We start from the raw sequence: 72089 nt of genomic DNA, 5'->3' as shown, positions 1-72089 counted from the left end.
ATATGATATTTTTATTAATGCTTCACTGTACACATGAGCTATAGTATAATTCTTTGTCTTCCAATGATCAATCGATCCAGACTTCTTTACTCGTAGTAAGCCTCATTTCATACCTCATTCTACACACCTCATTTCACACACCTCATTTCATAGTTCCAATCTTTGTGCCATTATATTATGAATTTCTCTTTGTGGATGCTTATCAAGCATCATCCAGTGGCATAACAAATAACAACTTGATGAATAAATACCAAAAGCTACATGCCTATAACTATTTTAATGGCTTTCAAATTTCCTGTAGAACCATCTATTCCAAACCAGCTAGAGAAAGTTATTACTGGGCTTCATAAATCATTTAATGCTAAAATTTTTTGTGCTATATGATTAAAATTATCAGTGAGTTTCCAAGTGCAACATGCATTTAAATTCTAAAAAGTGATCTAATTCTGAAAAGTGATCTATTTGTTTATAATATCTTTCACTTTTACATATAGTAAATATCTATTATACATATGTATACACACAGAGAAACACATAGGGAGTATATAAACTATGTATAATATAGACACAAATACACACATATATATGTAGAGAGATCTGTTATAGAAATTTGTTCGCTCAATTATGCAGGCTGAGAGGTCTCATGATCTGTCTGCAAGGTGGGAAACCAGGAATGCTAGTGGTGTATAGTTCAGACTGAGTCTGAAACCCTGAGAATCAGGGGGCCAATGATGTAAGCCCAGGCCTGAGTCCAAAAGCCCAAGAATCAGGAGTGTCAGTGTCTAAGGGTAAGAAGAAATGGATCTCTCACCTCAAGCATAGATTGAATTTACCATTTCTCCAACTTTTTGTTCCATTAAGGTCTTCGACAGATGGGATAACGTCTACTCACATTGGTGAAGGTGATCTTCTTTACTTAGTTTTTTGATTCAAATGCTAATCTCTTCCAGAGACACGCTCACAGACACACTAAGATAAAGTTTAACCAGCTAACTGGGCATTTCTTAGCACAGTCAACTGACACATAAACTTAGACATCACAAGTACCATAAGAAGTATAGGCTAAAGCTACAGACAATATGCACAAAGTATACTGAACATTTCATTTTAAAAAACATAAACATCCCAAATGTCAATTCAGAAAGGCAATATCATATAGTGGTAGTCATAATCACCGTATAAAATGTAGAGTGGAGCGATAGTTCAAACACAAGGAATTTGCAAGTTCACAGTATTTTATTCATTTCAAAAACCAAGTAGCAGTAATTGAACTGAATTTACCTGTTGATACATTTTAACATTATTATGTAAATATTTCAAAGCATCCATTACAGATCCACATACATAATGACTACCATCTTGTCCCACAATATAATTGATCTGTGTATCCTGAATCCAATAAAGAAAAAAGAGAAACCACACTTTGGGCAAGTAACGTTTAATTTAAACAATTATTAACTTTAACAGGGGATTAAAATAATGAGAGACTGGCCACTAAGAAGTGAAGAGAACCCCGCTTAGGTAAACAAAGCAGCCCAGAAGCTCGAACTGGGTGAAGCCTACCACAGCTCAAGGAGGCCTGCCTGCCTCTGTAGGCTCCACCTCTGGGGGCAGGGCACAGACAAACAAAAAGACAGCAGTAACCTCTGCAGACTTCAATGTCCCTGTCTGACAGCTTTCAGGAGAGCAGTGGTTCTCCCAGCACGCAGCTGGAGATCTGAGAACGGGCAGACTGCCTCCTCAAGTGGGTCCCTGACCCCTGACCCCTGAGCAGCCTAACTGGGAGGCACCCCCCAGTAGGGGCAGACTGACACCTCACACGGCCAGGTACTCCTCTGAGACAAAACTTCCAGAGAAACGATCAGACAGCAGCATTCGCAGATCACGAAAATCCGCGGTTCTGCAGACACTGCTGCTGATACCCAGGCAAACAGGGTCTGAAGTAGACCTCTAGCAAACTCCAACAGACCTGCAGCTGAGGGTCCTGTCTGTTAGAAGGAAAACTAACAAACAGAAAGGACATCCACACCAAAAACCCATCTGTACAACACCATCATCAAAGACCAAAAGTAGATAAAACCACAAAGATGGGGAAAAAACAGAGCAGAAAAACTGGAAACTCTAAAAAGCAGAGCGCCTCTCCTCCTCCAAAGGAACGCAGTTCCACACCAGCAACGGAACAAAGCTGGAGGGAGAATGACTTTGACGAGTTGAGAGAAGAAGGCTTCAGACGATCAAACTACTCCGAGATACAGGAGGAAATTCAAACCAAAGGCAAAGAAGTTGAAAACATTGAAAAAACTTTAGACGAATGTATAACTAGAATAACCAACACAGAGAAGTGCTTAAAGGAGCTGATGGAGCTGAAAGCCAAGGCTCAAGAACTACGTGAAGAATGCAGAAGCCTCAGGAGCCGATGCAACCAACTGGAAGAAAGGGTATCAGTGATGGAAGATGAAATGAATGAAGCGAGAAGGGAAGTTTAGAGAAAAAAGAATAAAAAGAAACGAACAAAGCCTCCAAGAAATATGGGACTATGTGAAAAGACGAAATCTGCGTCTGATTGGTGTACCTGAAAGTGACAGGGAGAATGGAACTAAGTTGGAAAAGACTCTGCAGGATATTATCCAGGAGAACTTCCCCAATCTAGCAAGGCAGGACAACATTCAGATTCAGGAAATGCAGAGAACACCACAAAGATACTCCTCGAGAAGAGCAACTCCAAGACACATAATTGTCAGATTCACCAAAGTTGAAATGAAGGAAAAAATGTTAAGGGCAGACAGAGAGAAAGGTCGGGTTACCCACAAAGGGAAGCCCATCAGACTAACAGCGGATCTCTCAGCAGAAACTCTACAAGCCAGAAGAGAGTGGGGGCCAATATTCAACATTCTTAAAGAAAAGAATTTTCAACCCAGAATTTCATATCCAGCCAAACTAAGCTTTATAAGTGAAGGAGAAATAAAATACTTTACAGACAAGCAAATGCTGAGAGATTTTGTCACCACCAGTCCTACCCTAAAAGAGCTCCTGAAGGAAGCACTAAACATAGAAAGGCACAACCGGTACCAGCCGCTGCAAAATCATGCCAAAATATAAAGACCATCAAGACTAGGAAGAAATTGCATCAACTAATGAGCGAAATAACCAGCTAACATCATAATGACAGGATCAAATTCACATATAACAACATTAACTTTAAATGTAAATGGACTAAATGCTCCAATTAAAAGACACAGACGGGCAAATTGGATACAGAGTCAAGACCCATCAATGTGCTGTATTCAGGAAACCCATCTCACATGCAGAGACACACATAGGCTCAAAATAAAAAGATGGAGGAAGATCTACCAAGCAAATGGAAAACAAAAAAAGGCAGGGATTGCAATCCTAGTGTCTGATAAAACAGACTTTAAACCAACAAAGATCAAAAGAGACAAAGAAGGCCATTACATAATGGTAAAGGGATCAATTCAACTAGAAGAGCTAACAATCCTAAATATATATGTACCCAATACAGGAGCACCGAGATTAATAAAGCAAGTCCTGAGTGACCTACAAAGAGACTTAGACTCCCACATAATAATAATGGGAGACTTTAACACCCCATTGTCAACATTAGACAGATCAACGAGACAGAAAGTTAACAAGGATACCCAGGAATTGAACTCAGGTCTGAACCAAGTGGACCTAATAGACATCTACAGAACTCTCCACCCCAAATCAATAGAATATACATTCTTTTAGCACCACACCACACCTATTCCAAAATTGACCACATACTTGGAAGTAAAGCTCTCCTCAGTAAATGTAAAAGAACAGAAATTATAACAAACTGTCTCTCAGACCACAGTGCAATCAGACTAGAACTCAGGATTAAGAAACTCACTCAAAACCGCTCAACTACATGGAAATTGAACAACCTGCTCCTGAATGACTACTGGGTACATAATGAAATGAAGGCAGAAATAAAGATGTTCTTTGAAACCAATGAGAACAAAGACACAACATACCAGAATCTCTGGGACACATTCAAAGCAGTGTGTAGAGGGAAATTTATAGCACTAAATGCCCACAAGAGAAAGCAGGAAAGATCCAAAATTGACACCCTAACATCACAATTAAAAGAACTAGAAAAGCAAGAGCAAACACATTCAAAAGCTAGCAGAAGGCAAGAAATAATTAAAATCAGAGCAGAACTGAAGGAAATAGAGACACAAAAAAACCCTTCAAAAAATTAATGAATCCAGGAACTGGTTTTTTGAAAAGATCAACAAAATTGATAGACTGCTAGCAAGACTAATAAAGAAAAAAAGAGAGAAGAATCAAATAGATGCAATAAAAAATGATAAAGGGGATATCACCACTGATCCCACAGAAATACAAACTACCATCAGAGAATACTACAAACACCTCTACACAAATAAACTAGAAATTCTAGAAGAAATGGATAAATTCCTCGACACATACACTCTCCCAAGACTAAAGCAGGAAGAAGTTGAATCTCTGAATAGACCAATAACAGGAGCTGAAATTGTGGCAATAATCAATAGCTTACCAACCAAAAAGAGTCCAGGACCAGATGGATTCACAGCCGAATTCTACCAGAGGTACAAGGAGGAACTGGTACCATTCCTTCTGAAACTATTCCAATCAATAGAAAAAGAGGGAATCCTCCCTAACTCATTTTATGAGGCCAGCATCATCCTGATACCAAAGCCGGGCAGAGACACAACCAAAAAAGACAATTTTTGACCAATATCCTTGATGAACATTGATGCAAAAATCCTCAATAAAATACTGGCAAACCGAATCCAGCAGCACATCAAAAAGCTTATCCACCATGATCAAGTGGGCTTCATCCCTGGGATGCAAGACTGGTTCAATATACTCAAATCAATAAATGGAATCCAGCATATAAACAGAACCAAAGACAAAAACCACATGATTATCTCCATAGATGCAGAAAAAGGCCTTTGACAAAATTCAACAATGCTTCATGCTAAAAACTCTCAATAAATTAGGTATTGATGGGACGTATCTCAAAATAATAAGAGCTATCTATGAGAAACCCACAGCCAATATCATACTGAATGGGCAAAAACTGGAAGCATTCCCTTTGAAAACTGGCACAAGACAGGGATGCACTCTCTCACCACTCCTATTCAACATAGTGTTGGAAGTTCTGGCCAGGGCAATTAGGCAGGAGAAGGAAATAAAGGGTATTCAATTAGGAAAAGAGGAAGTCAAATTGTCCCAGTTTGCAGACGACATGATTGTATATCTAGAAAACCCCATTGTCTCAGCTCAAAATCTCCTTAAGCTGATAAGCAACTTCAGCAAAGTCTCAGGATACAAAATCAATGTACAAAAATCACAGGCATTCTTAGACACCAATAACAGACAAACAGAGAGCCAAATCATGAGTGAACTCCCATTCACAATTGCTTCAAAGAGAATAAAATACTTAGGAATCCAACTTACAAGGGATGTGAAGGACCTCTTCAAGGAGAACTACAATCCACTGCTCAGTGAAATAAAAGAGGATACAAACAAATGGAAGAACATTCCATGCTCATGGGTAGGAAGAATCAATATCATGAAAATGGCCATACTGCCCAAGGTAATTTACAGATTCAATGCCATCCCCATCAAGCTACCAATGACTTTCTTCACAGAATTGGAAAAAACTACTTTAAAGTTTATATGGAACGAAAAAAGAGCCCGCATCGCCAAGTCAATCCTAAGCCAAAAGAACAAAGCTGGAGGCATCGTGCTACCTGACTTCAAACTATACTACAAGGCTACAGTAACCAAAACAGCATGATACTGGTACCAAAACAGAGATATAGATCAATGGAACAGAACAGAGCCCTCAGAAATAATGCTGCATATCTACAACTATCTGATCTTTGATAAACCTGTGAAAAACAAGCAATGGGGAAAGGATTCCCTATTTAATAAATGGTGCTGGGAAAACTGGCTAGCCATATGTAGAAAGCTGAAACTGGATCCCTTCCTTACATCTTATACAAAAATTAATTCAAGATGGATTAAAGATTTAAACGTTAGACCTAAAACCATAAAAACCCTAGAAGAAAACCTAGGCATTACCATTCAGGACATAGGCATGGGCAAGGACTTCATGTCTAAAACACCAAAAGCAATGGCAACAGAAGCCAAAATTGACAAATGGGATCTAATTAAACTAAAGAGCTTCTGCACAGCAAAAGAAACTACGATCAGAGTCAACAGGCAACCTACAAAATGGGAGAAAATTTTCGCAACCTACTCATCTGACAAAGGGCTAATATCCAGAATCTATAATGAACTCAAACAAATTTACAAGAAAAAAACAACCCCATCAAAAAGTGGGCGAAGGATATGAACAGACACTTCTCAAAAGAAGACATTTATGCAGCCAAAAGACACATGAAAAAATGCTCATCATCACTGGCCATCAGAGAAATGCAAATCAAATCCACAATGAGATACCATCTCACACCAGTTAGAATGGCAATCATTAAAAAGTCAGGAAACAACAGGTGCTGGAGAGGATGTGGAGAAATAGGAACACTTTTACACTGTTGGTGGGACTGTAAACTAGTTCAACCATTGTGGAAGTCAGTGTGGCGATTCCTCAGGGATCTAGAACTAGAAATACCATTTGACCCGGCCATCCCGTTACTGGGTATATACCCAAAGGACTATAAATCATGCTGCTATAAAGACACATGGACACATATGTTTATTGCGGCACCATTCACAATAGCAAAGACTTGGAACCAACCCTAATGTCCAACAATGATAGACTGGATTAAGAAAATGTGGCACATATACACCATGGAATACTATGCAGCCATAAAAAATGATGAGTTCATGTTCTTTGTAGGGACATGGATGAAATTGGAAATCATCATTCTCAGTAAACTATCACAAGGACAAAAAACCAATCACCGCATGTTCTCACTCATAGATGGGAATTGAACAATGAGAACACATGGACACAGGAAGGGGAACATCACACTCTGGGGACTGTTGTGGGGTGGGGGGAGGGGGGAGGGATAGCATTAGGAGATATACCTAATGCTAAATGACGAGTTAATGGGTGCAGCACACCAGCATGGCACATGTATACATATGTAAATAACCTGCACATTGTGCACATGTATCCTAAAACTTAAAGTATAATAATAATAATAATAATAATAAAAAGAAGTGAAAAGAACCCTAAAGGATATAGGATATTGTATATAAGAAATAGCCACTACCCATAGGGTTGAAATAGAGTACCCAAGAATGAAACTCTCCTTCCTTAGTCTGAAATCCACATCTCATTAGAAAAAATATAGATATGGTCATTGAAAAACAGAAAAATGGCTGTGATGCTTTTCTGGTGGAATTTTCCAGAAATCTGCCCTCTAGGCTACCAGGAAAAGCCATACATAGATTTCTAAGAAAGCTGCTGGTCACTAGTCATTATGTGCTTTGTGTGCTACAGAAGTAGGGCACTGGAGAAGTTATAAGAGCAGCAGGAACCTGCTGGAGACTGAAGGTACCCAAACTGCTAGTCTGGGCAATGATCATATAAGATCCAGGAAGCAAAGCCTTCTCCTCCTGCAATGTTTCACCATGTCCACCTATTGAGAAAGTTTAGCATTGTATCACATGATTATAAAAACAACAACCAAACTAAAAGAGCTGACATCCATTTTTGCAAAGAAGGCAAAAGGAGTGAATTTAGAATTGGAAGACAATCAGTCATTAACCAGCACATTCTGTATGGCAAGTAATAGAGTTATTGGTACATGCATCTGAAATACAACATGTAAACAGGGCCATGCCAGGCATTTATCTTCAGTGAGGGTAGTACTCGCAGCAGTTCTCACCCTAGAAAGATCACAAAGAGAACTATTCTTTTTGTTTCCTTAAGAGACATGTGTCATTTTAAAAATATCACAGAGGGCAAGATAAGCAAACAGTTTATATTTTATTTCAATATTATTACAAGCAATAGGAGAGAAAATACAGACCAAGTCTGAATACATAGCTCCACTTAAAAAAGGGTGGGAGAGTTCTTAAGAGCTGGCATTGGGGAATTATAGGCCATCTGTGTTTTCTAATTGCTTTACCCACAAGAAAGTAAGCTTTCTCCCATCTTCATTACAAGAAATAGTTTGTTTGTTTGTTTTTTTTTTTTTGACAGAGTTTCTTTCTGTACCCCAAGCTGGAGTGCAGTGGCACGATCATGGCTCACTGAAACCTCCACCTCTGGGACTCAAGGAATTCTTATGCCTCAGCCTCCTGAGTAGCTGGGACTACAGGCGTGCACCACCATGCCCGGCTAATGTTTTGTATTTTAGTAGAGATGGGGTTTCACCATGTTGCCCAGGGTGGTCTCGAACTCCTGAGCTCAGGCTGTCCACCCGCCTCAGCCTCCCAAAGTGCTGGGATTATAGGCGTAAGACACCGCGCCCGGCCAAGAAGTAGTTTTACAACTTAGAGCAAGATGTCCACCAAAGATAGGCTCTTACCTTGCTTGGCACACAGACTGGAAGATAGGGGCATTATCTTCCTTAATGATTCAATTTCAAAGAGATGGCCCCCAGGTCCTTGAGAAAGACAGTCCTAGATTATAAAATCTAAGAGGTTTCCAAACTAATTATTTATTTATTTATTTATTTATGTTTGAGATGGAGTCTTGCCCTGTTGCCCAGAGTGGAGTACAGTGGTGTGATCTCAGCTCACTGCAACCTCCGCCTCCTGGGTTCAAGCAATTCTCCTGCCTCAGCCTCCTGAGTAGCTGGGACTACAGGCAAGTGCCACCATGCCCAGCTAATTTTTTGTATTTTAGTAGAGACGAGGTTTCACCGTGTTGCCCAGGCTTGTCGTGAACTCCTGAACTCAGGCAGTCTGCCCTCCTTGGCCTCCCAAAGTGCTTGGATTACAGGCGTGAGCCACTGTGCCCAGAAAATATTTACATCTTAAAGTGGCTGAGAAAGCATATACAATTATAAATTTTCTAAGGTAGTACTCTAAGGAAAGGGAGATCAGGAAAAGCCTATGTAAGGTTTAGTTAAGCTGAAGAGAGCTTTAACTCCTCCTTGGTCACATCTTACATATAAAGAAGTGAAAATTAAATAGTACATGTGGATTCTGCATGCTCTATAACCCTCAAGAGCCAAAATGTATCTTGGCAGATCTCAAGAGAATAGGGTTAGGGGCCCACAAGGAGGGTACAGGTGAATTAGTGGATACCAAACTAGTGAGGCCAAAAGACATGATTACCACATGATAAACATAATTCCTTCATAGAATTTGTAGTCCAGGTATAATTTACCAATCAGATTTTATATTCTTACAATAAGTAATAATGCCTGGTAACATAGTTATGGGGCTATGGATCCATCTTCAGGGGACTAGATCTATAAAGCTATTCTTTTATAGATTTTTCCCTTGGAAACAGGAAAAGGTTTAGGTACTTTTTATTTCTGTTACTTCCACTTGTAAACTTTGATTAACACCTTAAATTAAAAAAAAATAAAAAGCAATGTTCTTGATCATATGCATTTGTATCTAATAGGTCATTAATATCCTCTTCACAACCTGATGAATCATATTATTATCTAGCCAATTAATTTGTCTAGGCCCTGAATACCTTTTGATGTCAGATATCACAAGCAAGTTTACAATGACTATCATTTACAAAAGGAATAGTGCATTAAACCATAAAACAACATAACTTTTACCACTTTTATAAAAATGATAAATGCACTGACGTCATTATTAAAAAGGGGTTTTATCAAGTCTTAGGACATAATCATATTCCAGTCACAAAATAAAATATAGTTCATATTCTTCTGGCTTGAACTTTTAAAACATCAAGTAAAAGTCTCTCATTTTAGTAATTTTGTGTGTCTACATCCCCAATGATTCTCTGCTAGATGATAGCATGGTAGCAGAGCATGTTGTTTAGATTTTAATATAGAGTGTAGTTATGCAAGAGAAGAGTCAGAGCCAAAGGGGATTTTGTGCAGGTGCATGGACAATGCTGTATTGTTTCTGCTTATGCCACTGACATTATTCTTGTCGCCCCTAGAACGTCATGTAGGTTGAACTCATACTATCACTATTGCAGCTGTGATTGAAGTCTAGATGGCCTAAAGAAATTTCAAGCACTCAGGTGGGCACACAGAAATTCCTAGGTGATTCTACATTAGCTGGTGCTTTGGTGGAATAAAAATCTCATCATCTCCAGACTCTGGAACCATTGATAAATATATATGGTCTGCAGGACTGACTGCTCAGCTTCCTCTCCTGCAGTTATCCTAGCCCGGTTGGCTGGTATTTAGCAGTTTGATTTACCTGTCTCATGGAGGGGACTTTCAGGCACATCCCAGTATGAATGAGACTCAAAGCCTGTTGGTCTATAGGCTTGCAGGCACACTCTCCCACCTGCACTCAAATATCCTGTCTTGGTTTGGACTGTGACTGCCATATACCCCAGTGGCATTTTCATTCACATCAGGCTAGATATACCTGAGTTTATTGACAGGCTCATTTCATGGTCCATAGGTAGAGATGATAAGTCTGTCAGCAAAATTTCCTTCATTAGTTGTTTTTTTTTTCTGGGCTTTTATCCTAGATGTGAGTAATTATTAGGTCATAGTGGGGGAGATTATGCCTGAAACACCTTTCCCATTTCACCAGCTAGGTCAATTGTTTCATTGTATATCTGAAGTTATTTTATTCCATGGTGCACAGTACCATTCTGTGACTGTAAGGCAATATTCCTGACTCATGGACAATAAAGCTGTCATTACTACTGCACCCAGGTAGTTACTTCAAGTAAATGGTTAGGTTATTTCTTTCACTTATACTATTAAACAAAACTTTAAACAGTGAGTGAGTGCTTTACTCTTTTAGTCATCTTAGATTTTTTTTTTTTTTACCTCAAACCTGTTCATCTAATCCTCCACTAAGCCATTCACATTGCTAGATCAATTCATTATTCTGCTAAATGTTCCAAGTGTGGTAGATTATTATTTCACTTACAAATATCTTTGTGAAATAAGATTTTTCAGACAACAAACAGTATAATCATATAGAAGAGAGTAAGATTGCCCAGAATTCAGGAAGAGGGACTTTCAAAATAAAAGCAAATGTTTCTTTCAAATCCTGTCTCTACATAATATCTTCCCTAAACTTCTCGAAGTTCAGGAAGCTGCACAGAGTATGCCCATAAAAGCCCTAGGTAAGCTGTATCAATAAGCAATAGCATTTACATTATTACAATATTTTTCATTTTTTATGAAGTTTTATCTAAGCAGGTGTTCTGTATTCTCAGTATAGAATATTTGTATTATATGTATCTACACACCTACACTATAATATAACTTTGGGTCATCGGATGACTAATCAAAATGTTTCTACTACTAGACATAGTAAGTTACCTAAGTCTTACATTTGAAATTATGATTATTATTATACTATAGATTTTTCTTTTTTTGAGACAGTCTCACTCTGTCACCCAGGCTGGAATTCAGTGGCAACATCATGGCTCATCAGTGCGTTGATTTCTCAGGCTCAGGTTATTCTCCCACCTCAGCCTCCCAAGTAGCTGGAACCACAGGTGCACACCACCTCACCTGGCTAATTTTTGTATTTTTTGTAGAGATGGAGTTTCACCATGTTGCCCAGGCTGGTCTTGAACTCCTAGGCCTAAGCGATCCTCCTGCCTTGGCCTCCCAAAGTGCTGGGATTGCAGGCATGTGCCACCATGCCTGGCCTACTATAGACTTAAAGCAGAGACAAAAATAGCTGACTAATGCCAAGTGTATAATCTATAAAATGGATCATGTATGAATAATTATCTGAGTAGGACAAAGTTACAACACAATGCAGTAAAGAACAGTTTTTTTTTTCTTTTGAGCATACGATGTTGAGTAAATAAAATAAAATATTTATATGAACCTCCAACCCCTGAAAATAAAAGTCAAGTGTAGATTTAGTTTATATCTACACGTGAATGGTAAAATGATAAAGCTGTAAGTGAAAATGTGGAGGATTTATTTATGACTTTGGAATAAGCAAATGAATCATAAATCGAATACAAAAACATAAACTTTGGGAAAAACATTAAAAAATTGGACTTTATAAAAAATAAGAATTTTTGCTTATCTAAAAACCCTATTCAGTGAAAAGGAAATAATGTACACTGTACATATAATTTAGATAGAATATATAGATACATTAAATTGTATTAAATCTCCAGGTCAATTCATAGATAATACACATTTTGGGTGTGTGTGTGTGTGTGTGTGTAGTGTCTTAAATCCATTTGCTTGGTAAATATTTCTATGTATTTAGGTTCTTTTTTAGTGTGTGGTAGTTTTGAACAGACAGATTCTACACATAGATTGTAGGTTATTATCTAAGATGTTACTTTTCTAGCTATTGGAAATATACTTTAAAATCTGATTTGCATTTTTATTGATAATATATTAAAATATAATTGATTTTGTACATTGACCTTTTATCCTGGTAACCTGATGAACTCAGTCAATTTCAGGAGAATTTTTTAGATGCCTTGATATTTTCCATGTAGGCAATCATATTATCTGCAAATAGAGATGACTATTTCTCCCATTCCAATCTGAATGGATTTTATTCATTTTTCTATCTTTGTTGCATATGTTAGGTTTTCAATTATGACATAGTATTGGAGTGGTAAGAATAAACATCCTTATGCTGTTCTTAATCATAGGGAACAAACATTGTCTTTTACCATTAAATATGATGTTAACTCTAAGTGTTTCCTATACGCCCTTTACATTTTGAAGTGCCTATTTTACTCCTATTTTTCTTATGATTAAATATGTATTTTAAAATTTTTTATCAAGACCGGCCATCAATTTGTTTTGTCTTTTTGCATCTATTGATGTGATTATGTAAGTGCTTCCTTTGTTAATTTTCTTAATATGTTGGATTATACTGATGGAATTTCAATTTAATAAGCCATGCACTCCTAGAATAAATCTTACTGTTTTGATGTTAATTGTGTAACAAGTTTTGAATATTTACCTTTCCTGTAGACAAAAAAAAATTGCCCACATAGTTTGCTAACTATAAACATGGGTGAACTTAATAAGGTGATGAAGAGTAAATTCAATAGAGATAAAGGAAACAATGTAATGTTAGAATGAAAAGACGGGTAATGGGAAGTGAGGAAAAGAGGAAATCAAAGACAGCCTCTTTCAAAACCTTTGCTGTGGTGAAAAGAGTAAGATAGTTCTCTAGATTTCTTTTAGTTTCAATAGATGACATTTTTCAAGACTGAAAATACTTATCTGTTTAAGGAAGGGACAGATAGAGAAGGATACTTGAAGATACAGAACAGAAGAAAAATGATGGATCCCTGATCGAGAAGTGATTGATAAAGAGAGAAGAAGAAGAAAATGCTTAACAAGGGCAGGGTACCACAAAGGGACAAAATGAAGAAGGCCAGATATTTGCAGAATAGATTTTAAAAGATGAGTAGAAAGGAAAACAGATGTGATCAATTTTGAAGCCTATTTGTGGAGAAGTTGCTTCGACATAGATCTAGAAGGAAAAAAAAAAGAAAAAGTAAGGAAGAAAAAGCTATCTCTTAATTATAGTGAATATTGAGTGTGTAAGGTATATATTGTTCTGGGACACACAGTCATCGGTTTCTTACACAGTCCTAGAAGTTTAATCATAGAACTAACAAATGAAACATTACCTGATGGTTGAGGTTAGGGAATTGGTTCATCCTTAGTTACAACCTTAAGTGTAATTCATTACAGATTACATTACATCATATTTCAACTGACACACCAGGTCCTGCATCTGAGAGTAAAGAAGAAAACACTAAGTAATACAAAATGATATTGCACACAATTAATGGGATTCAATGGCAAAGAAATATATTACAATAAATTTGTGGTTAGAAAACTAACATTATATTTGAAGTATTACCCTAAATTCCCTGAAACTCATCACCTAGATATCTTGAGTAGAATACTCTGATAGTAGAGTTGCATAAATGGTCACTGCAAAGTTTCATACATATTGCCAAAGAGAGTGTGCAAAGTGGTGTCAAAATGGAACAAAGTAGAGAATGATGCATTCTCAAATTGGACTAAATCACACTAATAAATGTGATTTTAAAAACCTTGCAAAGTGCTATGATGGTTTCAAATAATTTTAGTAGTAATAATAGTGGTATTAATAGTAATAGTAGTAGTTGTAGCTATATGAGTTGCCCCTGTAGTATCATTATATTCGCAAACATAAAAGGTACTATTTTGTTTCCTTACATTATAAGCTTTGCCACAGGCCAGAAAGTCGACCAAATGACTGTCTTCTGCATTTCCAGTTTACAAATTCTCCATTTCTCAGATATTTTTCCCACACTTCAAATGATCCCACGATTTGATATTTCCTGTTTCCTATTCCTTGGAAACAGCTTCTAATGAGGTAACTGAGTGCTTCTTGCTATGTGGTTTTAAGCAATAGATATCTTTCTCACACAAAGTAAGGTTGAGTTTCAGAAAAGTAATGACCGAGTCTCCAGGGGCAAGGTCAGCAGCATTATCCTGGGATCAGCTCAGAATTTAAGAAAAGACAAGAAGATAAACAGTTAAGGGCAGATGATGAAAGACACTAAGCTATTCATTCATTCATATCTTTCCAAATCCAAAATCTGGCAGGAAAAAGCTGTTTAATCCATTGTCTTTACGTTCCAGGTAGCTGTCTATTTATCTGGGTGAGTTTCTTCTCCTTGCTTTGGGACCTGTTTATTGCTAAGAGTTTCTCACTGTAGCAAATTTTAAGAGGAAGTAGGAGGATTATTGAGTCAGATTAACTTTATCCTGTATCTCTCAATAACAAATTTTTCTATGGTATGGCCATCTTCTTTCTCTTCTCCCCTGCCCCCAGGCATTTTCTTGGTTTGTTTTATAAACAATATGAGAGATGAACTAGTTTCATGTTGTTCAAAGATGGAAGAGATGCAAAGGTAATTTAGTACCATATTATTAATTGCATGTGGAGAAAATTTAATGGACACACTCCAGCTAATTAGTAGCAACAGCAGGGTATGAACAAGGTTTCCAGGATCCCCTTCCAAATTTTATGTACAAAGTACTTATATATACATTGATTGGTTTATTAAATTTTTTTTAATAAAAAGATAATTTGTGGTTTGAAAGTATGTATGGAGGGATGGGTCTGTGTGTCTGTGTCTGTGTAGTTTGAGCAGAAGTGTTTCAAAATGTCGAGAGAATTTCAAAGATAGGAGCAACCTATTGTCTTTGGTAGCTTTGTTGTCTGGTCCTACTGACACATTGATTCCAGCTCATGTTCCATCTCCTGAAATCCAAATTTCTCTGTATCAGAGACATTAACACCTTGTGTTTTTGTCTCTTGTCTTATACTTTACTCCACCTCCATTTAAGAAATCCTCTTATTTCTTTCTCCTTCGCTTTCCTTCCAAGCCCAGGAATGAACATTTTCTGATCTGAGTATTATAGAAAGCTAAATTGCACAAAATGCATACCTTTGCTGTTACAGAAGAAATTTTTAACATAAACTCTTTTTAAAAAAAAATGTTGTGCATGTACATACTTTTCCCATCTACCTACTAAAACCTTAAAGGAGGATATGATTATTTCTCAGATGAAATTACCAAATTAGTTTAAATTGTGGAATTTATTGACTCCATCAAGGTCTGTACATAATTGGGATATCAGTTTTCTATTGTGACAGTGATCATTTGTTCTACTTACATGAATATACGGTCTTACAGATCTAACTAAGAAAAGCCATTAAGCTTTAGGAAATTCATCTTCTAGTGGTACTTTCTTATTTTTATCAATTCTTTGTTCAAAAAAAATGTTCTCATTTCTCTATTTGGTTTTACATTCCCTCAAGAAGCCAGTAGTATGTCTTCCTCCTCAGAGAAGTTTATCACAGGCTCTGACAAGCACTAGCTACCAGACATTGGATAGTTACTCTTTTCCATGAAATTTGTGCTGAGAATTTCATATATAATCTTACTTAGTTCTCCCAATAATCCGGTGGGTTAAGTGATATTATCCCCCTCTCCATTTATAGTCAGATAAATAGTAGAACCTACATTAGATGATATTTTATATTTCTAAATTCATATTGCATCATTTTACATACTATACTACATAGGATAAAATTAATTCGACAAACGCATTATCATATATTACGGTGAACCTGGAGCTAATGTTTACTCTCCTTACATCACCAGGCAATGTAAACATAAATATCTAGGAAATATTATCTTTGTAGCTCCTGTAGGCTCTGCCTTTAACAACTTGTTCCACTTCAACAACACATATTTATGTTTATCAGCAATCACTTTTAGGCAATCTGCCACTCTTCACCTGACATCATTTTATATGGGCATCAAGGGAAATTTCTTTTTATAAAATTTCTAATTGTTTTAATCTATATCTCTTTATTTCCTTGGACACAGCCTACTGATACGTGTGGCTACAGAAGGTCATATAACAAGATTTCCTCCTCTTCATTAACTATTAAGACATTTTATATTTTATTACACTGGGGGCTTTCTAGTTATATCCATATATGTATTCATACAAACTGTGAACCATTCAATTTTTTCTATTATTTTACAGAAGCAATCACTTCAGTTTTCTTTCAAAGAAAAAAATGTATAAAAATCCAATTCAGAGTGATGCTCCCCATTCAGTCAATATATTTGGCTATGACACAATCATAAGGAAGATGAAATTAAACTGTTGTGTCATTTTAAGCTTGCAGAATAATGAAAAGAAAAAAAAGAGAGAGATGATATAAGGTTGTTTTAAGCTTTAAGTAGAGGGTTACCAAAGAAATAGAGCAGGCATATTGTTCAAAGATCAGAAGTTGGGTGCATGTGAAGGTAAACAATATATTCAAAGGTGTCAGAAATTATTTTCACTGACAACAGGTATTGATAAAGTAAAAAAGGCACATAAGTTGAGCCCCATTATAAACAACAGAGCTCTGCCCTTTTACATCTGAGACATATTAATATTATCAAAAAATTTAAGTTATAGGGATTATACAACAGGCCAGTATTTGTGGCCTGTTTCCTATCCCAATTTATGGTTTCTTTTAATCCAATTGACCTCTTATCTATCTTCTCAATTTTCTGTCTCCTCTAAGATCTGTGACTACTTACATACATGCCCTTCCACCTCATTCCGCTTACACATCAACTTTGAAAACTCACGGGCCAGGTTTAACTCAGTGAGTCAAAAATGCCCAGCCACTACTGGTAAAAGAATAACATGTACTTATCACTTTTAAGAAACTGAATAATTGGCCTGCACATAGGTAATTCAGGCAATATTTGTTGGAAGAACAAGCCTCTCACTTCCCTATGTGAAGGCAGTTCCTAAGATGTGACGAGAAGAATTGTATTCCCTAAACCAGAGAAAATGGAAAAGACTGGGAAAGGCATGCACTACCTGAAGATTCTGAGCTTTCAACTAAGACAAGGATATGGATTGAGGATTTGTATTATGACTTCAAGTGTCACAGAGGAATTCCACCTAATCCAAAATGTGTCTGGAGTTTGGAGATGAATATGGACAAAAAAGTTAATGTTGCCATTTATGAGACCATTTGAGAAGACACTGAAGACTAGCATAATTAATACTCTTAGAATCATAGTCTCCATTTCTACAGTTACTAGGTGATCAACACTGAATCATATTCCTCATTCACAAATACCCACATTAGCTTTGGGAAAAGCCAAGAGCTCCATTCTGAAATAAACCTAAATTTACACCCAAAGATTCAGTCACATGGTTACATTTCCATCCATGTTTTTCATGTTCTGAGAGGAAATATGAGGAAGGTGTTCTTCCTTCCCTTTCATAATTTTTCTCTGAATCTGTATCAGAATCAGTGGTGAGTAAAAGATTTACCAGACTCATGGGATCCACCAACATGTCATATTTGAACCCAAAGACAGTGACCCTGATTGGGATTCCTGGACTAGAACATGTGCAATTTTGGATTGGGTTTCCCTTCTTTGGCGTGTGCCTGGTGGCCCTGCTGGGCAACGTCTTTTTGCTAATCATTATCTCTACAGAACACAGTCTACACAAACCCATGTACATCTTTCTGGCAGTATTGGCAGCCACTGACCTAGGTCTCTGTGTAGCCATTGCTCCTAAGATGTTGGCCATCTTCTGGTTTGATTCTTGTTCCATGGCCTTCGATGCCTGCCTCACCCAACTCTTCTTCATTCATGCCTTGCAGGGTATGGAATCTGGCATCCTGTTGGCGATGGCCTTTGATCACTATGTGGCCATCTGTGATCCACTGAGACACACATCCATCCTCACACCTTTCTTTCTATTTCGGGTGGTGCTGATGGTGGCAATCCACGCAACAATGCTTGTTGGAATTCTACCCATTCTACTTAAACGGCTGCAACTTTTCCACTCTGTGGTTATTGTCCATTCCTACTGTGAACACATGGCTGTAGTCAAGCTGGCTGCAGAAGATGTGCGTATTAACAAATCATTTGGGCCCTTTGTGGCTTTTGCAATTCTAGGTTTTGACATGATATTTGTCTTCATCTCCTACATTCTGATTTTTCAGACTGTTTTTCGTCTTCCCCAAAAAGAGGCACAAATCAAAGCATTTAGCACTTGTACAGCTCATATTATTGTCTTTCTGGAGTTCTATATCCTCACTTTTTTTTCCTTCTTCAGCCATCGTTTTGGTCACGTATCAGCCTATGCCCACATTCTCTTGTCTACCATCTATCTGCTTGTGCCCCTGCCCTTAACCCCATTGTCTATGGAATGAAGACCATGGAGATTCACATGCGGGTTGCTCAGATTTTCATTATAAAGCCAGATACCCAGAAATGATCCAACAAGTGATATGTAAGAGGAAAAACATGCATTATCTGTTTAAACTTAAGTTTAAGCTGAAAATTCCTTGTATTATGTGTGGCTATTTTGGTGAGATATTTACATTGCAATGATCTCCCCTAAAGAATATATATTCCTTAAACAAGAGCAGTGAAAACATGAGATAAATGTGGAGACATATGTTATATACATGTAAAATAAAATTCCTAACATCCCTCCATTCCTTCTCCCTTAATCTTTTATTTTTGCCTTTTTTTCTTCCGTCTTATTTACTTTTTTTTTCTTCCTTTATATAAACATATCCATTGTCCAAGCTGCAGTTTACCCTTTGGATGTACAGCAGTGACAAAGATATATTTCATGATTTCAAAGGTTCACAGTATACTGATGCTATAAAAATATTGAGCAGACTGGGCATGGTGGCTCATGCCTGTAATCCCAGCACTTTGGGATGCTGAGGCGGGAAGATCATGAGGGCAGGAGTTTGAGACCAGCCTGACCAACATGGGGAAACCCTGTCTCTACTAAAAACACAAAAATTAGCTGGGCGTGGTGGCGGGCGCCTGTAATCCCAGCTACTCGGGAAGCTGAGGCAGGAGAATCATGTGAACCTAGGAGGCAGAGGTTGCAGTGAGCCAAGATTGCTCCACTGCACTCCAGCCTGGGCAACAGAGTGAGACTCAGTCTCAAAAAAAAAAAAAAAAAGTAAATATAATTTAATGTTATTTAGGCTATCATAAGATAAAAATAATGGATTTAGTTTCACATGTCCAAAGCAACTAATCTAGATTTTAGAAGGAATGAAAGAAGGCCTCAAAAAGGAAGTCATGGCACATGTGATATTTGAATAATAAATTTTACTTCAGCTGATGAAATGCTATTTGCCATAATTTTAAATCAGTCTTAAAGCACTTAGTATCATTATGACTCTTGTAAATGTGAGAAGACGTGTGCAGGTGTGTGTGAATCTGACATCCTTGAACACCCAAGTAATGAAAAGCAAGCTCATCTCTGGTTTCATCAGTGATCAAAATATAAAAGTCATTCTGCAGAAGGAGATTATGTATCAATATACCATTCTTCTCTTACTTGGTTTGACTTAACTGCACAAATATAGTTCGTTCATTATGTAAGCAACAATTCAACTTTTCAGAGTTGTCATTTAATGGCATAGCTCATTATGTCCTCGAAAGGTGCCCATTCTCTGTATATGCAGTGTTGCAACTCACGATGCACTTATTTTTTTGCTAAAATATCATTAGGAGATACTTTGAAAAGTTTTGAAATGTAATGTATTAGATTGATCAAACACTGTGATGAAGGACATGTAACAGTGTCTTTTCTCCTATTATCCTCACAGCTTGAAAGGACTTACAAACTAGTGAAAAAATGTCAAGACATTGAAGTTCAACTACATATTCCTTAGTCTCCTTTTCATGTCAGACCTCCCTCTCCAGGGCCTCTAGGGCTTAATAGCATATACACCAACACAACTACCACCACATGAGCATCAATAATCCTAGCAAATTTGTCTCTTCTCTTACCGGAGTGGTTTGGCTCCCTCTTTTTGATAGTCATGTTAATGGCTTATACTGTTATTTAGAGTAGAAAATGAATATCAAAATGTATCTTATGATGGTCTCAATCTAGAAATGGGAGATTATAGCATAAGTGCATCTTAATAAGAGTTCTCACAAAATCAAACCAAAGCAAGAATTTTAGTGTAAGTGGTATATTTTGGAACTGATCCAAGGAAAAACCAAACATGTGGGAGAGGGAACAAGTAAGACAGTGAAGGGAAAAGAAGCAATAAAATGTACAAAACTAACAAGTTATTGCTGTTAATTATCAGTGTTCTTGCATGCTAGCGGTCCTTGAAAAAGTTATAAAAAGGACATCTCCAAGTTGTTCCAATTAATGGCTAGAAATGTGGGGTGTTTAATCCAGTGATCTCCACCCTTGTTTGATCAAAACTCCATAATTCCTGAAATACTAGATTCCCAATATTTCTCACACATTTCACTCATGGACAGACTATGCTTCCCAAGCAAGAGGAAGGTCTTAGACAAAGTCATGACAACCCATTGTTGTGAATAGGAACTGTCTACAGGCAACTTTTGGAGCACTGTGAAGGTATATGGGAAATCTTTTAAAATGCAGCCAAAAATGAAAACAATGTTTTCTGAAGAAAACATGCAAAAAATAGGCAAGAGAAGGTGTATTTTCCTGCTTCTTCATGTACTCACCAAGAAAATGACAGGATCTAGGACACTGCTGGATGAATCATGGACTGTGTTCTAGGGAAATAATCCCCATTCCCTATGAAATAAGCTTTGTAAGAGAATTAATATATTGGCATCAGATACTAAGCAGTCTAAGATATATGGCAGGTATTTGAAAGTAAAGTGCCAGCGGTTTAGAAGAATAATAGGAAACACCAGCTTTCCAAAGTGTGGAGACCTTGCAGATCACCTGGTTCAGTGGAAAGTTGTTTGGCTACAGGTTCTTTGTTTTTCCTACTGGAAGGTAGAAGATATCCTTAGATTTCCAGGGAGACAAGATTTTTGTTTGTATAGTCTTGTCTGTCTTTACCAGAAATACAGAGAAATATTGGATCAAATTCTCATTCTAGACTAAAATATATTTATAATAAAATTGTTTTGTATAGTTTGTGAATTTAGGATTCCATCTATAGACTTTTAGCAGAAAGATACACAATGAATAGACCAAAGGAGTTAATTTTCCAAACAACATAAAGTAGCTCTTTTTAAACAAAAAAATGGAATATACTAGAGGAGAACATTTTCAGCTCTCCTACCACCACCTCCCCTAGATCCAAAGAAGATAGGAAATCTATTTATGTATTTATCCATTTATCTATTTGTTCATTTTATTTTAACTTAATACTTGTAATGTATCCATAGTATGGAAGGCTGTAGGCTTGACTCTTGATTCAATTATTAGCTGAATGTTATAAAAAGATTAATAAAAATGTTTAAATTACCTGAAGTTAATTTTCCTCATGTTTGAATGGAGACAAAAACAATTACCTTAAAGGGGGATTGTATGGACATAACATAAACACACACACACACACACACACACACACACACAGAGAACACAAAGAATTTTTGGAAGTGAAGGGCATGTTTAACAGTACCTCAATTGTGATGATGGTATCACAGATATATGCAAATGTCCAAACTCATCAAAATGTATACATTAAATATGTGCAACTTTTTATATGAATTATACTACAAGGAAACTTTAAAAATTCACTGTAATCCTAGCTTATAAAAATAAAGTGCTTAAAACGATATTTGTTATCTGGTTGTTATATAAACTTGATTGCATAGTTGCTTTATATTTCCTATGGGTTATGTGCATAGGTGTGCTTTTGTGGTAACAGATGTTCTTTCAAATCCATATTTAGCACTTCCTTAAGGACCTCTTGTAAAGCTTGTCTAGTTGAAACATATTTCTTCACCAGATGTCAACGTGGCTATAATTATTTCTAGTAGATGGGAATGTGAACTAATAAATGAATGGTTGTTGGGAGTATTTAATTAGAAAAAATATCTGAGCACGTATTTTCTCTTTGTGTCTTATAGTTTCAACCTGTGTCCAATCTACCTTTGATTTTGGAAAAGTGTCTGGATTGGATTGAGAGTTGTTTCAAAATAGAGCAAGAGCCAGCAGAAAAGCTATTTTTTTTAATTATGTGAGAAAAATGCTATTTGTGTAGAACAAGGCATATTGTCTTGAAAAGTAAGTGATGCCCAATGGTGTGTCCTGAATGTCATGAATCCCTAAAAGTCTCTATATACAAGCCAAAGTGTATTGATTACCTTGAAATTTTTAGAGATACAAAATTAATTTCCGAAATTTACAGTAGATAATAATATGCAAGCTATGGGGAACCCAGAAAAATATTCATTGTTGAGCATTGATAGAGATGGTTGGAGTCACAGTATTGAACCTTAGAGGGGAGGTATGAATTAAAGAATAATTTATGATGAAAGAGAAAGTTGAGAGAGACAAACTGTACTTTTTTTTTTTTTTTTTTTTTGAAGTCTTGCTCTGTCACCCAGACTGGAGTGTAGTGGTGCCATCTTGGCTCACAACAATCTTCACTTCCTGGGTTCAAGCGATTCTCCTGCCTCAACCTCCTGAGTAGCTGGGATTACAGGGGCATGCCACCATGTATTTTCAGTAGAGACGGGGTTTCACCATATTGATCAGGTTGGTCTCAAACTCCTGACCTCGTGATCTGCCCACCTCGGCCTCCCAAAGTGCTGGATTACAGATGTGAGCCACCATGCCCAGCCAAACTGTACTTTCAAACCAAGCTATAACTATATCTATCATTTCACAGGCTCTTCTACTATATGGCTCTGCTACTCCCCTCAAGAATGCACCCTTCTCTATATTTTTCCATTAAAGTTGAGAGGTGCAACTGCTATGAGTACAAAGCCAGGCTGGACCAGTTCTTAGAAGAGTCCATAACTTATATAACATCTTTTTCTATTATCATGCCATCATCTTGAGAGATTCCAAGTGAGACCGACACAGCTGAGTTCGGGCAATCTACAGATTGTTATGAAGAAAATCATAAATTGCTATGAAAAGTTGCCACTAAGTCTGAATGTGTTATATTACACACAATATTTACATGTAAGAAAATATTGTCATCAGTTTAATTCTGCAGTAACACAAGTCTAAAACATGCAGCATTGGCTTTGAGAGTGGATAGTAGGCAGAAACTTGATGGGTACCAATAAAGTTGTTAATGAAGACCTTAAATAGAGAGACAAAATTATTATTGTGTACCAGACAACAAAGGAATTAGTGCTTTGTGATGGCGGAACAATAGACAAAACTCTCGCCTTTGTGAAAGTAGGAAAAAAATACACACACACACACACACACACACACACACACGCACACATAAACCAATGGATTTCCAATGGATTTGATGAAGATTTCCAGGGACAATTCTGATAAGACGTGTATAGAAAAATATGGCTTTTAAAAGCCAGTGTTTAATTTTTAAGTAGAATTCATAGAATTCATAAATACTACAGGGATTTGTGAGTTTGAACACAACATCTGTTGTCATTCAATTTTTCTGCACCTATCATTGATTCTTAAAGTAGGACATAGACTCTGGATAAAAGCCTGCATTTTTAAGACTACTTGTTAGTCAGAAGCACTGCCAGGTTAAACTGAAAAGGACAGAAACAGCTCATATGAAAAGAATCCTTGGTATCCAATACTGTATTGTTAACTGTAGATGCTCTTCTATGTAGTAGATCTCTAGGACTTATTCATCTTACATAACTGAAACTCTGTACCCTTTGACTAACACCTCCCCATTTCACTCTCTCTCCAGCCTCTGGCAACCACCATTCTACTCTCTGCTTCTACATGTTTGGCTCTGTTAGATTTCTCATTTAAGTGACATCATGTAGTATTTGTTCTTCTGTGTCTGAATTATTTCACTTAGCATAATGTCCTCCAGGTTCATACATGTTGTCACAAATGGAAGAATTCAACTCTTTTTTTAGGGCTGAATAATATTTTATAAACCACGTTTTTTAACTATTCATTCATTTATTGACATATAAAAATGAAAAAATAGAGATCGCATAAATAAACCCACACATCCAGGATTATTTTATGTTAATTGATGTGTAATATGTGTATTATGGGATACATATGGTATACATATGGTAATATGACACATAAATACAATGTGCAATGATCAAATCAGCATATTGAGTTAGTTCACCACCTTGAACATTTGTCATTTCTTTGTGTTGGGAACATTTTAAAACTTCTAGCTATTTTGAAATACACTATATAATGTTGTTAACTACAGTCACTCTACTATGCTGTCAAACACCAGTGTTTATTCCTTCTATATAACTGTATGTTTGTACCCATTAAACAACTTCTCTTCATCTCCATCTCCCCCTTTCTATCCTCTACTAGCCACCATTTTACTCTCTGACAAAAGTGCCAAAAACATACAATGGGGAAAGGACAGTCTCTTCAATAAATGGTGTTGGTAACACTGGATATTCACATGCAGAACTAAATTGGGCCCTCATCTCATCCTCCCTCAGTACCTGCAAGAGATTCATTCCAGGAACCACTGTGGATACCAAAATCTGTGTATACCCAAGTCCCTCAGTAGGCCCTACCTATGCACAGGATTTGCGTCTTGAAAATACTACATTTTTGATGCACTTATCATTGTGGATGTGGAACCTGTTGATATGGAGGGCTGACTGTATTTATTGAAAACAAATATGTGTGCATAAGTGGAGGCATGCTGTTCACATCTGTGTTGTTCAAAGGTCAACTGTATACCACGTTTTTAATCCAATTATCCCTCAATGAACAGTTAGGTTGCTTCCATGTCTTGGCTATTCTGAATAATGCTGCAATGAACATTAGAGTGTAGATGTCTCTTCAAGATAATGATTTGATTTCCTTTGGGTGTATACCCAGTCGTGGGATTGCTGGGTCACAGAGTAGTTTTATTTTTAATTTTTTTGAGAAACCCCCATGTTTTTTAATAATGGCTATACCAATTTACATTCCCATTAACAATGTATAAGGGTTCCCTTTTCTCCATATCCTTGCCAACATTTTATCTTTCACATTTTGATAATAGCCATTCTAACTTTTGATTTGCATTTCCCTGAAGTTAGTGACATTGAGTAATTTTTCATATGCTTGTTCACTATTTGTATGTCTTCTTTGGAGAAATGTCAATTCAGTTACTTGGTCCATTTTTTTAAGGCAAGGTATTTGTGCTTTTCTTCTGTTGAGCTATATAAATTCCTTATGTAGTTTGGATATTAACCTTATATCAGATATATGATTTACAAATATTTTCCCCCATTCATCAGGTTGTGTTTTCATTTATTAATTGTTTCCTTTGCTGTGCAGAAGCTTTTCTTTTGTTTTTTCTTTTTCTTTTTTTTTTTTTTGATGGAGTTTCACTCTTGTTGCCAAGGCTGAAGTGCAATGGCATGATCTCGGCTCACTGCAACCTCCGCCTCCCAGGTTCAAGCAATGCTCCTGTCTCAGCCTCCCAAGTAGCTGGAATTACAGGCACCCGCCACTGTGCCAGGCTAATTATTTTTTTTTTTAGTAGAGACGGGATTTCACCATGTTAGCCAGGCTGGTCTCAAACTCCTGACCTCAGGTGATCCACCTGTCTCAGCCTCCCAAAGTGCTGAGATTACAAGCATGAGCACTGTGCCCAGCCATGCTGTGCAGAACCTTTTTATATTGTCTTCTTATAACGCATTAATAAAGAGGGTGGGAAGAAATTTTTGGACATGATAAATATTCTTATGCTATAGATTTAGGTGGTTTAATGGATATATACTTATCTCCAAATTAATCAAGTTGTATACACTAAATATGTACACTTTTTGTATGTCAATCATACCTCCATAATATGGTTAAAAATACCACTTGCTTTTGCATGGATACAATTAACTTTTATTTTATATTCTTACATGCAGAATTAGTAATTCTATTCCTCATTCTTCTTTCTGTTTATACTTCCATTTCCAAGGCCTAATTATATGTTTAGTAAAGCCCTTTTGCCACTGTACATAACAATTATATGGCTTTTATTCATAATAGCTAGGATAAAATAGTTTACAATAACATATCTATTCAAAGTGAAAGTAGGGTTTGTAAGTTTGCTACTTGCTCTTCCATGTTAGGGTCAACCAAGATATTTATCTGGACATGTATGTAAGTTTAATAATTAAACCATGTGATATAATTAATTTATTATTATTTATTTTTTAGAAAGGAAAGAAAAAGTAAAGGATCCTTGAAGTGTGGCCAACCTATAGGTTTAGAATGTTGAGTGGAAAACTTGCCACCTCTTTTAAAAATAATCATGAATCAGACTGCAGATCCTAGATCCCGAGTGGTAAAGCCAAGAACCACAGGAAAACAGAATTATCTTTCTGGGGCAGAAGAGGGCCTTAATTTGAAAGGTGGAACAATGTGCCTACCTATATTTTAGTATGCTATGTACCAGTAATTATCAGATTGCATCTTTATCCCTCTTTTGAAATGCAGGTATTTTCCCCATCAATATATTGACATTGTATGTTGACAGTGTTGGGGGAAGATGACTTATCTGTTTAGTTAACAGCTATTCAGAGAAAGAGGAACCATATTCTAGGAACGAACACACCCATGAAGCCTCATCTACATCTGACTATAATTTACATGATGAAATTCTAGACAAATGCCATAATGGCATGAGACCTAGAAGTTTGAGGGAGATATGAGTTATGTTGCACATGAAAGTAATATGAATTGGTGTAAGCAAAGAGCAAAATATGGCAGGTTGAATTTTACAAGATGGTGATTACAGTATCTTTCAAACTATATGGTATTCTACAATGTAACAATCAGGAAGTGAATCTATTTCCCAGCCTCTGAAATTTGAGCAGATCCTTTGACTGCCTTGAGCAGTGGATAAGTGTTGGATGTAGATTGTGTCAGATCCAGTAGCTTCTGTTTTTCATTTATTGAAGCCCTGAAATACCATGTAAGAAGACCTGGCTAATTTAATGCAGATAGAGAGCCCACAGTGAGCAGCACTAAGGCACAGTAAAGAAGCCATACTGGTTGTCCATCCTGCTGAACACTCAGGGGACTCAAGGCCCAGCCCCTTTTTGTCATGCAGCCATTTGAGAGACATCAGGTAAGAACAGTAAGCTGAGTCCAGTGAACCCCAAACTCTACATTTTGGGATTGGTTTTAATTCAGCAAAAGATCACTATAATAATGGAGAAGAGGAATCATACTTTAGGTAATACATTGGTTCACTGAAGGTGAAAGAATATATCCTAAATAATTTTCAGAAATGAAGTTGAGGAGATTTCACTGAAAAGGATTCTCAATGGAGAGGAATGTCAGCTGGGAAAACAAAATGCATCTTTCCTCCTTCCCTCCCAACTCTCTCTCCTTCCTTCTCTCCCTACCTATATCCATTTATTTTATTCTTCTCTCTTCTTATTCATCCTATTCCTTTTTTTTTTAGTGGATAGGCTGAAGGTTTAAATGTATACATTGTTTTATGATCCCTGTTGTCTTGTCAGAGAGGCTATTTGAAATGGGATTTATTTATTCAACAAATATTTATTAAACTTATGTATACTGAAAATTCTAGATTCTTTGAAAATAAGAATAAATAAAACACTCATTTTGGTGTAGAAAATGATCATGCTAAAAAGGCAATTATACTGTGTGACATGTTCTGTGACTGTGGAAAGACTGGGTGGCACTGGAGACCACTGAAAAGGAAAGTGATACAGAGTGGAGAAAAAGAAGAGGGGTGAGATCAAAGAAGGCTGGCAGAAAGAAGTATTGCATAAGATGTGTTTTAAAAGTTGAATAAGAGAATGTGGAAGCAGCATTCTGAGATGGATTGTTAATTTATTTGAGCAAATTTATGTCTCTGAAAACTGGCAGACAAACTGTGAGAAGATTAATAGTGGTTTTTGCATATCTATTGATAAAATTGAATTTGTGCATCCAGTATATATACACATACACATTCTGTTGAATGTATGCATATTTCAGATAAGGTGTATGAATGTCATAAATATAAATATGATAGCATAACAAAGTGAGAGAAACAGGTAGAGAGATAGAACAAACTAGCTATTTATGGACAAAATGATTGGAAGTATGTATTTGAAAGAAGTATGTATATTTGTATGTTTGTGTAAATAAATATCTGGGTGTATGTTTATTAATAACATGTGTGTGATTTACATATATATATCTCTTGTTTTACAAGTTGGTATTTAATAAAAACCCTGGAAGACAGCCTAGGCAATACTACCTTGGGCATAGAAATGGGGAAAGATTTCATGACAATGACACCAAAAGCAATCACAACAAAAGCAAAAATTGACAAATGGGATCTATTTAAACTCAAGAGCTCTGCACAGCAAAAGAAACTACCAACAGAATAAATAGACAACCTACAGAATGGGGGAAATTATTTGCAAACTATGCATCTGACAAAGGTCTAATATCCAGCATCTTAAGGAACTTAAATTCACAAGAAAAAAACAAACGACCTGATTGAAAATGCGGCAAAGGACATGAACAGACACGATTCAAAAGAAGACATACTTGTGGCCAAAAGCAGGTAGAAAAAGGCTCAATATCACTGATCATCAGGGAAATACAAATCAAAACCACAATGAGATACCATTTCACACTCGTCAGAATGGCAGTTATTAAAAAGTCAAAAAATAACGAATCCTGGCCAGGTTCTGGAGAAAAGGGAACACTTACATGCCGTTGGTGGGAGTGTAAGCTAGTCCAACCATTGTGGAAAGCAGTATGGCAATCCCTCAAAGAGCTAAAAGCAGAACTACCATTCAACCCAGCAATCCTATTACCAGGTATATACCCAAAGGAATATAAATTATGCTACCATAAAGACACATGTACGTGAATGTTCATTGTTAGCACTATTTACAATAGCAAAGACATGGAATCAACCTAACTGTCCATTAATGGTAGATTGGATAAAGAAAATGTGATGTATATATACACCGTGGAATACTATGCAGCCATAAAACAGAATGAGATCATGTTTTTTTGAGGGAACATGTATGGAACTGGAGGCTGTTATTCTTCGCAAACTAATGCAGGAAGATAAAACTACCACACGTCCTCACTTATAAGTGGGAGCTAAATGATAAGAGCTTATGAATACAAAGAAGGAAACAACAAACACTGCGGTCTACTTGAGGGTAGGTGGTGGGAGGAGGGAGAGGGATAGAAAAGATAGTTATTGGGGTACTGGTCCTAGCACCTGGGTAATGAAATAGTCTGTACAACAAACTCCCATGACATGTGTTTTCCTGTGTAACAAACCATCACTTGTACCCCTGAAATAAAAGTTAAAAAAATAGCTTTGTAAAGTTTCTTTTAATTTATAAAATGCCTACCTCACAGGTCCAATCTATTGTATATTACTAAGATGAGCATTTTCTTTGAAAATCCTTCAGACAGAGACAAGAAGCTCATTATTTATTTATATGTTCATGGATATTTATGTATATTTATTTCAGTTAGGATAATTTTCCATCATATGTTATTTTGTGTTTGCAAAATAGCTAAAACCTAAATACAGAAGAGAAAAAAATATAGAAGTATAAATATTTGTATAATTATTTTTGCCCACACATCATGAGAGTATGTGCCTAAATTGCATTTTAACCTCATTTGAAAATCTGTTTTTGATTTATGTTATGTGTTGTAATTAGGTAAATAATGAAATTATCAATAAAATATTATCCTATTTTATTACTTGCATAAGCATCTGTGGAGGGTTCTGGCTATGAAGGTTTTACAACTGCATCCTGATTGAAAGCCCATGTCCCAGTTATATAATCACTCTGACTGACTAAGTTTTTCCCTTGCTTTGGTTATTCCTTTCCCATGAAGACCCAAACCTGGCAGGAATTGTCTCTACCTTCAACCTAACTTGACTTCCAGCTTAACATCACCAGGTGTCCTGTCCACCAAAGGTATAAATTTTAGTCTCCATAACAGTGAAGGATTCGCAGTACCCACTCCCGCATTTGTTTGGTTCTGGCCCCATAAATCAAGGGGTTAACCATTGGAGGCACCAGGAAGTAAAGATTGTCAATGATGATCTGCAGATGGGGAGCCATAAGGTAGCCTAAAATCTGGGCCAGAACAGAGAAGACAACAGGAGAATAAAAGAGACCAATGACACAAAGATGAGAGCCACACGTACTGAGAGCTTTGCCCCGTGCATCCCAAGATGGTATCTGAAAGACAGCATGAAGGATAAGTCCATATGATAGAATGATAAAAAACAGATCAAATCCCACAGATGCTACAATAACCATGAGTCCATAGACAATGTGGTCAGAGATGTCTTCACAGGCTATCTGCACTACAGCCATGTATGCACAGTAGGAGTAAGCAATTATGGCGGTTTGGAAGCTTTGCAATCTTTTTGCCAGAATGGGGGCTGGGGTCAGCACTGCCACTGCCCTTGCCAGGATAGCCAGTGCCATCTTCACAAGCATGTTGTTACCAAGGATGGTTGTATATCTTAGAGGGTACCAGATAGCCACAAATCTGTCAAAAGCCATGGCTAGGAGAATCCCAGACTCCATGACATAGAAGGAAGGAATGAAAAACATCTGTGTGAGGCAGGCATTGAAACTGATTTCCTTGGCATTCATCCAGAAGGTAGCCAGCATACGGGGCACTGTGACACTGACAAGACACAGGTCAACAATTGACAGCACGGCCAGGAGAAGAAACATGGGCTCATGAAGACTCTTCCCTATCCAGATGATACATAAGATGGTGACATTGCCAATGACTGTAATGAGAAATACCAAGAAAAAAGGCACAGAGAACCAGCCATGGAAAGATTCAAGGCCAGGAATTCCAGCCAGGATAAATATCAAGGGCTGAGGAATGGAATTGTTGCAAGAGGACATCCCTAACCTGAGCTCTTCAACGTCTGATTCCTAGGGAAAAACAAACAAACAAGGAATATTTTGGAATCATTGTGTCATTTGCACCTATAAAATGCTGGTCCTTACAGTAGTTTATGGTGGAGAAACTCATGATTATTTTGTGTAAACTAATGATCAAATGAATGCTTCAGCTACTAGGGGTGGAGAGAGGAATGATCCTTGGCTATTTCATCTGCAAAAGGGAGATGCAGTCTCAGAGATACATTTTCAATAAGGATATATCAACTCAATTTTTTTCAGATTCTCCTGTAGCTGTGATTCTATTTAATATTCAAGTTTCACAATTCTCTAGGATTTTTTTCTAGGTATCAGTCCACGGCAGAACAATGTTTTCAACATCACAGACAGGGAGTAAGGATATGAACAAGCCAGAAAGCATAGTTTTCACTCAAGACAAGGAAGCTAAATTTAATCCTACCCAGTTTTATCATACCCAATTAATCGTCCCCAGTTTCTGGGATTGGAGTTGGTGCTTCGATATTCATCCTGGAACATTTATCTACAAATTGTTGATTTTGACAAAAGACCTAGAAAGTCTGCTGATCTTATGCCTAGGAAGCATGAGGGTAATCTGGAGGAATAACAGATGTTTTGGATGATGAATGTGGAATTCAAAATCACCTCAATAGATAATAATTTACTATTAAGTTTCCAGATTGCTCAATAAAGCCAGCTTTGAGAGTGGGTAGAGATAAAGTTAATTAATAGTTTTCTTTATATAGTTGTATCTGTGTGTTTTTATAAGGGGAGTATAGTTTAGGGGTTAATAGTAACATGTTTTTCTATAGAAATAAGAATTTATTTTATTTGTTAAATATTTTAAGTTATATAACTATTCTAAGTAGATATACATATTTAAAAATTATTTGTAAAATAAATTAACCAAATTATGGTTTTCATAGATATTTACTCACCATATTAAAAGTTGAAACCAAACAAATATATAATAAATACAAAAATATGTCTATAAAAATAAGACATTTTGTTGATAATATGATTATAATTAAATTTCACTGTTAAGTTTTAGACTCCAGATTTTTTTTTTGAGACGGAGTCTTGCTCTGTCGCCCAGGCTGGAGTGCAGTGGCACGACCTCGGCTCACTGCAAGCTCCACCTCCCGGGTTCATGCCATTCTCCTGCCTCAGCCTCCCAAGTAGCTGGGACTACAGGCGCCCGCCACCACGCCCAGCTAATTTATTTTGTATTTTTTAGTAGAAACGGGGTTTCACCTTGTTAGCCAGGATGGTCTTGATCTCCCGACCTCGTGATCCACCCGCCTTGGCTTCCCAAAGTGCTGGGATTACAGGTGTGAGCCACCGCGCCCGGCCAGACTCCAGATTTTGTTAGAAATATTCCAACTCTATAAACAACAACCACAGAAAAAAAATTCCAATAAAAACTTAAAGAATAAAAAAGTGTAATACAAAGTTGCTTCAAAAATAAAAGTATAGAAATGTTAATATTGTGTTGATTATTTTGCTTTAGTCAATGAACTTGAATTATTAGTGTTTTTATTTATATCCATATCAATTGAATTCCAAATTCTAATTTAGTATGTTCACAATTTTTAATGCCAATTCATCACTTTTAAGTTTCTTCTAACTAATTATATATTTTTATTTTGGCCATAGTGTTAGCCTTTAAAACAAAAAAATTAAGAAACTTAAGGTTAGATTATATAAACTTTGAGTGGAGCTTTTGAAAATTAATTTACTCTAAATATGTAAGATCCTCAAAGAGGGTAGCATGTTTTTAAAAATACTACTGAGCATTTCGTCATCAATTTAGTTATTCAATATAAGTTTTAATATGCCAACTCCATTTGGTAAAACGCACACCACAGCTTAGTGATAGGTCTCCTGGAAGGTAACTTGCTATAGTGAAAATACCAAGGTATTTGAGATAACACATGTCTGGGATAGAATCGCAGCCCTGACAGTTATTCTATGTGATTTGACCAAGTTATTTAATGATTTCAGACTCATTTTTTAAAATCTCTACAAAATGGGAGGAGACATATATTGCAAAGTTGGTAGTGAAGATTAAGTCTGTCATTAAATTCCAATATTGTATAAATACATACATATTCATAGCATAATTCTTTGAATGTTTTGTTGCCCTAGAAATGCATTTTTTTTTACTTTTCTATGAAGTACAAAGTTAAGAGAAATGTAGAAAAAATAATTTTCATTTTGTTTTTTTGAAAGAACTTTGACTAGGAAAGTGGATAGTCTTAAAATTGATATCATAAGAAGAAATATTTGATGATTATGGTCATTTTGTCTTCAAATATTTTTAGATTCATTATGTGTTAAACCATATATATATGGTTGTTTTCCATATATATATAATTACCAGAGGTAGATACCTGGCCAAAGAAAAGGTGTTAAAAAGTAAAATAATAAATGAATAAATAAATACATGCATACATACATTTTAGTTTAACAAAGTACAGGATCCTATCACAAACATAGGATTTTACAAGAACAAACAGAAAGCCATTCTTGTAAAACCAGAAGCTCACCATCAGTGGAGTTTTCAAGTAGAAACTAATGATCATTTATCAGGAATACTATAGTTAAAAATTATCTGGTAGTAGTAATAGGATAACATTGGAACTTTAAAAGCAAGGTGGCACATTTTGGTCTGAATGATCAGAAGCAATTGTCAGCAACAACTGTATCAATATTAACTGAAAGTAAAGGCAACATCAGGCAAAAATTTGAAAGATATTTACTATTTTCTAAATAATGTTAGTAGTCATTCTAAGCACTGCAGAACCTAACCATGGTCTTACAAGGGTTAGCAATTGTGGCATTTGGTTGAGAGAATTTGAAAAGACTTTTCCTACATGACTTTTTGCACCTCGGAGTTTTTTAACATTTTCTGCCACCCTCTTTTGTCCCTTTTCCTGGAGTAATACCTGTAGATAGTTGTGAGTCTGATCACAATGACTCAAAGACTAACGAAATCCACTTGAAGTATGAAGAAGATCTGTGGATCTCCAGGATAAGATGAAGTGTGTGGGCTTGAGGCAGATTTATGTTGGTTTTCCCTGGCCATCCTGCATCCCTAGTGGCCTTTTACTTAGCCAACATGTTTTTCATAGCTTGGATATTCGGGGAACAAATCCCACAGTAAATCATTGAGGACAGCACATGTGGATAATAGCAAATATTTAGAAGCGCTGTAAAACTGTTAGTGTATTGTAGGAGGTATGCTGATTTGGTTTAGGAACTCCAGAGGGAGGAGTACAGACTGAGAAATCATTTAGGACAAAAATTAAAGAAAGTCTGGAGCCATGGAAGGATTATATTCAAGGCAGAGTTGCTTGCATCTATAATGGCACACAAATTGCTATAGCTTGCTTCAAAATCAATAGTTTGTCATTTTAGTTTCTAGTGACTTTGGGGCTTCCACAAGTAAAACTTACACTTCAATTAAGAGTCTTGGTTTTTTAGATGGAATTAATACATCAAAAAAATGGCAAAAGAATTATGTACTAAGTAAAACAATAATTGAGAAATTACCATTGTTTGGTGAATAAGATATATAAAAAAGAAACACAGGGGTGACTGAAATAAGTACAAGACAGGAGCCCTAGGGAAAAAAATATGTTGTATAATACTAGGGTTAGGGAGAACTGAGTTTCAAAAGGACTTCTTGTAGGAATAAGAAACTAAACTTGCGAGTAGACCTAAAAAGGGGGAGAAAATGTTGAGAACTATTTGGTTAGAGAAGGTGGTGGGATGTGAACACCATGATGGTAATTTAGGCTGTACTTTTTCCCTATTATTTCCACAGTTCCTTGCAAATTGTAGGCCCTTAAACACTTTTGTATGAATAAATGCACCCATATACACACACGGGTGTGTGGATGCATGAGCATGCACACAGACACAAACACACACACACTCTCCATGTTTTTATCATTGACCCTGGACTCTAAGCCTAGAATAATATTGCCAGGGATAGTGACAGTCATATAAGCTCTGAGATTATCAGAGTCTTCTTTAAGCATGTCCCACAGCCTAAAGTGTAATCAGGGTACTCAAATCAACCTAATTCTTTCCATCATGGTTGTTGCCAACCGGAATCAAGTCACTATCATATTATACTAGTAAACTTTATATTTATGTTGTACTTTGTATTCTTTGTAGACGTTGTACTTTGCATTCTTTGTCTCAAACCCATTTACCTCATTGCAGTCACAACGGTGTCTTTTTTATATAAAATATACCACATATTTTATATAAAATATACCACATATTTTATACAAAATATACCACATATTTTATATAAAATATACCACAATAGTTTTATTGTGCGTGGTTAAGCTGTAAAACATGATGTTTTGATATACACAGTGAAATGATTACTATATTAAAGCAAATTGATATATGTATCATCTCCCATAGTTACTTTATTTACTATTTTATTTTATTTTATTTTATTTTTGAGATGGAGTCTCACTGTTGTCACCCGGGCTGGAGTGCAATGGCACGATCTCGGCTCACTGCAACCTCTGCCTCCCAGGCTCCGGCAATTCTCCTGCTTCAGCCTCCCGAGTAGCTGAGATTACAGGCATGCACCACTATACCCAGCTAATTTTTTTTTTCCGTATTTTTAGTAGAGATGGGGTATCATCGTGTTGACCAGGCTGGTCTTGAACTCCTGACCTCAGGTGATCCACCCACCTTGGCTTACCAAAGTGCTTGGATTACAGTCATGAGCCACCGCACCCGGCCTACTTTATTTATGCTAAGAAAACCTAAATCTATTATCTGAGTAAATTTTCATTATACAATACCATATTATTAATTATAGTCCTCATACTGTATATTAGCTCTCTATGTTTATTCATCTTATATATCTGCAGCTCTGTACATCTTGACCTACATCTCCCTCTCCTCCCAACTCCATTCATTGCCACCCCTGTTAATCACCTTTCTACTCTGTTTCTCTGTTTCTGGGTATTCAACATTTTTTTTTAAGATTCCACATATAACTAAGATAATGAAAGGTTTTTTTTTTGTTTGTTTGTTTGTTTTTGTTTTTTTTTTTTTTTTTCTGTATCTGGCCTATTTCATTACGTTCCACAAGCAAGGATGTCCATTCTCACCACCCCTATTCATCATAGCTTTGGAAGTCATGGCCAGAGCTTTCAAGCAAGAGAAAGAAATAACAGGCATTCAAACTGGAAAAGAAGAAGTTAAATTATCTGGGTTCATTGGTGACATGATTGTGTACCTAAAAAACCCTAAAGATCTCTCTGGAATACTCCTAGACCTGATTTGTGACATCAGTTTCAAACTAAATATTCACAAACAGTTGACTGGATAAAGAAATGTGATATATATATGTGTGTGTGTGTATATATATATAATATATATGTGTGTGTATATATATTTTATATATATGTGTATATATATTATATATATTTTATATATATGTGTATATATATTATATATATTTTATATATATGTGTATATATTATATATATTTTATATATATGTGTATATATATTATATATTTTATATATATGTGTGTATATATATTTTATATATATATACACACACACACACACACACCATGGAACACTATGCAACCATAAAAAAGAGCAGAATCATGTCCTTTGCATCAATATAGATGCAGCTGGAGACCATTATCATAAGTGAACTAATGCAGAAGTAGAAAATCAAATATCATGTGTTCTCACCTATAAGTGGAAGAGAAACAAATGGTACACACGGGCATAAAGATGTAGAAAATAGACTCTGGGGACTCTAAAAGAGGGAGGAAGACAGGTAAGCGTTAAAAACTTACCTACTCGGTACCGTGTCCAATATTTGGGTGATGGATACACTAGAAGCCCAACCCCCCTGCCATTATTCATGTAATACCCATCACAGGATAGGGGCATGGCAGGCCAGAGTGATCTTGGAAAATGCAACATTAGGGCAGGAAATTTCCACAGGAGTGCCTTTTCTCATTTAGGTCCATGGGTACAGGCCCAAGGGTGGAGCACTCCCCAGGGACCTTGCCCTTCTGTACCCAGCACTTCCCTGCCCCCCTCCTGAATCAATATAACTCCCTGAGGCATGGACTTCTCCTTTGCTCCCTTTTGCTCCGAATACAGCACAATCTGGTATAGTTTGCCACTTCAAAAATATGAGTATTTATTATATGAATATATTAAAAAGCTGAATATCTCTTAGGTAGAATTTAATGCAGTGTTTTTGAGAATATACTTTTATTGTTATTGAACATTTCCAATTTGATGTTCACTGGCAGATAACCTGAAGGTACAGATTCCATAGTTTACATTTTCAAACCTAATATATAAACAATCTTGATATATATCAGTAAATATAATTAAACTCCATGATTAAGGGTAGTTCCAAATAAGAAAACAATATAGACTGAGGTACCAGAGTAGGCAGCTCATGGTCAGGAAATGGTTAAAAAAAAAAAAAAAAAAGATAAAAAGATGTAAGTCTTGAAGTTCTCCATGTCCCTAGGGGTTCTCTTCTCTTTAGCCTTGGAGAGATCTGTTCCTACTCTTATTGTCATGTTTCTCCATTATCTTAGCAAATATTATTAAACAATATTCTTATAATATTAATTCAGATACTTAATTAAAACTATCACCTGATTAGGAATTCTAAAATATATGACAAGTAATTCCAAATATCTTATTGCTTCATTCTTTCCTTCAGAAAACTTTCATTGAACACACATGGGCATAGAATACTGAATGGCATTAGGAACAAAAAGTAAATAAAGACAGTTTATAAACGTGGGTTTATGTATTTTTATATTAGTTTAAATCCAGACTGTGTCACTTAATAAGTGACCTTTGGTAAATCAATCTCTCTGAGTTCAAATTCCTCACCTGTAAAATCAGACTAACACCTGTTCTAGTGATTGATGTGATAATTACACAACTTAAATGATAAATACATATATATGCCTGTGTGTGTGTGTGTGTGTGTGTCTGTGTGTATAACAAAGTCTGGCATACAGTATACATACAAAATTATATTTGTTATGATAATCCATATCCTTAACTAATGTTTACTTATTAAGGGCTTACTGTGTGGGACTATTGCCTTACATGCTTTCACTTACTTAATTATTAAAACTCTATAAGATGGCCAGGCATAGTGGCTCACGCCTGTAATCCCAGCACTTTGGGAGGCTAAGGCAGGCAGATCACCTGAGGTCAGGAGTTTGAGACCAGCCTGGCCAACATGGTGAAACCCTGTCTCTACTAAAAACACAAAAAAATTTAGCCTGGTGTAGTGGCGCATGCCTGTAGTCCCAGCCACTCGGGGGGCTGAGGCAAGAGAATCACTTATACCTGAAAGGCGAAGGCTGCAGTGAGCCGAGATCGCACCACTTCACTCTGGGCGAAAGAGCAAGGTTCTGTCTGAAAAAAAAGAAAAAAAAAAACTCTACAGGAAAATAAATTTGATAATCTTCATTTTGTTTACTGTGACAGCAAGGTCCAGAAAGTTTCAGCAACTTGCCTGAGTATATGCAAGACAGTAAGTGACTAATATAAGTAGTTAACTCTGGTATTCTGTCCTCAGAATCAGTTCACTTAACCGTTAACTTTACTTATGGTTTAATTGACAAAGTGGGCTATTAAGACTTAACTACAATACACTATGACTTTTTTATAACAGTGGTAGGAAGAATTTCTAGTTAGTATGACTTAAGGAAATAATCTAATCTTTCAAACAAGGTGCAGGAGTTTAGGAGTTATGTCTTGAAGACTAGTTCTTTCTAGGTAAGAAAAAGGGATGGAGCATGAAGTAGAATCCTAAATAGAGACAAGAAGATGTGAAGAGATATATTGTTTGAATGCAGGTGTGAATCTTCATGGACAGTACAAAGACTGCAACTTGTGTGGAAGAACATTAAGGGAAAAAGGGGAAAAGTAGTTCATATAGCTTTTCTTTGCCATCCTGGATCTTGCATGGGTCCGATACGACGAAGTTTTTTTTTAATACACACACACACATACACACACACACACACACACAAATTTTTAGGAAGATAACTCTGTTGTTAATGTAGATGCTGCACTGAAAATAGTAATTACAAGCTAATGCCTTGAAGACTTCAGTCGAAACTGTTGAAGTAGTCCTAGTGAGAAATGGTAGAAGATTAAACAGTGGTATTTAGTAGTGTTTAAACAAGATGGATATAGAAAGGAAGCCAAGATATTTACCTTAAAGAAGGCTTAAGATTGAATAGAAAGCAAATAGTGAGAAAAGAAAGAAGGTGAAAATAATATTTTAAAAATTGTAAATCACTAAAAAGAGAAGAACAGTTTAATAAAACTTAGCATGTATTTATTGCTTGTATCTAGAGTATTTTTAATTTTGTACTAGCCAAAAGGAAAAGAAATGAGTTACATTTTTAAGAAAAGAAAATCCAGATTTTTCCAGTAAAAATATTTATATTCTCTATAATAATTTTATTTTTAGTATTTCCAGTAGCATCATCACCAATACATTTAAACTGACTGATTTGTAATAAATATTTTCTTTCAACAAAAGGTGGTAGCATGTTGATGATGGCCAGTATATTTGAATCAAGTTCAGAGGGCCTGACAAAGCTCTAGGCAATGTCCCAAAAATGTAGTGCCAAGCATAAAGTTACTTGCGTTTTCAGGAGACTCTGTGATAAAAGTTTAAAGGATACTATCTTAATTCAGGTAACAAACCAATGGCAGACACAAGTTATTTTTGGTAAAGAGATAATATTCTATGAGCAGTAGAGTATTCAAAGATATGTTGACTTGATTATCGCAATGTTGATCATTCCACCTCTACCGTTTGGCAACTTGTACCGTGTGTCAGTTCTTGTGCATGCATGCAAAATTATTTGATGCATGGAGGGGATGTGAAGCCAGTTACATTGCCTCTTCTTTAGAATATTGACAGTTATCATGAATTTATCAGTAGCAGATTATGGGAATTTTAAAATATTTTCATGGATTTTTCCCCTTTTTCAATCGCTTCTTATTTGAAAGTAAACTACTACCCATAGTTATACCACAGTTCATTAGTAGCAAAGAGTAGAAGGAGATTCCTTACCCATTCAAGTTCTAAGTAAGCTCGCCAAAGCCCAGTTGCACACAAAATATATAACACCTAACTGTATGCACTAGAATTGGGGAGTTTCTATTATATATGGCCATTCTTCCCCATTAAAATTTGATTAAATGTCTGATTTCTTTGGGTGAAATTTAATGTCATTTATGAGAAAGGGATCAATCATTTGCCCTCCTCCTTTGTGATTCTGCCAACTCTGCAAACAATTTTAGCTTAGTCGGGCAACTTTTATCCTTAGAGAACTAATGACATGGTCTCGAATTTTCTTGGTCCTAATACCATAAACAATGGGGTTAAGAAAGGGTGGTACCAGAAGGTACATATTGGCAATGAAAATATGAATTTGGGGAGCCACATTGTGGCCAAAGCGGTGGGTCAGGAAGGTAAAGACAGCCGTGGAATAGAAAACAAGGATGACACAGACATGGGAACCACACGTGCCAAGAGCTTTAAGACTTGCTTCCCGTGATGGAAGATGAAAGACTGCTCTGAGGATTAGAACATAGGAGACAGTAATAAAAAAGCCATCACAGGTCCCAATAATAGAGGCCACACTGAGGCTGTAGTGCTTGGTGGTCCCTGTGTTCACACACGCCAGTTTCACCACGGCCATGAACTCACAATAAGTGTGTGCAATGATTCGAGTTCTGCAGTAGGGCAGTTGTTTGAGCAGGATGGGATGTGGAAAAAAGAAGACCACTCCCCTGAGTACCACAGCAGCTCCAATTTTGGCAATGCGACTGTGTGTGAGAATAGTGGCATGGTGCAATGGGTCACAGATGGCCACATAACGGTCAATGGCCATGGCCAGGAAGAAGCCCGATTCCATGGCAGTAAAGCTGTGGATGAAGTACATTTGGGCCAAGCAAGCATTAATGGTGATATCACGGGCTCTGAGCCAGAAGAGACAGAGAATGCGGGGCAGTGTGGATGTGGAGAGGACCAGGTCAGTGACTGACAGCATGCACAGAAACAGGAACATAGGCTGGTGGAGGCTTCGCTCTGCCTTCACCACTGCCAGGATGGTCACATTCCCCACTAAGGCCACCATGTACATGGAGCAGAAGGGAATCCCAATCCAGGCATGCAGGTGCTCTAGTCCTGGGATGCCCATCAGCAAGAAGGTGTTTGGAGATATTTGGGATTTGTTGGTTGGTCCCATGGTGCTGCTGCTTCTGTCTTTGCAGTTGGATTTCTCTATTTTAAGGCAAATGTTTTCTGCCAAGGTCATTACAACCAAATCTGAAAACAAATGAAAAACTAATCTGAAGATACAAAAATATCACACTGAAATACTTTCAAGTTTGTATTTTAGAATGAAAAATACCGTGACACAAAGCAAAAACTGTATAGCCAGATAGAAAGTAGTAATTGTAAATTGTCATGAATCTCATGAAACTTTTAAAAGAAAAAAAAAGTCGTTAGCAATCAATGTACAATAAAAATTTTATGCCAATTTTTGAATTTACTATTTGATTTAATCATAGGACAAATGAGCTTTTGATAGCAACATCGGATTTTACAAATGGAAAAAATCCTATAATTAAACTATCCCAAATTCCTGCTTAACATTATCCTAAAATACAATTCTCTAGCTGATGTCTGAGTGCTGCCAGGTATGGTTGTTCATTTCTTAGACAGTTCATTACATGTTTTGTTTTCCTAGCACTGTCACAGAACCTATCCCTAGGATCTTTGAGGCAATATTGGCCCTTTCCTCTGGAGTTCCACAGACTTTGCATATCTTCTGCATGGAAGTCTTCCCCAAACAGGAGAGTACGTCACGTATTCACTAAGTTCTCTCTTTTTCAAGAGAAATATTCCCACCTTATATGGCCAATTATTTTAAGCCTAGTTTTAAGAAATCCTAATTTTCTACTTCTATATATTCTCCAGTGTGTCCTGTGATTCTTAATTTTCATTATTTTTACCTGAACCTATTAGTCACAAGATGGATCAATGCACCTGGCACCTCTTTTGATTTTTACACTAGTAGTGTGAGTTCTGTTTATATCAATTTTTTAATGTGAAGAAAGGGATAAAATATTTAATTTCTTTTTACATGAAAAATATATTGTCCTAAAATCTACCTGTATTAATTTTTAGCTGGAAAACCAATGCAAGCTAAATATCATATTTTCAATTTTACTAATTAGAATCTGAGGGTGTTACAGATGATGCAATGACATTACAAAAAAAGTGGCTGAGACACAAAAAAATCTAACATACCTCTTCATGACTGCAAAGTTAAGCTGTTTTGTTATGCATAGTCAAGTATAACCTACCAACACTTTGCTTAGTTTTTAATGTTAATTTTTTATGATGATTTGAAGCAAATGCTTATACAGACTTTGCACTTAAACTTGATTAAGTTTGCATTATTTCATAAAATACTTTAAAATAATCATTAAAATGTATTTCTATTATTATTAAGCATTTATCACTGATCATACCTTGAATTTAATCAGTATTATCTACCGATTTTATAAATATGTATCGTACATCTACATAAAAGCAATTGAAATATAATTTTGAAATAAGTTTAGGCTAATTACAAGGTTATTTATATCCTCTTACAAAATTTTGGTTATCCCTTTTACAGCATGTTCTGTACACTGTTCATTAATTGGTAAAAAATCTGTTGAATTTAATAACAATGAGATTCCAAATAATGAACCCTGAGTACTTCATTATAATTTATAAAACCTCACCAGATGTCCCATAAACTGAAATATGACTTACAATACTCAGTATTTTTGTTTGAATATAAAGTACTTTATACTGACTACACATTTGATTAGAAATACTTCCAAAGGTATTTTGAAATTTTTCCAATTTGACCTGTGTTTTATAAAATGATTATTTACACAATACTTTAAATTATTGTATGTAGCGCAGAAGAAACAAAGTTCAATGAACCTTAAAATTTATCAGCTGTCACTCGTAATGCTATCACTTCTGGCTTTTGGTCGTTTTCTTTCTTCTGTTTTTTTTCTTTCCCATCATAGGCTTTTCCTGTTATCTTATTAACTTCATTTATCTCCACAATAAGGCTTAAGTTGCCCAAATCATACTAATACTATCTCATTTTTCAGATTTTTAGTCTATAAAATGGGGATAACAAAAGGTTGTAAAGATGATTAAGTCAATTAAAACATGTTAACAATTTAGAAGATTATCTTACAAAGAGAAAGAATTTAATAAAGCAAGCATTGGAATTTGATCATTATTCCACAGGTAATATAGATCTAGTAAATTGTCTAACCAAAGGCATGGCATAATCAGATTTTAATTTTAGCTAACAAAATAAACCATTCTTTCTAGCCTTTTCACCAGGCTATTCTTTATCTTCTCCACAGGGTAACACCAAAATTCTAACTATTCCCCAAATGCACCATGCTTCTTTGTAAAATTTTGACTTTTTCACATACCCATCTTCCCCCGGCAACTTCCCCTTGCAAAATACTGCACATCCTGTAGTACTTAGGTCAAAAGTAATCTCCTCTATGACTCTGTTGAATTACTTTAGGCAGAAATTTTCTCTGCTCTCATTGAATTTTTATATATTTTTTATATTTCACTTTGATAGCTTATTAAGTTGTGGAATATTATATTTATTCATGTATTTCATGACATCTATTTTACTTATAAAATTAAAATTTCCTCAGTGTAGGAACTGTAGCACAGCTAGGTATTACTAAGACCCAACCCAAAGACTGGCATGAAATGATGTTTAGTAGAATGAAAACACAAGTAGTTGCACAGCCACGTGACTCCAAAGCCACGTTCTGAACCGCTGCTCCATTGATACTTCCAAAGACTTTCATAAATGCAATTACATTTCTATTATTTACTTCGATTTAAGCAACACACATACGTATTAGAGTTAAGACAAGTGTCCCTGCTATCTCTTCTTATAGTAAAATAAAAAGACTTCTGCTCTTTGGTTTATCTTTATCACTGTTTTGTTTTGCCATGATTAGAAAATAGGACTCTTAGAACAGGGAGATAGTACTATTTATCAAAGGTTGATTCCGTGTTAATTACTGCTTTAGCTGAGGGTTCAAAGAGCTTGATTACCCAGATTTCCACTTCCAGATAAACATAAAGCTATTCATGCATCTCTGTTGGCTCCCAGAATTTTTTTAATTAACATTATTTCAGAGAAACGTATTTCATATTATACCTACATACATCTAAGGCTTTCTCCCATGTAGCCATAAATTATGATATACTACATCCAGAAATTCAAGCACACAGGGAATTTTAAAGGTTTTCTAACATTATGTGAAGGCTCTTTCAGCAAACCACATCAATGCTTAAATAAGTGCATTCAATATACACATATTGATTTAAATGTCTTTCCATACTTTCTACTCCTTCTTATCTCTATAGATTAACTAGTTTGAGGATAAATACATGACAAACAATAACAGTTAATGTAACAAAAGAATATAATGATTGCCCACCTGATCACTTCAACAAATAGACAGTTTTTTTTCAGCTTACTCCTAAATAATCTTCTTTGCACAGAAGTTCTGATTTATCAACTTCTAACGCTGAATGGAAGGAAACCAGGTGTTCTTTGGTCAGAGCTGTCCCTTCTTCCATGGCCTGTCCTGCTCAAGCACTTTTAATGCTATTTTAATTTTAATTTGGAGTATCTCTGACCCTATGCTCCTTATACTTCAGCTAATTAACAGATAACTTAATTTTCATCAGTTATGAAAGGAAGGGTCTATTTCTCCTTGTTAATATATACCTGTAATCTTTATTTTTAACTTTACAAAGGGTATTTAAAGAGCTGAGCATTACCTTTTTGAGGTTCTCATAGTTCTATAAATGCCGTTGTTTGAATGTAGCTCTCTCCTCTCTTTTCCTGCCCTGTGTCTCCTTTTTTCTCCTCTCTTTTCCTGTCCTGTGTCTCTAACTTAACTCATCCAAATTAAAAGCTGACAGTCATTCATAAAGCCACCTTCTAAAAAGCTGTAAGTGGCAGGAGAATCAGTGGCCCTCTGGGATTAAGGGGCCTTTTCCCAAAGTAAAGATCTATTTTACTTTTAGATGGAATAATTATTCTGAACTATCCCTTAAGATAATAAAAATGTTTTCCCCAGAGGTCCGTTGAGTTCTTTGGTATGAAATATATTTGCTGAATATATCAAGAAAAAATATTAAAAAAAAACTCGATCTTCAAAAATGTATTTGGAAAAGAAACCCCACTAAACAGATGAGAAAAGAGAAAAGTTGATAAATGTAAAAAAGGTGCAAAATTTTATAGGTAATAAAATGTGACATCAGGATCTGAATTCATATATCTCTGGCTCCACATTTTATTTACTTAACCCCTATGTCACTAAAATTAAAAATGATTACACCTGAATTAAAGTCCATACTCTTTCTTTTACAAAGTGCTTAATTCCATGGATTATAACAGACAATATCTAAAGTGATTAGCAAGTGCCTTTATAATCTAGTCCCGGCACCCCTTCTGGCATCATGTTCCACTACACATCTTAGCCTTAGGTTTCCATGAGTCTCAGCCATTCTGGACTTTTTTACTCCTTATGCAAGATGTTCCATATTTTTTGCTTCTGACGCTAATGCTCTAGCCAACTTTCTTGCCAATGCCCTCTCAATTTCCTGCTCATTTTAAGGTTACAGATGGAATGTTACTTCCTCAAGGAGGACTTTTAAAGAAAGTGTTATCATTTGCATGATTTTATACCTGCTAATCTCCCAGATCTGAGTTATGAAACATGACATCTTTCTTGTGGATGTTAGTTGCTGGTTCATTTTATCCTTCTCTAATACTGTTCTTACCTCAGTTCTTCATGATGTCAGTAACCTTGTTTTTCAGTTCCTAAATCTCTTCTCTAAAGGTGTTGTCCCCCATTCTGCTGCTGGTACTAGGTCCTGTTCTGTACCCTAGATATTATCACTAAAAATAACTTAAATGCATCCATAACCTCAAGTTTAAGTCATACATTCTCCACCTACTATCTTATAACTACCCTATTTATTCCCTCTGATGCTGTGTCTTCAACAATTCATTGCTCTTCTTCATCTTCAAATCATCACTATACTTTAGCAAGCATAAAATACAAGGCCAGATTCTTACATGTGGCCTAAACTCCCTTTTCTTTCTCATGTAATCATATGCTCTTGTGTATGGGATTATGTGATCATAGCCTCTTGGGTGTGAGATACCAAGAGGGTATAATCTTTATTGATGTTACTGTGAATGTGCATGCCAGGTGTTCAGAAACAGAGACATATAAGGGAGAGATTTCTTATTAGGTACCTCACAGTAAATAATAAGTACATCAGCTCCTCTTTACCTAACTAATCTTTACAATAAATAATGTAAGAGCCAGTTTAAATGTTTTATACAAGCAGCTAAACAGTCCTTAGTGGGAAAAAAAAAAAAAAAGATTTTTCTATTCACCAAGGGAAAGGAGGAAATCACCTATCCTCAACCTTACCCTACCAAAAGGGTCCCCTACGAAGCCATTTGGCATTTGAATAAAATCTCTCCAGGATTCATACAGCACCAAGTCTCTTGCCTTTTAACATCTAGAGAGGGTTCCAAGTCCTTAGTCCTCCTCATTCCTCTTTGAAATGTAAATAGATAAGACAAATAGCTCTAGTCTTCTTGCCACCTTGGGGTTTAACTTAGTGATTCCTCTTGGCTATAATGGTTTGACATTTCATATGCTAGCAGAGGGGTTCTATTATCCTTTCATGTGAGAGCAATTTAATAAACAAATGGCTACAGATTTAATTTTCATGCTATGTAATACTGTAGAGGGTTTGAAGGATTTAGGGGCTGATCAAATAAAAGTGCATATCAAGAGGTGGCAGTAGCACAAGAAAACTTCATTTGAGTGATATTTTGAAAAGCTTGCATGAAGGGTGGGGAAAGCGGGGAAAGTTTCTTACAGAATGAGACTGTCTACAGCAGGGGTCCCCAAGCTCCAGGCCATGGGCCAGTACCAATCTGTAGCCTTTTAGGAACTGGGCTACGCAGCATTATTGCCTGAGCTCCATTGCCTGTCAGATCAGCTGTGGCATTAGATTCTCATAGGCGCATCAACCCTATTGTGAACTGCTGGTGTGAGGGATTAAGGTTGTGTGCTCCTTATGAGAATCTAATTCCTGATGATCTGAGGTGGAACAGTTTTATCCCAAAACTATCCCCTCCTCTCCTGCCCCTGTCTTTGGAAAAAGTTGTCTTTCACAAAACTGGTCCCTGGTGCCAAAAAGGTTACAGACCTTTGGCCTAGAGCAATTCATTTAAAATGGACAGAAGACGGTCTATTGCTGCCAACTTCTCCACTTCTTGTTAGCCCACTTCCAGCTTCTACACGCCCCGAAGAATACCAGAAACCTTCCCTTTGATTCCCTATAAAGCTTTCTCACTACTCTTACTGCTTTTGAGTCTGTGACAAAGGCAAATGATGGTGGCCAATACTCTTTTAGAGCAATCTGAATAGCTATTCTCTGCTGTTCTCATTTAGATGATCTTTGTCTATGTCCACACCTTTATATATATATATTTTAATCCTTTGATGTTTTTTTCAGTTTCATATAAGTTAACACATTTTATTACTTTTGGTTGCTTAAAATGTCTCTCATTGTGAAATAACCATTGCTATTTCTAGTAATACTATCACTTTAAATACTACTTTGCCTATTATTAATAAAACTATGCAAGATTTTTCTTTGAATGTTTGTATAGCATTATTTTTCCCATTTTTTAACTTTCTTCATCTTTATGTGCTCTTTGTACCTCTTTTGTATAAACAGTATATGATTATCTTTAACCAGATTTATAACAATAGCGTTTTACACTCAAAGTAATTATTCATATGCTTGGATTTGCTTCTACTACTTTATTTTGAGTTATATAGTACATTTTCTGGTTTTTTTCTAGATTTATTGTTTATCATTCCAGGTTTCTCATCATTTTTTTTAGTAAATATATTAACTAATGTTTGTTAGTGGTCTCCCTTAAGAGATATATAAAATAGTTTAACTTTTATTTGAATAGAACCAAAACATATTGATCCCAAACTTGAGTTTGATTTAAATCTTCAAAAGTAATTCATGAAAATTTAGAATTTTCTTTTTAAATTGTTTATGTAACTAAGTTGGAAGTTCCTTGCTTTTGTTTGGTGAAAACTTTATTTTACAAAGGGAAGACTTTAGATTAGTTTGGATGATGAAGTTAAGACAAAAATTATTCAAAATAAGACAAGGGCTATTCAGAGTCTTTTTTTCAGAGGTTGAAGTGAAACTCGATTTGGAGAAAGGCCTTTAAAGTCTTTCAACTAAGTCTACCAAAGTACCTGTTTTGTGTGCATATGTGTGTGTGTCTCTCTTTTCCTCTTTTTTTACAGAATAGTATTTTGACTTTCTTCTTTTTATATTTTGTAAGTTATTTGACTTTTTTTAAAGTGAAAATATATCAATTGCATATCAGAAAAATATAGTCATTATCATTGTGAAGAACGTTTCCCTTCAAACTTGAGACATTAGTTTTAAATAGTTTTAACTGAAGACAAGTGTCTTTAAATTAAGACACTAGTTTTAATGATTAAGATTATTTTAAGAAGTAATGATTACACTAAGAACATTAAAATAAAATATAAAACTTACAATAGAAGTAATGATTGCTTTAAGAAGAATATTAAAATAAAATAGAAAACTTACATGTAGATGTTTAGCTGATAACCATTTTTCTTTTTCTGCTCTTTCTTTTATAATTTTCCCAAAATTAAGATGATCTACCTATCTAAATACAACACACATACACACACACACACACACCCCTCCAAAATATTCAACGGATACATTATTTTTGAGGCAAAATAGTTTCTAAGCTCTAGCTGTGACATGCACTGACATATAAAATCTCTATAGTAGTCACAGAAATCTGTTCTCTTTAAAATAAATAAAAACAATGACTATGAAATTAGCTAAGCTTCAATCATGTCTTCAGTTTTTTGATGAGATAAAGACACCATGATTTTCAAGTATATACTATACCAATAGTTATTCTTCTATCTTCAGTTCCTAAGTCATAACTGCTACTAAAGAGAAAAAATACAGTGCTTCTGTAAACTTAGACTAACACCTATGATAAAACCCCGTCTCTACTAAAAATACAAAAAGTTAGCCGGGCATGGTGGCACATGCTTGTAATCCCAGCTACTACGGAGGCTGAGGCAGGAGAATCGCTTGAACCCGGGAGGTGGACGTTGCAGTGAGCCAAGATTGTGCTGCACTTCAGCCTGGGTGACACAGAGAGACTCTGTCTCAAAAAAAAAAAAAAAAAAAAATTGTTGTTAATATGAATTTCATTCCACTGGTAAAGAAGTATTAAAATAAGCCATAGAATCTATGAATCCTAGTGATATATGAGTTAAAAAGAAATTATTTAGGCAGATAGTGCGGGTAAGGAATTCCTCCATAAGATTTTCCTTTTAATGAAAAGCAGCTCCCAAATCATTTCTTTTCTAACAAAGAGCAGCCTGCAAAATCGAGCTGCAGACATAGAAAGGTAAACTACAAGCTTGCACAGGTGAATGTCAGCAGTTGTGCCAATAGGAAAGGGGCTACCTGGGGACTAGGCATGTTCAAAATGGCAGTTACATCTTCCCTTTTCTTTGCCAACCACGTGTACAGTAAAAAGTAAGCAACATGGCGCTGGCCAGGTACAGAAGCCATTTGCATAATAGAAGATTAGGGTGGTGCAGCCAGCTTCTTCCAGTGCTATGTAAACGTCACACCTGGTCCGACCAATCTTTGGGCCCTATGTAAATCAGATACCTCCACCTCAAGCCAGCCTATAAAACCTCATGCACTTCACCACAAAAAGGGAAGATCCACTTAAGTGCCCCTCTCTCTCTCCAGGAGGGAGAGCTATTCTCTTTTCTCTTTCTTTCACCTATTAAACCTCCACCCTTCACCTCACTCCACGTGTGTCTGTGTCCTTGATTTCCTTGGCATAAGGCAAAGAACCTCAGGTATTTACCCCAGACAATGACGTTGCTTCACTAGTATTAGCAGAAATTAGTTCGATCAGGTCAGGAATTCACAGTAAGTGTGGACAATGACATTAGTTGTGTAGTAAGGAAGCCTTAGCAGTAAAAAAGAATGAGGAGTCCATATAGGACTGTGGCCACACTCAAAGCCAACATTATTCCATAGATCAGGATAGCAGAGTAGCTCACAGGGTTGCAGATGGCCACTTAAAGGTCAAAGGTCATGGCCAACATGAATCCCAACTCCATGGTGAACAGGGAGTAGATAAATGATATTTAAATAGGACAAGTTTTAAAGCTTATTTCTCTGTCACTGAACAAGAAGATAGTAAGAATTTAGGGAAGGACAACGGTGATAAGCATCAGGTCATTCATAGCGATCATGCATAGGAAGAAATACGTGGGCTAATGCAGACTAGATACTGTATTGATGTTGAACACAAAACAACACAATTCCCCATCATTACAAGAAGGTAGACCAGGCAGACAGGATGGAGATGTACGTGTGGGCAGACTCCAGCCCTGGGTTTCCAAAGAGGAGTTAGGTGGTTGGGTGGAAATTGATGTATTGGTTCTAAGAGATAACATTGGAGGAGTTACTTGCCTTTCTATACTATGAGCCAAGATTTTATATATATATATATATATATATATATATATATATATATACACACATACACATATATAAATGTGTGAAAATAGAAATTAATTTTAGTCATGGAGTAGAAAACTGAGCCATCCAATGAATATAATAAAGCTTGAATTCTTACATACATAATGTAGATAACTAGCTATGCCTTTGAAATCTGTATGTTGAAAGATGAATGAGTAACAAACTCCAATCTGGGAAGAAAAAAGGGCAAAGTCCCAAGTTGTGTGTGTGTGCATGTATGTGTGCATGTATGTGTGCATTTGGGGGAGTATATGATTGTTTAATAATTTTCTTTGTTTCCATTATTTTGTAAGCACTTAGAACATTACCTACATTACAGTAGATTCTCCATACTTTTGATAAACAGACTCATAAATCTTTATAAATAAATGATAATGATTTAGTGTAGTATTGTAGCTTTGCTTTCACATAATTACAGACTCTTTGAAACTCTAAGAGATGGTATACAGGAATATCTTTTTTGTTTTTAAAAACTGTTTTAGTGAAGGCACAAAAAGCTGATTATACACTTTATTATAATAAAACTGAAGACATAAATGACAGATTAAAATACATGTCCAATTCTCTTGTCTTTTCTTCTGAGTTATATGCCCTATATATCTTGTTCTCTGTAGGAAGTATACTGGCTTGTAAGAAACAATGGTTTATGCAATTTATCTCATTTCTCCCTGGTTCAAATTGAGCAACCTATCTGCATATATCATGAGAAGTGGCAGATATGTTTTATGGGAGGAAAGAATGCTTAGAAATTTCAATGGAGTTTACTATTTCATACCTATGGGATTTTATTAGAATTGCCTCACCCAGAAAGAAAATTGAGGGAGAGGGTATTTATGTAACAAAGTACTGTTTCCTTGTATGCTGGAGCATGTATGATATTTGATGTAGCTCCACTATCATCATCTTTTTTATATGTAGCAAATTTTCTTCATATCTCTGGAGTTTTTGCACAAACTGTTTTAATCAATGCAATGTCCTTTCCCCTTTTCTCTACTTATTCATTGAATTCTATTCTATATGCCTCCTTTTCTATGATCTTTTCTCTTTAATTCTATCCACAATAAAATTTGGATATGGTGAAATCTCGTAGGCATATATTGCTACTTTTAATTCACAAACACATCTATTAGTAGAAAAGTTTTCTGAATAGGGACCTTAATTGCCATTTTAATTGAAAAGTAGTTTATTGGCATACATATAGTACATTTTCAAAGTTGGGATATTTAAACAAAAATCTCCTCTAAATTTACTTAGAATGTGATTATGTGATTTGTGAAAGTCAAATCAACTTTAAGGACAATAGATTAATCATTTTTAGTATAATGAACTCATAAATTTGCTGTAATTTTATGAAACCCACTTTAAATACAACAGTTCTCCTAAAAGCTTCTGTGTAAAGTGTACAGTTGATATGTTCTTAGACAAACCTCCAGGGGAGTGTTCAGATTTCCATCACTATAGAGTTTCTAAAATATAATCTTTTCTGCCCTTCTGTTGGAAGCACAGAGTTACTACCACATAACTGCAAAATGACAGCATCTGGGACCTGTGCTTCTACCTATGCAACTGGCTAGCTCCTATTATTGGAATTCACTCAGTTCTCAGAGAGGTACCAGAACAATAGTTGACTGCCCACTTTTCAAACATCCAGAAGGACTGTAAAGTGGCAGCTAAACAGACAGTATCTCATAAAGATACACAGCAACAGACACAGAACTTCTAATGACAGGTTCTCACTAGGGTCTTCTTGTCTTCCCAATCTTGTGTCCAGGCCATGGAAAATATCTTACAGAACAAAGAGCTGTGCTTGGGAATCACGTGGGAAAACTCTCTGAACATCAAGTTTTAAGAATAATTGTTTAAAAAACATACACAGTAAGTATATATAAATATTGTAGGTATGATCTTGGACAATAATCATTGGTACAATCTGTTAAGAATATCTAATCCAAGACTCCCTAACCCACATACATCATAAATGTAATGGTATAAAAATGTTAATATTCAAATTTGAGTCATTGATGTTTTACTGACAAATGTAAAACAACAATTGCTCCCATGGTATAAAACAGGGCTTGCTGTTGTCTATCAGTACACTTTCAAGACAGGAAAGAAGGGGAATTTTCTGGAGGTGATAAAAATGTCTTACATCGTGATTTCAGGATGGGGTACATGGGCTATCGGCTACACATTGTTCAAAATTACCTAACAGGTCACTTAAGTTCTGTTCATTTTACCATATTTTATTACACCTTAAAGAAAATACATATACACATGCTTACATACCTAATAAATATGGCATTTTAAAACTGTGAAAACCATAAAGGCAGTCATTGATGTCCTGACAGAAGTAAAAATCTTACATTATCTGGAGGAAAGAAAGATTGAGAAAGGGTGCACTTGGTAATTAACCTAGAACAATTAGTATAAACTGAGAATATCTCAGGCAAATGAATATGTATAGTTAATCTAAAACAGAGGCAGAGGTTTAAGTTATTTTAGAAAATCTGCTTTATAAACATGGGTAATTGAGGGCTTTGGAAATTGTAGCTGATTTATTACTACTATAATTACTTATATTTAGTTTCTTTCAAAATAAATACAATAGGCTTCAAACAGTGCAATGCCTTCTCCAATCTGGCCCAGGTCTGTCTAACCAAAACACACATATGTACCCCAAATATATTTTCACTGAAGCTGCTTCATTCTACATTTATTCTTTATGAAGGAGAATTCTGTAATGGATTTTCCTACATTTGGAGAACTACAATCTAAAATCAAATGGGCATCCACGATGAGAGAGGAAAGCTATGTTGAACTTGTGAAGGTTATGTAGGCTACATGATTGACTGCAGGACAGGACATTCTGATTTTCCAAGCAATGCTAGATTTCAATCCTAGATCCAAAATATTTGAAACTGATACACTTAAGATGAGTGGGCCATGGTAGCAAAAATTCCAGCAGTTTTCAGATTTGTTTTCAATTTTTGTCATCATGCAATTGTTCCCTGAGTGAATTTACTTATAGTAGAACCCCTCCAATCTGCCACCATATATTGAAGACCTTAGTTGAGAACTTCTTTCTCAGGACATATGCAATTAAACAATCTACATGAATCTCAAACCTACCATGTCTAAATTCAGTTTGTTAAATGTGGCCCTAAAGATTGCTGCTAACTTAAATTCCTAGGTCAAAGTAATAATGGCACATACATCTAGTCTTCCAAAGCAAAAGACTTTATACTTCCCCAATAGGTAAATAATGAACTGAGTACCTGGCAGATGAAGAGATAATATTAGTCTTTGTGTGTTTAACTAAGCATATGAGTTCCTAGAATAAATAAACAAGGAATGAGGAAAAGTTACAGAGCACAAGTATCAATTCAATTTGTAAAAATTGCAACATCTGTGAACCACAATAAAGTAAAATGCAATAAAATGAGGTGTGCCTTTACTTAATAAATGATTAGGAATATAAAACTTGCCTGGGAAGCCAGTGACAATGGAAGGGAATTAGTAAAAGAGGAAGCTAAACCTAGCTACTGAAGCAAAATGAAAAAGGGAAAGTATTTTGACTTTGTGAATAATAAGCAATTGTATGTTTTCTATCTTGATACTGGGTCCTGTGAGAAAACATTTTAAATAGTCCATTTTCAAGGCATGATAAATGTAAGTACTGGCAGCTAGCCTACAAATGCAACAAACTACATGGCTCATGCATCTAGAAGGTAACAATAAGCAAACAGAATGTAGAGGTGGGGTCAGCCCATAAAAGGGAAGAAAGTTCTGTTATTGGGAAATCAAAACATAAGTGGGAAAGGAGACCAGGATATAACCTTATAAGCAGGATAATGAAACTTAGGCAATGTCCAGGAAGATCGTAACTCCATAGTACTTGACCAATGAGAAATTGGGGGAGGGACTTGTGTGCTAGGAGATAAATTACCTATTGTGACTGCCCTGGGTGTGCCTGCCTACCAGAACCCCTATCATGCAAGACCACTATTAAAAGTCTCATTTTCACTGTTCTTTGTGCCTCTAAGATCATTCTTTGGGTTTGGATGAGTGAGTGTGTTTCTGACAACCTGGGGGCCCATCCAGGATCTCTGTGCCTGCATGGAGTGGGACTCCAGCAGAGAGATGTGTCCCACCCTATTTAGTGGCCTGTTCTGTCCTGGTGGCCCAGCTATCCACATAAGCCATAAACAAACCCAAGACTGTTATTCAGGAGGCAGCCGAGGTGACACAGTGAGAAAAGCAGGCACTGTGGCAACCAGGCAACCTCATGCATGAGTCAAGTTAGGAAAATTGGACTGTAAGTACTGCCTTGGTGATTGGGTATTTTTGGAGGTTGAGTGTGTGTAACTGAGACGTAGCCAAGATATGAAGTGAGTTGGGAGTCCCAATCTGAGATTCCATTCTCCCGCTAGGGAAGCAGCTGGAGACAGATGAATTGATTCTCGGGGTGTGCAAAAAACCTCTAGTAAGGGCAGTTAAGTGCACAGGGAAGAGCTCAGGCACAGAGACTGACTGAAAATGGGAAACAGAAATTCTAGGCCTAGGAGACAAAGAAAAGGTGGAGCCAAGAGACTCCCTCGAATATTTTCCCAGATAGTCCTTTGGGGAGAATGCTGCAGGTTTGGACAGACAACCCTAGAGCCAAGGACAAGGAAAAGCAAAAGATCATAAAGTATTCCTGTTTTATCTGGCCCAAAAGCCCAATTTGTAGTCCTTCAGTCTTTCGGCCTAAGTTTGGCTCAGATGAGGATTGGGTGTGCCAAGATTTAATTCTCTATGTAAATGATAAAACCCCATCCTCACAAGAAGACATAGGTTACACTGTCTGCTGGATCAAGGAATTAACTCCCAGGTTCCCCCTCAAAGAAGAAAAAAAAGCCTAGTGAAAAGCCCTTGCCCAGTGAAAAGCCCTGGGATGCCCTATCATGTTTGCCCCCTCCATACGTCTCATGAAAAGGGGACAGGAAGATCAAGGGGCAGCAGGAGAGTTAGAGGAAGAAAGACCCGAGACCATAGGGGAGCCAAACCAACTGTTCCTTTAAATCCTTATCCAAATTTAAGACAATAATTAGAAGAGTGTAAGAGGGATATTGAGAACTTCCCTGTCCCTTCCACACAGCAGGCATCTAGCATGTTCCCTCTTAGGGAAGTTCCCATGGGACAGGGAGAGACTGGCTTTGTAAATGCTCCTCTTACAAGCACTGAAGTTAGGAATTTCAAGAAGGAAATGAAACCACTCCTAGAAGATCCCCTCGGTTGAGCAGACCAGCTGGGCCAATTCCTAGGACCCAGCTTTTACACGAGGGCTAAAATGATGCCTATCATGAATATCCTGTTCACAAGAGAAGAAAGGGGGATGATTTGGAGAGTGGCCATGACCATCTGGGAGGTGCAACACCCTCCAAGGCAGGGAGTCCTGACAGCTGAACAAAAATTTCCAAATGTCAATCCCAAACGGGATAAGAATGATCCCAGGGATTGGGCCCAAATGCAGTGCCTCAGAGAATTAATAATTAAAGGATCAAAGAGCCCACTCTTAGGACACAAAATGTCTCAAAGACATTTGAGATTCAACAACAAAAAAGGAAACTCCCTTTGCATTCCTGCAGAGACTCAGAGATCGGATGGGAAAGTACTGTGGATTAGATCCCAAGGACCCAATACGACAAGGCCTTTTGAAGGTTAACTTTGTAACTAAGAGCTTGCCTGACATTACAAAGAAACATTACAAAAGATTGATGGATGGAATGAGGAACCAGTTGACGATTACTGAGGGTAGCTCAGAAGGTCTTTGTAAGGAGAGAGGAAGAGAAGCAGAAACAAAAAGTGAAAATCATGGTTTCCACTATGGAAGACGTAGTCAGGAAAAGGTTAGATCAAGATCCCCCTTAAAAGAGATAAGGGAATGATAGATTTTGACACAGAGAAAGAAGGGAAATGCAGGGAAAATTCCTAAGACTATGAGTGGATGTTACAAGTGTGGAAAGCCAGGTCATTTTAAAAGAGAATGTCCTGAATAGAAAAAAGAAGAAAAGGACATCCCCCTCATGACAGCTGATGAAGACTAGGAAAGTCAAGGGTTCCTTCTGAGTAGCTGCCTCCAGGAACCCTTAATAAATTTGAAGACGGGACCCAAGGGAGAAAAAGTGACATTTTTTGTTGATACTGGGGTGGCTTGCTCCTCCCTAATACACCAACCAAGGGGTACAGAACTCTCTAAGGAAAAATGGACAGTATCCAGGGTAAAAGGGGAGGAATTTCAGGTTTTGATATTCAAGAAAACATTAATTAGATTGGGACAAGAACACATTCAATGGCCACTCTTTTATGTTCCTAAGGCAGGAATAACCTCCAGGGTAGAGACCTGATTGTGAGATTGGGTTTAGGATTACAAACAGAGGAAGGACAAAGTAAAGTAAGGATGGGCCTCCTAATAGAGGAGGAGGAAAGAAAAATTAATCCCCTTGCATGAGTTGGGGAAGGCAACAGGGGAGGGTCAAAAATCACACCTTTACAGATTGAACTAAAACAACCAGGAGAAGTATTTTGCAGAAAACAATATCCCATTTCTATTGAAAGGAGAAAATTTCTCCAAGCAGTAATAGAGGGATTGATTGAAAATGGACTGTTAGAACCCTGCATGTCATCATATGATACTCCAATTCTCCCAGTCCACACTGCTCTGTGCAGCTTTGTGTTGTTTATCTGAGATGGAAAGTTTCTGTTTTTGTTCCCAGACATCTTCTTGCAGCTGCACACACCCCATCTCCCCAGTCCACTGTTAGCTTCCCTATCTTAGTGTGCCTAAAGGGAAAGGAAAGTGCTTATTGAGGCCCACTGTTTTGACTGGGGCCCATTGTATGAGTGAATGTGAAGTTTGGTGATTACCCAGGAGACTTCCCACCACCCCCCTTCTCTGTTTAAGTTGTTTATCTGTTATTTACAGCCTGAACTTTCAGGCTGTCCTTTGTTAGGGAGAAGTAATTTCTCTGAAGTGCATGAAGTTAGAAAAGGTTATACACCAGGGTCAAGTCTGCTTCATCCCTGGGAGGCAAGGCTGGTTCAATATGCGTAAATCAACAAACGTAATCCACCACATAAACAGAACCAATGGATAAAACCACATGACTATCTCAATAGATGCAGAAAAGGCCTTTGATAAAATTCAGCATCCATTCATGCTAAAAACTCTCAATAAACTAGGTATTGATAGAAGATATCTCAAAATAATACGAGCTATTCATGGCAAAACCCATTGCCAATATCATACTGAATGGGCAAGAGCTGGAAGCATTCCCTTTGAAAACCAACACAAGACAAGGATGGCCTCTCTCACCACTCCTATTCACAATAGTATTGGGCATTCTGGCCAGAGCAATCAGTCAAGAGAAAGAAATAAAGGGTATTCAAATAGCAAGAGAGGAAATCAATTTGTCTCTGTTTGCAGATGGCGTGGTTGTATATTTAGAAAACCCCATCCTCTCAGCCAAAAACTCCTTAAGCTGATAAGCATCTTCAGCAAGATCTCAGGATACAAAATCAATGCGCAAAAATCATGAACATTCCTATACACCAATAATAGACAAACAGAAAGCCAAATCATGAGTGAACTCTCATTCACAATTGCAACAAAGAGAATAAAATTCCTAGGAATACAACTAACAAGGGATGGGAAGGATCTCTTCAAGGAGAACTACAAACCACTGCTCAAGGAAATAAGAGAGGACACAAACAAATGGAAAAACATTCCATGCTCATGGAGAAGAAGAATCAGTATTGTGAAAATGGCCATATTGCCCACAGTAACTTATAGATTCAATGCTATTCCCATCAAGCTACCATTGACTTTCTTTGCAGAATTAGAAAAAAAACTTTAAATTTCATATGGAACTAAAAAAAAAGCGCAAAAAACCAAGACAATCCTAAGCAAAAAGAACAAAGCTGGAGGCATCATGCTACCTGACTTCAAACTGTACTACAGGGCTTCAGTAACCAAAGCGGCATGGTACTGTTACCAAAACAGATATATAGACCATAGGAACAGAACAGAGACCTCAGAAATGACACCACACATATATAACCATCCGACCTTTGACAAACCTGACAAAAACAAGCAATGGAAAAAGAATTCCCTATGTAACAAATGGTGCTAGGAAAACTGGCTAGCCATATGCAGAAAACAGGAACTGGACCCCTTCCTTACACCTAATACAAAAATTAACTCAAGATGGATTAAAGATGTAAATGTAAAATCCAAAACCATGAAAACCCTAAAAGAAAACCTAGGCAATACCATTCAGGACACAGGCATGTACAAAGACTTCATGGCTAAAACACCAAAAGCAATTGCAACAAAAGCCAAAATTGACAATGGGATCTAATTAAACTAAAGAGCTTCTGCACAGCAAAGAAACTATCATCAGAGTGAACAGGCAACCTAAAGAATGGGAGAAATTTTTCGCAATCTATCTATCTCACAGAGATCTAATATCCAGAATCGACAAGGAACTTAAACAAATTTACAAGAAGAAAAACAAATAACCTCATCAAAAAGTGGGCAAAGGATATGAACAGACACTTCTCAAAAGAAGACATTTATGCTGCCAACAAATATATGAAAAAAAGTTTGTCATCACTGGTCATTAGAGAAATGCAAATCAAAACCAACAATGAGACACCATCTCATGCTAGTTAAAATGGCGATCATTAAAAAGTCAGGAAACAACAGATGCTGGCGAGGCTGTGGACAATAGGAATGCTTTTACACTGTTGGTGGGAGTGCAGAGTAGTTCAACCATTGTGGAAGACAATTTGGTGATTCCTCAAGGATCTAGAGCCAGAAATACCACTTCACCCAGCAATCCCATTACTGGGTATATACCCAGAGTATTATAAATCATTCTACTATAAAGACACATGCACACATATGTTTATTGCAGCACTATTTACGATAGCAAAGACTTGGGACCAACCCAACCCAAATGCCCATAAATGATAGACTGTATAAAGAAAATGTGGCACATATATATCATGGAATACTATACAGCCATAAAAAAGAATAAGTTCATTGTCTTTGGAGGGACATAGATGAAGCTGGAAACCATCACTCTCAGCAAACTAACACAGGAACAGAAAACTACACATCACATGCTCTCAGTCATAAGTGGGAGTTGAACAATGAGAACACATGGACATGGAGAGGGAAACATCACACACTGGGGTCTGTCAGGGGGTGAGGGTCAAGGGGAGGGAGAGCATTAGGGCAAATACCAAATGCATGTGGGGCTTAAAACCTAGATGTTGGGTTGATAGGTGCAGCAAACCACCATGGCATATGTATACCTATGTAACAAACCTACACGTTCTGCACATGTATCCCAGAAATTAAAGTAAAATTTAGAAAAAAATATGTAAAAAAAATTTTTTAAATAGAAAATGGTAATTCCTTTAGCAACACATGAATTTATTTTCTTCCTGAGCCACATAGGTTGGGACTTCATGAAGTATTTCTATGTAAGCACTGTTATTACTCCACATTGTAACAATTCCTGGAAATCAGGAAGGAACACATCTGGTTTATATTCTAAAAGCATGGGAGAGATATGTCTTTCAATATTTGAATTGGGAACTTAAAGGAATGATCTTTGCCCTCTCTTTGCGTGTCTTTAGCTATCAGTGCATCTTCTGGAATGCTTTAGTAGCAACAGATCAGTGAACTCAGTAGCTGAAGAATAAAATTCCTAATTCCCCATCCTTTTTATGATCTGTGATGCAATCTATTTAAATTTCTAAGTAGCAACAGATCAGTGAACTCAGTGTCTGAAGAATAGAATTCCTAATTCCCCATCCTCTTTATGATCTGTGATGTGATCTTAGAAATTTAAATTTCTAAGAAAGGAAATCCCTCTTTCCCTCTGGCCTTCTCTTTATTATCTCTCAAAGATAAAGATTGAACTAAACTGAGTCCCTTTTTGTATTCAATGAGTGGCTGCCCTATTGTGTCCTGCTGGACCTTGCACAATGGTCTCTTCTTAGAGTTACAAATAAAAAGCAAGAAAAATTCCATTTGCCCTTGGCCTTCACTTCAACATATCATACAATCCTAATCCCTCTAGGCTTAATTCTGTCTGTTGAAAATAATAGAAAATCATTTTCTCCCTTTCCCTTTTTAGAACGTTTCTTTAGAAAATGTGTAATTGTTATGTTTTTATCTCTTTGAAATGTATTTAAATACTTTTAAAAGCTAAACAAGCCCTTTATAAGCTTTAGAACCCAGTGTTGCCTTTTTCGAGGCCTTAGGAAACCATTTTTTTAAGAATGTAAACACCCAAGGAAGATAGTGTCTCTATCTCCTACTTTATTTGGGAGGGTAGGAGACTAACTTCACCTGGCTCCTGAATCCAAGTTGCAAAAGTACTTCCTGTCAAAAGAAATGAAGATTTTAATTTTCCTTTGTCCAAAGCCAAATAACTAAACCAGGTGCTCACCCCAATTGCGAGGTGAATGATTAACTGTGTGACAAATTGTGCTGTCAAGTCCTCTTAATTGAGGGCTAGTTATTGTTTATCTTGAGAACATGCATACAACTGGTTGTATCTGGTTGAGTATAGAAAAAGGTGAGATTTTCTTCTGTTTTTTTCAATTTTTTAGTGGATTATCTGTGATGTGTATCATCACAATCTGGTATAACCCTCATTTGTCAACAAAACTATTTTCTTTTCTGTTTCTCTTTGTGGAGAGGTTTTTTGGATTAGAAGAAGATTTTGTTTTTAATTATATTTCTGTAACACTGAGAAAATTATATTATCTGATTTTTTGTTTTTTGGATTGGCTCCATTTCATTTTGAACCAGTGCTTATTAGATTATGAGTAATATTATGACGTTTGCACAGCACTTTAAATTTAGTGATATTTCAATGATTGTATAATACTATCATCAAGGGTTTGGAGAGAAGTCAGATAAATGCAAGTTTCTGTATAGTTTTCCTAAAGTATTATTATTGTAGGAAAAATTAGGCTAACAGTCATAACGTCTCTATCTTCATGATGAGAAGTAGGAATTGGAATTTTTATGCTGTATGTAGTTATTCATCAATTTATCATTCAATCCATGTATTCCCATTCATCTTGTCCATAGAATATTTGTTTGTTCTAACAATCTATACAGTGTTGTGGGGAAAAAATAAGGAGATAAATCATATATACATACATATACATATATACACATATACATATATACACATACACATACATACATAAAATTTTAGACTTGTTTTAGATTTTCAGAAAATTGCATAGACAGTATAATTTTCATATACTCCTCACCTACTTTCTCCTGTTGTTAACATCTCACGTTACTATGTATGTGTGTCACAACTAAGAAGCTGACATTGATACATTCCTATTAACTAAATTCTATACTTTATTTAGATTTTATTACATTATTTCCTGATATCCTATTTGTTTCCAGGATCTTCTCCAAAAGTCCACATTTCATCTAGTTGGCATGTCCCCCTAAACTTTTTTGGCCTGTAGAAGTTTCTCAAAATTTCTTTGTTTTGATAACTTTGACAGTTTTGAGAATTTCTAGTTAGATACCTTTAGAATCCGCTTGCTTCAATTGTGGTCTGTGTGATGTTTCTCTCATGTTTAGAATGGGTTTATGGGTTTTTTTGGGGGGGATATCTATGACCATGGAAAAGTGCCATTCTCACCACATCGTTTTTACAAGCTCTACCATCTGCATGACTTATTCCTGATGATGTTAACTCTGATTGCTTGGCCAAGGTAGTGCTTGCCAGACTTCCGCATGCAAATTTTCTGTTGTAAGTCCCCTTGTCACTCTACTCTTTGGAAGCAAAATGCTATGGGGAATGTTTATATACGTGTCAGCTTAATTTACATATATAATTTCCCAACAAATTAATGATAAATTATTATTAATAAATAATCAAACAATAGAACATAATAGAAAAATATAATAATGAATCAATATGGTATAATCCTAAGTCAACAACCTTTAATCAAGTGGGTTTGACTGTATTGATTTATTTTCACCATCTGATAAAAGAATGGATGCTACATCCCATAATTTTATAGTATACAGACAGGGACAAACCTAAGAAAAAGAAACAAACACTCTAAATAGGAGATTTTGCTATTGTATCATTTCAATATTTCACCCTTTAGTAAAAAGTTTTCTTAAATATAATTAATGAAAATTAATACTTTATTTAAATTATCTTAGCTTTTTCCTAATGTCCCTTCCTTTTCCAGGATCCAATGCAGGATATTTTAGCATAATCAGTTGTCATGTTTCTTTGGGCTCCTCTTGACTATAACCTTTAGATTTTTATTGGCGTCAATGGTCTCTGCCATTCTCCATGAAAAGTAATACTATTTTTATTTGCTGTCTAGAGGGAAGGAAAAGATTTTTATTTTACTTTCTCTTCTACAATAGCTTTTTCCCACTGGTCAAGAAATATAATGTGAAGGTTCTGACAACTACCAAGTATGTCCATTCTAATTATACTTTTGGAAAACATGAAATAAGTATTGGATTTTGCTGATCCACGATGCTCCAAAGCCAAGACAGGCCTTCATTTTTGCCATGCCCTGTATTCTCCCATGATGTAGGAGCATGAAGATGCTTTGAGTTTCTGAGTATCATGTCAAATCAGAATGAGTCCAATTGTCTTTTTAAAGTCTATTTATTCCCCTTTCTTCCATATATAATTACCTGAATCTCTGTAAATGGTTACATTTTAGAATGGGAATTTATTTCTAAATATACTGGAATTGCTGTTCCAATATTCTTCCTCTTAGGGATGTGGCTTCTTTTTAGTCAGTGGATTGTGGATCTCAAAACTGTCTCAAGTTAGAAACTAAGCAGACTATTGTGACATTTGTGTTGAGGTTAGCTGCCTTCAGCCTCCTGATTACCTATCCTTTGATTTGTTTGGATGTATAGATTGAGGAATATTCTTGTTGCCTGGCATTTATCTGTGCCCTAGAAATGACATTTTATTAACCATCTCCATCTCTCTCCATGGACTTGGCCCCTTGGCAACTCTGTCCCTGACACTCACCACAAAAAATCTTACTGCCCTGTTTCAGATTAATCTTCCCTCCTTTACCTTATTATCTTTGTATTTTGTACAGTTGTATAGAAATTCCTTTAAAATTGTTCTTCAATTCTGTAATAGAACTTTCTCCCTTTATCCTCAACTACAGAGGCCAACTGCCATTGGACTTCTCAATGATTTTGGCACCTCTCTCATCAATGTGTTCCTCTGGCTTCACTTAATAAGACATCTTCTGATGCCTTCCATGAAATATAACTTGCTAGTGGTTTGTTAGCATTTTACTGTCTATCTATCAAATCTACCTCTCTGAGCATTGTGACACATTTCTGCACTATGTGCCATAATATTGCTAGCATTTTTATTTTACTCATTATGGATCATCATTTCCCCAAGCTTCTAAAAGCCAAACTAGCCACCTATTAACATAATCTCCCAAGGTTCTTGCAAAGAAGTTAAATCTTATGTCATAGGGGATTGTTCCCATATAAAAAACTTTCCCCATTAAACTTATTGTTAATTTACCACACTGTCATTGTTGTAATTTTGTTTTGTTTTTTAAATTTGGTTCTTAAGATTTTTAGGTGTACCAACCCAGATGTCTCCTCTAAAAGTCATCTCCTATTATTTCCCAAATATAACCCTATACTTTAACTGGAAGATTTACTAGGTTTGAGAATTTCACTTTCTTCAGAACTTGCTACTCCTAAGCTTTTCTTGCTCTCCAAATGTGGTCAAGGAGGGTTGATTATATTCTTCCAAGAAGACCTTGTGCTTAATAGTTTACCTTAAACTAGTTGTTAACACCACCAGAATTTCATTGTCTTTATCCAGTGTATCAATAGTCCTAAGAACTGCCATACAATTCTATGATTCTAATACTCATGATTAATGCTTTTAATTTGTGTAGGCATCACCAAATGCACCACTATCTCTCCATTATTCATCTGGTCCTAACACATTGGTTTGCTATCTGTCCTTAAACTATCTGAGCTTTTTTTTACGTTAAGGCTTCAATTTTTATGTACTCTTTCCTTTGCATGGATTTTTCTTTCCTCAGCTTTTAGTAACATATTTTCATTATTTTTCAGAACCCTTCTCAGAGGTAATTTGATTACTCTATATAAAGTTCCTCTCATCTACTGTTCTTTCAGAATATCTGATCTCTGAGAGATTACAACACATTATCAGATTGTGAAATTTTGTTCGATATATATTAATTTATTCAAATATCCCTTCCACACTAACTATACACCATATGAAACACGAGGCATACACGCTTCATATCAATATCTTGTTTTTTATTTATTTATTTATTATTATACTTTAGGTTTTAGGGTATATGTGAGCAATGTGCAGGTTAGTTACATATGTATATATGTGCCATGCTGGTGCGCTGCACCCACTAACTCGTCATCTAGCATTAGGTATATCTCCCAATGCTATCCCTCCCCCCTCCCTCCACCCCACAACAGTTCCCAGAGTGTGATGTTCCCCTTCCTGTGTCCATGTGTTCTCATTGTTCAATTCCCACCTATGAGTGAGAATATGCGGTGTTTGGTTTTTTGTTCTTGTGATAGTTTACTGAGAATGATGATTTCCAATTTCATCCATGTCCCTACAAAGGACATTAACTCACCATTTTTTATGGCTGCATAGTATTCCATGGTGTATATGTGCCACATTTTCTTAATCCAGTCTATCATTGTTGAACATTTGGGTTGGTTCCAAGTCTTTGCTATTGTGAATAATGCCGCAATAAACATACGTGCGCATGTGTCTTTAGAGCAGCATGATTTACAGTCCTTTGGGTATGTACCCAGTAATGGGATGGCTGGGTCAAATGGTATTTCTAGTTCTAGATCCCTGAGGAATCGCCACCTGACTTCCACAATGGTTGAACTAGTTTACAGTCCCACGAACAGTGTAAAAGTGTACCTGTCTCTCTACATCCTCTCCAGCACCTGTTGTTTCCTGACTTTTTAATGATTGCCATTCTAACTGGTGTGACATGGTATCTTATTGTGGTTTTGATTTGCATTTCTCTGATGGCCAGTGATGGTGAGCATTTTTTCATGTGTTTTTTGGCTGCATAAATGTCTTCTTTTGAGAAGTGTCTGTTCATGTCCTTTGCTCCCTTTTTAATGGGGTTGTTTGTTTTTTCTTATAAATTTGCTTGAGTTCATTGTAGATTCTGGATATTAGCCCTTTGTCAGATGAGTAGGTTGCAAAAATTTTCTCCCATTTTGTAGGTTGCCTGTTGACTCTGATGGTAGATTCTTTTGCTATGCAGAAGCGCTTTAGTTTAATTAGATCCCATTTGTCAATTTTGGCTTTTGTTGCCATTGCTTTTGGTGTTTTAGACATGAAGTCCTTGCCCATGCCTATGTCCTGAATGGTAATGCCTAGGTTTTCTTCTAGGGTTTTTATGGCTTTAGGTCTAACATGTAAGTCCTTAATCCATGTTGAATTTCTTTCTGTATAAGGTGTAAGGAAGGTATCCAGTTTCAGCTTTCTACATATGGCTAGCCAGTTTTCCCAGCACCATTTATTAAATAGGGAATCCTTTCCCCATTGCTTGTTTTTCTCAGGTTTGTCAAAGATCAGATAGTTGTAGATATGCGGTGTTATTTCTGAGGGCTCTGGTCTGTTCCATTGATTTATATCTCTGTTTAGGTACCAGTACCATGCTGTTTTGGTTACTGTAGCCTTGTAGTATAGTTTGAAGTCTGGTAGTGTGATTCCTCCAGCTTTGTTCTTGTGGCTTAGGATTGACTTGGTGATGCGGGCTCTTTTTTGGTTCCATATGAACTTTAAAGTAGTTTTTTCCAATTCTGTGAAGAAAGTCATTGGTAGCTTGATGGGGATGGCATTGAATCTGTAAATTACCTTGGGCAGTATGGCCATTTTCATGATATTGATTCTTCTTACCCATAAGCATGGAATGTTCTTCCATTTGTTTGTATCCTCTTTTATTTCATTGAGCAGTGGTTTGTAATTCTCCTTGAAAAGGTCCTTCACATCCCTTGTAAGTTGGATTCCTAGGTATTTTATTCTCTTTGAAGCAATTGTGAATGGGAGTTCACTGATGATGTGGATCTCTGTTTGTCTGTTATTGGTGTATAAGAAAGCTTGTGATTTTTGTACATTGATTTTGTATCCTGAGACTTTGCTGAAGTTGCTTATCAGCTTAAGGAGATTTTGGACTGAGACAATGGGGTGTTCTAGAAATACAATCATGTCGTCTGCAAACAGGGACAATTTGACTTCCTCTTTTCCTAATTGAATACCCTTGATTTCCTTCTCCTGCCTAATTGCCCTGGCCAGAACTTCCAACACTATGTTGAATAGGAGTGGTGAGAGAGGGCATCCCTGTCTTGTGCCAGTTTTCAAAGGGAATGCTTCCAGTTTTTGCCTATTCAGTACGATATTGGCTGTGGGCTTGTCATAGATAGCTCTTATTATTTTGAGATACGTCCCATCAATACCTAATTTATTGAGAGTTTCTAGCACGAAGGGTTGTTGACTTTTGTCAAAGGCCTTTTCTGCATCCATTGAGATAATCATGTGGTTTTTGTCTTTGGTTCTGTTGATATGCTGGATTACATTTATTGATTTGTGTATATTGAATCAGCCTTGCATCCCAGGGATGAAGCCCACTTGATCATGGTGGATAAGCTTTTTGATGTGCTGCTGGATTCAGTTTGCCAGTATTTTATTGAGGATTTTTGCATCAATGTTCATCAAGGATATTGGTCTAAAATTGTCTTTTTTGGTTGTGTCTCTGAACAGCTTTGGTATCAGGATGATGCTGGCCTCATGGTGCTATAAAGACACATGCACACGTATGTTCATTGCGGCATTATTCACAATAGCAAAGACTTGGAACCAACCCAAATGTCCAACAATGATAGACTGGATTAAGAAAATGTGGCACATATACACCATGGAATACTATGCAGCCATAAAAAATGATGAGTTCATATCCTTTGTAGGGACATGGATGAAATTGGAAGTCATCATTGTCAGTAAACTATCGCAAGAACAAAAAACCAAACACCGCATATTCTCACTCAGAGGTGGGAATTGAACAATGAGAACAGATGGACACAGCAAGGGGAACATCACACTCTGGGGACTGTTGTGGGGTAGGGGGAGGGGGAAGGGATAGCATTGGGAGATATACCTAAAGCTAGATGACAAGTTAGTGGGTGCAGCGCACCAGCATGGCACATGTATACATATGTAACTAACCTGCACATTGCGCACATGTACCCTAAAACCTAAAGTATAATAATAATAAATAAATAAAAAATGAGTTAGGGAGGATTCCCTCTTTTTCTATTGATTGGAATAGTTTCAGAAGGAATGGTACCAGTTCCTCCTTGTACCTCTGGTAGAATTCGGCTGTGAATCCATCTGGTCCTGGACTCTTTTTGGTTGGTAAGCTATTGATTATTGCCACAATTTCAGATCCTGTTATTGGTCTATTGAGAGATTCAACTTCTTCCTGGTTTAGTCTTGGGAGCATGTATGTGTCGAGGAATTTATCCATTTCTTCTAGATTTTCTAGTTTATTTGCATAGAGGTGTTTGTAGTATTTTCTGATGGTAGTTTGTATTTCTGTGGGATCAGTGGTGATAACCCCTTTATCATTTTTTATTGCATCTATTTGATTCTTCTCTCTTTTTTTCTTTATTAGTCTCGCTAGCGGTCTATCAATTTTGTTGATCCTTTCAAAAAACCAGCTCCTGGATTCATTAATTTTTTGAAGGGTTTTTTGTGTCTCTATTTCCTTCAGTTCTCCTCTGATTTTAGTTATTTCTTGCCTTTTGCTAGCTTTTGAATGTGTTTGCTCTTGCTTTTCTAGTTCTTTTAATTGTGATGTTAGGGTGTCAATTTTAGATCTTTCCTGCTTTCTCCTGTGGGCATTTAGTGCTATAAATTTCCCTCTACACACTGCTTTGAATGCATCCCAGAGATTCTGGTATGTTGTGTCTTGGTTCTTGTTGGTTTCAAAGAACATCTTTATTTCTGCCTTCATTTCGTTATGTACCCAGTAGTCATTCAGGAGCAGGTTGTTCAGTTTCCATGTAGTTGAGCGGTTTTGAGTGAGATTCTTAATCCTGAGTTCTAGTTTGATTGCACTGTGATCTGAGGGATAGTTTGTTATAACTTCTGTTCTTTTACATTTGCTGAGGAGAGCTTTACTTCCAAGTATGTGGTCAATTTTGGAATAGGTGTGCTGTGGTGCTGAAAAAAATGTATATTCTGTCGATTTGGGGTGGAGAGTTCTGTAGATGTCTATTAAGTCCGGTTGGTGCAGAGCTGAGTTCAATTCCCGGGTATCCTTGTTGTCTTTCTGTCTCGTTGATCTGTCTAATGTTGACAGTGGGGTGTTAAAGTCTCCCATTATTAATGTGTGGTAGTCTCAGTCTCTTTGTAGGTCATTCAAGACTTGCTTTATGAACCTGGGTGATCCTGTATTGGGTGCATATATATTTAGGATAGTTAGCTCTTCTTGTTGAATTGATCCCTTTACCATTATGTAATGGCCTTGTCTGTTTTGATCTTTGTTGGTTTAAAGTCTGTTTTATCAGAGACTAGGATTGCAACCCCTGCCTTTTTTTGCTTTCCATTTGCTTGGTAGATCTTCCTCCATCCTTTTATTTTGAGCCTATGTGTATCTTTGCACGTGAGGTGGGTTTCCTGAATACAGCACACTGGTGGGTCTTGACTCTTTATCCAATGTGCCAGTCTGTGTCTTTTAATTGGAGCATTTAGTCCATTTACATTTAAAGTTAGTATTGTTATGTGTGAATTTGATCCTGTCATTATGATGTTAGCTGGTTATTTTGCTCATTAGTTGATGCAGTCTCTTCCTAGTCTTGATGGTCTTTACATTTTGGCATGATTTTGCATTGCTGGCACTGGTTGTTTCTTTCCATGTTTAGCGCTTCCTTCAGGAGCTCTTTTAGGGCAGGCCTGGTGGTGACAAAATCTCTCAGCATTTGCTTGTCTGTAAAGTATTTTATTTCTCCTTCACTTATGAAGCTTAGTTTGGCTGGATATGAAATTCTGGGTTAAAAATTCTTTTCTTTAAGAATGTTGAATGTCGGCCCCCACTCTCTTCTGGCTTGTAGAGTTTCTGCTGACAGATCCGCTGTTAGTCTCATGGGCTTCCCTTTGAGGGTAACCCGACCTTTCTCTCTGTCTGCCCTTAACATTTTTTCCTTCATTTCAACTTTGGTGAATCTGACAATTATGTGTCTTGGAGTTGCTCTTCTCGAGGAGTATCTTTGTGGCGTTCTCTGTATTTCCTGAATCTGAATGTTGTCCTGCCTTGCTAGATTGGGGAAGTTCCCCTGGGTAATATCCTGCAGAGTGTTTTCCAACTTGGTTCCATTCTCCCTGTCACTTTCAGGTACACCAATCAAACGTAGATTTGGTCTTTCCACATAGTCCCATATTTCTTGGAGGCTTTGCTCGTTTCTTTTTATTCTTTTTTCTCTAAACTTCCCTTCTCACTTCATTTCATTCATTTCATCTTTCATCGCTGATACAGTTTCTTCCAGTTGATCGCATCAGCTCCTGAGGCTTCTGCATTCTTCACGTAGTTCTCGAGCCTTGGTTTTCAGCTCCATCAGCTCCTTTAAGCACTTCTCTGTATTGGTTATTCTAGTTATACATTCTTCTAAATTTTTTTCAAAGTTTTCAACTTCTTTGCCTTTGGTTTGAATATCCTCCCATAGCTCGGAGTAATTTGATCGTCTGAAGCCTTCTTCTCTCAGCTCGTCATAGTCATTCTCCGTCCAGCTTTGTTCCATTGCTGGTGAGGAACTGCGTTCCTTTGGAGGAGGAGAGGCGCTCTGCTTTTTAGAGTTTCCAGTTTTTCTGCTCTGTTTTTTCCCCATCTTTGTCATTTTATCTACTTTTGGTCTTTGATGATGGTGATGTACAGATGGGTTTTTGGTGTGGATGTCCTTTCTGTTTGTTAGTTTTCCTTCTAACAGACAGGACCCTCAGCTGCAGGTCTGTGGGAGTACCCGGCCATTTGAGGTGTCAGTCTGCCCCTGCTGGGGGGTGCCTCCCAGTTAGGCTGCTTGGGGGTTGGGGGTCAGGGACCCACTTGAGGAGGCAGTCTGCCCGTTCTCAGATCTCTAGCTGTGTGCTGGGAGAACCACTGCTCTCTTCAAAGCTGTCAGTCAGGGACATTTAAGTCTGCAGAGGTTACTGCTGTCTTTTTGTTTGTCTGTGCCCTGCCCCCAGAGGTGGAGCCTACAGAGGCAGGCAGGCCTCCTTGAGCTGTGGTGGGCTCTACCCAGTTGGAGCTTCTGGGCTGCTTTGTTTACCTAAGCAAGCCTGGGCAATGGTGGGTGCCCCTCCCCCAGCCTCGCTGCCACCTTGCAGTTTGATCTCAGACTGCTGTGCTAGCAATCAGTGAGACTCCATGGGCATAGGACCCTCTGAGCTAGGTGCAGGATATAATCTCCTGGTGCGCCATTTTTTAAGCCAGTCAGAAAAGCACAGTAGTCGGGTGGGAGTGACCCGATTTTCCAGGTGCCGTCTGTCACCCCTTTCTTTGACTAGGA

The 72089-nt window shown here is 36.7% G+C and overlaps 3 protein-coding genes across 3 annotated transcripts; 1 reads left to right on the top strand and 2 right to left on the bottom strand.

The window, feature by feature from the left end:
- The first annotated feature begins 17997 nt into the window (after positions 1-17997).
- LOC129007705 (olfactory receptor 52A1) lies at positions 17998-18882 on the top strand. Its single transcript, XM_054438889.1, has one exon. It carries the CDS (start codon positions 17998-18000, stop codon positions 18880-18882), a length of 885 nt encoding a protein of 294 aa, XP_054294864.1.
- Positions 18883-30562: 11680 nt separating this feature from the next.
- On the bottom strand, positions 30563-31507 carry LOC129007703 (olfactory receptor 52K1-like). Its single transcript, XM_054438888.1, has one exon. It carries the CDS (start codon positions 31505-31507, stop codon positions 30563-30565), a length of 945 nt encoding a protein of 314 aa, XP_054294863.1.
- A 9376-nt stretch (positions 31508-40883) lies between these two features.
- Positions 40884-41837, bottom strand: LOC129008674 (olfactory receptor 52K1-like). Its single transcript, XM_054441038.1, has one exon. It carries the CDS (start codon positions 41835-41837, stop codon positions 40884-40886), a length of 954 nt encoding a protein of 317 aa, XP_054297013.1.
- Between the last annotated feature and the right edge of the window lie 30252 nt (positions 41838-72089).

The sequence above is a fragment of the Pongo pygmaeus genome, chromosome 9 (genome assembly GCF_028885625.2).
Source record: "Pongo pygmaeus isolate AG05252 chromosome 9, NHGRI_mPonPyg2-v2.0_pri, whole genome shotgun sequence".
In the NCBI taxonomy this organism is placed as follows: Eukaryota; Metazoa; Chordata; class Mammalia; order Primates; family Hominidae; genus Pongo; species Pongo pygmaeus.
The sequence above is the reverse complement of the archived record's forward strand: the minus strand, read 5'-3'. Positions and strand labels throughout refer to the sequence as shown.

Bases quoted from the DNA above. Each gene is read 5' to 3' on its own strand.
- LOC129007705 (XM_054438889.1), top strand. From the start codon at position 17,998: ATGGGATCCACCAACATGTCATATTTGAACCCAAAGACAGTGACCCTG.
- LOC129007703 (XM_054438888.1), bottom strand. From the start codon at position 31,507: ATGTCCTCTTGCAACAATTCCATTCCTCAGCCCTTGATATTTATCCTG.
- LOC129008674 (XM_054441038.1), bottom strand. From the start codon at position 41,837: ATGGGACCAACCAACAAATCCCAAATATCTCCAAACACCTTCTTGCTG.